The 72,089-nt window shown below is 42.2% G+C and overlaps 1 protein-coding gene across 9 annotated transcripts; it reads right to left on the minus strand.

The window, feature by feature from the left end:
* Positions 1 to 304: 304 nt before the first annotated feature.
* On the minus strand, positions 305 to 52,858 carry KCTD1 (potassium channel tetramerization domain containing 1). 9 transcript variants are annotated; one of them, XR_014222981.1, is made up of 6 exons: positions 49,267 to 49,564; positions 27,112 to 27,290; positions 15,475 to 15,619; positions 9,315 to 9,620; positions 3,653 to 6,785; positions 305 to 3,616 (listed from the first exon to the last, which is right to left on the minus strand). XR_014222981.1 is itself a non-coding variant. In XM_082236081.1 (6 exons), the coding sequence occupies exons 2-6, from the start codon at positions 27,702 to 27,704 to the stop codon at positions 6,627 to 6,629; spliced, it is 804 nt and encodes a 267-aa protein (XP_082092207.1). In that variant the 5' UTR covers positions 27,705 to 27,788; positions 52,120 to 52,857; the 3' UTR covers positions 305 to 6,626. The 9 variants fall into 9 exon arrangements, 8 of the variants coding, with proteins under 8 accessions (XP_082092207.1, XP_082092206.1, XP_082092208.1 ...); XM_082236081.1 differs by lacking the exon at positions 49,267 to 49,564 and adding exons at positions 27,690 to 27,788; positions 52,120 to 52,857 and having other exon boundaries at positions 305 to 6,785; XM_082236080.1 differs by lacking the exon at positions 49,267 to 49,564 and adding exons at positions 27,690 to 27,813; positions 52,120 to 52,857 and having other exon boundaries at positions 305 to 6,785.
* Between the last annotated feature and the right edge of the window lie 19,231 nt (positions 52,859 to 72,089).

Raw genomic sequence — 72,089 nt, forward strand, 5'->3', positions numbered from 1 at the left:
CAGATGATAGGAACTACCTCTGTCTGAGTCCTGGAGAGCCACTGGAAGTCAAAGCATGGGTAATACTAAGCTAGATCAAATAGACAAAGAGTTCAGCATCTGATACAGCTCTGCACCTTGCTTCCTTGTGTTTCCCCAGCATTCGTCATGTACTATATAGTATTTGCTTAATAATTGTATGTTGTTGTCCAGATTTGTTTAAGTTCACTTTTTTGAACTATGATTCCCACCCTCCACTCAAGTTTCTATATTTGACATAGTGGTCTGACGATGCTTTTAGGAAATAATCAGAACACACGATGAGGAACTAGAAAGAGGTATTTGTATTGGTAAAAATGCATTGATCATTGATATAAGCAACAGTGCCTTCAATTTGCCTTTGGAACCTAGTTTCATTTCCACCTCCAGCCACATTTTTACTCCGAGGAAGGTCACGTTGTGTGGCATTTCCAGTTTATGTTCCCAGCAGTCCCTCTGCTACCACTTAATCATGTTGACAGAACACACAATGTTGGCAGCTGATGTTCCTTTCCCTTTTTCCATGCATTACAGCAAAAATACAGCACCTGCTGATGGCATCAAATGCAATTATTTTCATCATTGTTAATTTTAAAAAGTAGCTAAATTACAACTACAGTGCATCACAATGTTATTAACCTGTAAAAAGAGAGCTGGTTGCCATCACTGGTTTTTTCCTTATTCAATATATTTATTGCTTGTATCTATTGATCTGATTTAATAAATGACATTTGACAGATTGTTAAAAGAGTCTGCTTTCTTTGTAAAGGGCTAATCAGTGTCACCTACAAGTCTACATATAGTTTACCCTTGTTGCATTATTTTTATTCAGTTCATGACCTTGGAGTCCATGTCTGTGACCTAGAGTACAGTGCCATTAACATACCAGACCTCCACAATTTGTGATTCAGTTCAAAAAAATAACATTCAATGCAGTGTTTATCTGACTATTCAAAGATTTAGAAAAGAGCGAGATGTTAATGTTTGCTTCAGAAAACTGGACAAGTATGATGAATGATAAGGGCCTCAGATTGTATCAAGTGCAGCCCAGAAACAGGAATGTTAAGCTGCAGCATTTGTAAGGGGGAAGACTAACTCCTGTGTGATAGTATTTCTTTCAAAATACCAAAACACAGAATCCAAAATCATGTATGGTCTGTTGGTGCCTGTCAATTATGCTACATTTTGGGCAAGAGACAATTTCACATAGTCCCACTCCTCAAATCTAGAATCTCCACCCTTTTCTTTCAAGGTTATGCGGAGTGAACATGCAAAATACTCCAAGTTAAGTACATGTAGGGTACTTAAAAAGTACTTTCCCTACATGTTTACAGATTATTCTACTGGTTAAGAACAGTTTTTAAAATGTGGATGTACCAGAGTTCATATTCCTTCCATTTCACCTCAGTGCAAAAAAAAAAAAAGTTAAATAAAAAAATGCACATACATTTATTTCATTAAGACTAACTGCCATCATTAAAAAACCAAAACATTTAACAATGATCCAGAAACAGCAATACAATAGAACTGCTATTGTCCAAATTTACAAATCTGAATCCAGAAATTTACTCAATCTACCTTCTCAGTGCAACTCTATGTTAACATCATTTGTCATTTTATCCAGTATTTTTAAGCTTATCCGCTTTAGATATACACCACACTGGAAAAGCAAAGTTGTATTTTATTTTACAAGCTGATACTTGTAGGGCAACTCTTGAGTTTTGCCATCAATGTACTGAACATTTATGTATGGGATTTATCCTAACCACTTAATTTCTGGCACGATCAATTTAAATTCCCCTGCCATACCCTCTGGGAGATGCAAGACTAACTGCCCTTAATTTATAAAACCCAGAAGAATTCCTTTAGCTTTTGATGGTTTGACATATACTAGAATAGACCCTTTTCGTTTGGTTGGGAAAAGCTTGAATTCAGAGCTTCAAGTCTCACAATAAAATAAAATAAAACGGAATGTTTGCACCATTGTTTCAGTTCACTGTTCCATAAGGAGGAGGAGTGTGTAGTCATAGCTTACTTAATATACAGTATTGCATATAAAAAGGTATTTTGGGTAAGCATAAATGTGGTGATTGGTGAGTCTTATGCCACAAAAGCATCACCTGTGAACAGTATGGGTTTTCTGTTGTATACCTTGTAATCTCTGTTGCGACAAGCCAAAACCAATTAAGCAATTAGAATAACTTAAGACAATAAAATAAATGGAGGCAGCTATGTTGGTTCTTAGAAAAACCCCAAATAGCAACAGCACCAGACCTTTATAAGGACCAAATTAAAAACTTAAAAACAACCCCCAAAGCAATGTGCTGGCTTTTGAGTTTTTAAGATTTACTACATACTGTATATGTTTTCTGGGTTTGTAAAGTCAGAGGAAGAATGCTGTTTGGGTTTAAAAAAAACAAAACAAGAAGAGGGCAAGGGAGGAAAGAAAATTGTTTCAGTCGAGAGGCTAGGAGAAGCTCTGGCTGCACTACATTAGACTTAAATGGTGATTCAGTAAGCACTTTGCATACTAAGTAGCTCAAATTTTGCCAAGTGTAAAAATTCAAAGGATGCTCCAAGTTAGAAGGGGACCAAAAATATTGGAAAAAAATAAAACTCAATGCCCACTGTCCTTTCGAAAAATATATGCCAGCCGTTATTCAAATTGTCCCTCCCTTACAAGGAAGAGAGGAGAGCTAAAGAAAAATGAGATAACCCTTATATTAGCAAATCTGGAGAGGAGGTGGGCAAAGCACTCTTATGTTGTTGTTGTTGCTGCTGCTGGTGGTAGTTTCCATGGGAGAGCAACCAGAATGGTCAAAGTCCTGCTGGATCCCTGTGTGCAGGGTGAGAATTAGGAAGCAGATCCCTTCCCCTGTTACTGTTAAGAAAACCAAAACATTTATATTTCCTTCCTATTGTGGTCAATGGCATGGAATTAACTAGACCGGACCCGCAGTTTAAGGCCCATTTTGGTGAGGTGTCAGGGGAACAAGGGGGTTTAGGACCCTGCAGAACCTAGATGCGCGCCCACCCGTCCTGTCCTGGCCCCCATAACTTGTGAAACACCACCACTAGGATATCTGTGTCACATACTAGGGGCTCTCAGGTGCCAGGAATGTGTTCCTAAAAAGAAAGAAAGGAAATGGAAAGAAAAGTTATTACACTAACTACCAGATACATACTTGAATAATAAATCTGTAATAGGCCAAATCATTAAGGATATTACAGCTTAAGCCAAACACATTTTGACAGAGGTGGTCTAAATATAACAAACTAAGCAGAACAATTCAATTGGCTTTATAGTATATGAGACCTCAAAGGAGAGCAAGACCTTCAAAGGAGAAGCAAACCTCCTTGATTAACAACCAACCAAATTATTGTTCACCAGGATAGCCAATGCCTTGACATAATCAGGCTACACTGGAACAGACAATGAAGAGTATTGGGGCACCTTGATGATTAACACATTTATTAAGGCACAAGACTATAGTCCATCATAATAAAATAATGGTGTTAGTCTTTAAAGTGATGTTTATCTGAGCAAAAAATATACACCTTCATTTCACTCTTGGGGTCTAAACTGGAGGGGTCTGAACTGGACCAGGAACGAGACTTGTAGCTAATGGAAGACTTGTAGCTAATGGAAGGGGTTGTAGCTAATGGAAGATGTCAACAGCACCTGTGAAAATCGCAAATTCCATGCTAGGGATCATTAGGAAAGGAAAGGAAAATAAATCTGCTGATATCATAATGCTGTTATACAAATCGATAGTGCAACAGCATTTGGAATACTGTGTACCGTTCTGGTTAGCCCACTTCAAAAAGGATATTGTGGTGCTCAAAAAGCTTCAGAAAGTGGCGCCCAAAATGAGAGCAACCCCTCTACATGGAAAGGTTGCAGAGTTTGGAACTTTAATTAGAGAAAAGACCAGTAAGAAGTGACATGATGAAGTTTACAAAATTATGTATAACTTGGAGAAAATGGGTAGGTAAAAGTTTTTCTCCGTCTCTCATAACACTAAAACTCATGAACATGTATCTGAATTTTGGAAGGTTCAGAACAGATAAAAGAAAAGATAAAATATGAAACTGACTCCCATGGGAGGCAGTGATGGCCACCAGCTTGGCTGGCTTTAAATGAGGCTTAGCCATTGTGGCTAGTGGCCATGAATTTGTCTGTGTTCTACCTCCTCTGTCAAGAGGCAGTATGTTTCTAAATACCAGTTGCTGGGAATCGCTGGTGGGCAGAGTGCTGTTGCTCATGTCCAGTTTGCAGGCTTCCTACTGGCATCTGGCTGGTCATTGTAAGAACAAGATGGTGGACTACACAGGACATTGGTGTGGTCCAGCAGGCTCTCTTTATGTTCTTAAGGTGCCATGACACTTTGTGTTGTTTTCACTACTCCTCTGGAAATCATGAAAAATGATTCCTAGAGGCTTTGCTTGTTTAGCTCTAGGTGAGAATGAAACCCTTTTAAAATGGCTCCCCCCCCCCCCGAGCATTACAGAAAAAAATCAAAACATTCAGTACTATGCAATAAAACCAACATATAGAAGCCAGCATGAGAACCAATTATAGTCTCTCTTTAACTTTCTTTTTAACTGTCACATCTTGTGACCTCGAAAAATACCACTTTGAAACTGTAGAAAGAAGGTAAATCTGTATGGTTGTATCCTGGGAAAGTTTACATTGATGGAAACAGAGATGAAAAATAATTTGGTTGGTTGTTAATAAAAGAGAATTGAAGCCAAAGTCAAGAGCTAAAGCCTACAGAATGGTTGCACTATGTTTCTTTCTATATTAAGGCCACTGATTAAGACCTCTGTGTCAAAGTGCGTTTGGCTTATGATGGGATATTATGAACTTACTATTGTAGTTAGTTATCTGATAGTTATTTTTACTGTATTTTTGGTCCTTTTTAAAATACAGGCTTCTCCTTATCTGATTTTGGTCACTAGGTTTTGTATTAAGGATCGTTTTGTCTGCAGTTCTCTGTATTTTGTGAGTTTTGTCCTGCCAGTGGATCTTGTGTTCCACCAACGGAACAGTAGTCATGCCATTTCCTGGGGCCCCTCAACTGGCTTTGCAATTGCTCCTTTTGATCAGGGGTAGGCAGACTTCAGGATCTACCAGCCAAAGTCTGCTGCAAAAGATATAAATTTAAGATTAACTAATTCTGATTCCAGAAATGCCACAGTCCTTCCACACAAAAAACACATTATTGGTTAGTCAAAGTTTTCATCATTACAGTATTATATGGGGCAGAGGTGGGTCATTTGTTTGTTGCTTTGGGGAGGCAGAAATCACAGCAAATCATCCACAGATCTGCTAGTAGATCCAGATCTACTTTCTGTCTTCCCTTGACTTTCCAGGTCTCTCCCATCATTATTTATTTCTTGGCGCCGCACGTATACACAGTCACATGCAAGTCAAACAAACATATGTGGGGACTTGCCTGTATTGTTACTCAGTGGCTGGAGGGCCTGCCCTTCTCCTTAAAACAACATCTTCGGCAAAACTGTGCAGAAGTATACTACTCAGAAAGGAAAACAATACTTGTGACTTTATGGGCAGTGATGAAATTATACTACACAGGGATGTTAGCATTAGATAGACGTAAAAGCAGTCGTACAGGCCTCCATTTAATGACTTTACAACATAATTGCCCAGGACTGAAAAGATCGTACTAACCAACATTAGGTCACTTGTCTCAATGATGGAGAGAAAGAAGCACCCTGAGGTGCATCAGAACCGTTTGCCACTATGAACTAAAGATAAAGCACATTGCCTTTCTTTAAGTAACGTATTTGTGCCTTCATATTGTTGCTTGTGCACAGAATTCAGCACCACTTACTATCCAATGAATGTATCAGATGCATAATAGAGCAAGTTAAAAGCAAATGCTCATCTTGATTTTTAAACATTTTTCATTTTTTCTTTACTATTGTTGACTTAAATCAGAATATTAGCAGAATTTAGTGTACTTCATTTGACTAAAAAATAATAATAATGAATGCACTGGAGTCAAACTAGAGCAACTCTGCCATGTAGGAATAAATTCTGACTCCATCTGATAAAAAAATAAGATGGTTCACATCTGTCAGACGGACAGAAGTGTGTGACTTCCTGTTCATGACCTCTGTTGTGTAATGGATGGATGCTTTCTAGAGTTGTACCCAGTCATCTCTAACACAAACACCTGCAAACTTGATTCAGGATGTACATGCTGAGAAACAGATCACCATTTGGCAATGGAAAATGGAAGGGAGCTGTGAGCCTCCCCTTCTGGCAATGGCTTCTTTATTGTAAATCAGGCCTGGCTATGGCCTAGGACACTTAATGGCCCTCACAGCACCAATCTCACCTACTATTTTAAGGGGTTTTTTTCTTTCTTTTTGCATTTCTAACTTTTTACATATACATATTTTACACCTTGAGGTTATTATTACTAATCCAAATGCTCCTGTATCAATACAGGTATGGTCTCTATATTTGATATAAATGTGTCTTTATTCAATGTTTCATTCCAGAGCTCTTTTGGTGTTCCGACTGCCCATGGAAAAAGGTCCCCTTTTTTGTTGTCGCATAAGAAAAAAAAATGTCCTTAGTCCAGAGGCTCTTGCTTTATTCGAATGACAGAGGATGAACGAGATGTCCTTCTGAGTTCTCGCCTAAGTACATATTCACTGAACTGGGAAGAGTCCACCCCTCCTCCACAGGAGCCAACAATTTCAAAGCCTCTTTGCTGCAACCTCTCAAGTACCTACAAAATAGGATGAAGACTGGGTAAGAACAAAAGATTAAAAACAACAACAACAGCAGTGTAAATGTGAAAAACAAAATCTGTTTTCATGTACTTTTTTATTATATGCTTAACTACTTTAGATTTATGCAACATAAACTCCCTCCTCAATGATAACTACTGGTAGATTTCAAGACATTAACAGCAGCTACTGTAGCTAAATGAATACTGAAATTGCAGCCTCTTCATTCCATTCACCTTTGCATGATTTCTAAAAAAAATGTAGGGCAACATCCAATGCCATCGTCCCATCAGTGCGGGAGTGAGAAACTTCCAGCCCATGGGCCAATCTTTGGCATGAGAACCATTTCTCCCAATCCATGGCCAACTGGCTACCAGTTGATGTCAGCGGTGATGACAATAACAAGTGAACTGATAGAGGTACAGTGTCTTATGAGCCTTCGATTCTGGGCTTTATTTTGTGTACTCCAACAGGTCATGGATGCAATAATAGTGCATTAGTGGTAGATTTATACTGGAACACCCACACATGCTACATTTTTGCCACCTGGAAAGACACTTCTGCTATGGCACAACAAAAGCAGGACAACCCCCTTCCCCTTGCAAACTTTTGTGGTATGGAAAGTTACAGGATTTCAGTGGCAAACTATGGGCTATGCAACTGCTGGAAACTAAGTAGTATGTTTGCCTCAAAACCTTTGCAGAAGCAAATGGAATCGAAAGTGAAGTTGCCTATAATCACTACAATACTATTGTGAGAATAACTTTTCATGAATGCACAATTTAAAGGATATCTGTAGGGCCCTATGCTAAGTCCATTAACATGTACAGAGAGATGAGACACACCCAACATCTGTGTGGAAATATCTAAACTGGAAGGAAGTACATGAAAAGTCCGCTTTCAAGGCTGTTGCCTTTGATCTGACTTACTGCTCACCTGATGAGTAAGTGCCTTTAACTCAATGGGGCTTACTCCTGAGTAGACATGGAGATGATTGTGGTGCAGGAGTACAACTCCATTAACACCTAGGCTACCTTTCAAACTCTCTCTGGAAAACTAACTAACTAACTAAATCCCCTCACCTATTGTGCTCACTAAGATTAATGTAAGCATCCTCTTGATTGTTCTAAATGCCTATGACACGGGCACACAAAGGTTTTCTTGATAAATGCTCCATGCTTTTGGAACTCCAGGAGCATGTTCTGAGGGTACACGATGGACCCATATTGCTGAAGCTAAGGTGGTTTGCGTATGGATGGGATACTATCTAGGAAGGGAGACCATTTAGGAACACTTCATGATGGAAGTTAGGATATAAACGTGCTCATAATCTCCGATCCTCTAGTACTTCTGTGATCTCTGAACTTCTTTATTTGGCCCAGTGTTTAGAAGCCAAAGTTAAAATGATCTGGGGCAGGATGCAGCTGGTATCTTTAAACTGTAGCTGTAGGGATTTGTTTTAATCTTGAATGTTCAATGTAAATTAAAAGACATTGATTAAAACAGAACAAACCAAATGTTCAAGGCAAGGTCTTTCAAAGACTGATTGGAATACAGGTGTTGAGCATTAATCAGATATGACCAGACCTTATTCTTCAGGAATTTTTCACTGTATTATTCTCTCTCTCTCTCTCTCTCTCTCTCTCTCTCTCTCGCTCTCTCTCGCTCTCTCTCTCTCTCTCTTTCTCTCTCTCTCTCTCTCTCTCTCTCTGTGTAGACTGATAAGGCATAATATTCAAACTTCAACTGTTTACCCACACTAAGAAAGTTAGGGTAAAGCAGTGTAGGATAAAGCGGTAGATGTACTAGTTGATTGATCTACTAAAGACAGGTCTTGTGTCAATCATGTAGAATATTCAGATGTTTTTAAATTCTGGCAGCTAAATAAAATGTTCCTGAACCCACAACGATTGTTGAAAATAACTCCTAAAACATGATACCATGGAGTGGAGAGAAATCTCATAAGCCACCACAGGTTGCTCCATAAATGGTTAGCCTCCTATGTATCTTCCCCATAGATATTCAACAATACCTTTCAGGATGAGTTCTGCAACATATTTTTTCACTAACCCAATTCATTTAAGTGACAGTATGTGGTTCTTCTCATCATGTCATATGCAGCTGCTGCTGAGAACATGGAAACTGCCTTGTTCTCAGAAGCATCTGCATGCTCCATTATCTACTGAATAGGTTCAGCACAAGCCATTAGACCCAGTGTTTCAAATAAAATGTGTTGTGGGAGGGGGAATCATTGGCTTGTTTTTGTTCTTATTTTTATTACATATTTTGTGGTTTTTATATTGTATTTTTATGTTGTGAAATGCCTTGAGATCTACGAATGAAGGACGGTATACAAATTTACTAAAGAATAAGAATTTAATAAATAATAATAAAAAGAATGCAACTGATCCTCTAAGGAAGGGCTTGGATTGATTTACTTTCAATGTGTTTGTTTGTTTGTTTAAACCTCACTTTGGTTCGCATATTTACCAGCTTGCCCTAAAACTGATGTACTGTTGTCTACATACCTGAACTGAATTGAGATGACAATAGCCATTTAAAGGAAATCTGATGACATGTGTTGAGTCGTGATTCCAACCTGCATTGACTGAATTGCACATCACATCACCAATTTCTGGGAAAACCTCTTCTATCAAAGACTTGTCGCCGCTCAAGGTAATCCTCTCTCCAAGATCTGGAGCAACTCGCACAACCAAACACTCGCAGGATTTTGAAAACCGGCATGTCTCCCGATCCTGTTTCCACCTTTCCATCTCCCCTAGCATGGGCTGAAGCTGAAAATACTTTGCTTCTTCATACAACAAGCTGTAATCCTGAAAGACACATAATTTTCATTGCTAGCGAGAAACATACATGCCGCTATAGGGTACGAATGGCAATCCAACATTGTCAACTTGCTTGTGGAACAGACTTCCTCATCATTTCCTTTCTACTGCAGCCTCTTTCTTGTTTGCCACCCAAAAACTCCTATGGGAAGGTTGGGGGGCAGAGGGACTGCAGTGCTGACATGCCTACCAGTGCAACATGGGATCTCATACTACATCTACAGTATATAAGAAAAATAAACTCAATATTGAATTCACTTCAGCACGTGGATAGGAACTGCTCACCTTCTCCAAGTAAGAAGGTCATATGGAAGAAATACACACAACAATTAATAGGGATGCTTCTGCCTTGCATTATCTTTTTCTGCTCCCCTATGAGTAGTAAGCTTACCCATGTCCAGGCAGTCATCATATTGTTTGTTGGAGTGGGAGGACTATGGCTCATTTGTAGCATACATTGTTTGCCTGCATAAGATCCCAGGCTCAATTCCCTGCAAAGGTAAAGGACCCCTGGACGGTTAAGTCCAGTCAAAGGCGACTATGGCTTTCAGGCTGAGGGAGCCGGCGTTTGTCCACAGATAGCCTTCTGGGTCATGTGGCCAGCATGACTAAACCGCTTCTGGTGCAACAGGACACCATGACGGAAACCAGAATGCATGGAAACGCCGTTTACCTTCCTGCTGCAGCGGTACTTATTTATCTACTTGCATTGGTGTGCTTTCGAACTGCTAGGTTGGCAGGAGCTGGGATAGAGGAATGGATGCTCACCCCATCACGGGGATTTGAACAGCCAGCCTTCTGATCAGCAAGCCCAAGAGGCTCAGTTGTTTAGACCACTGTGCCACCTGTGTCCCTTGCATCTCTAAGTAAGGCTGTACTGACAGTACTGAACTAGATAGACTAAGCCTGTCGTGATTCATAATAGGGCAGCCTCCTATATTCTTACACATTTTGTTGCCCCTGCCAATGACTACTGATGCTGAGCAAGTTTGAGGAAAGCACATGTGACCTCAGAATACAACTAAGTCTGAGGATGGGGACTAGACGCAGGGCAATTGTCATGCTAGTTCCCAGTACAGTACAGTAAAAAATAAATGCAAAGAAGAGAAAGCTGGTGCTGAACACAGACTGGCTTCTAGACCAGACCATCTAAGAAGGAATACGATATTTGTTACAGAATATAGTAGGGAAGGTTGTAAAGACTGGTGTTTGAAAGCATCAAAATGGAAATGCAGTAATTTAGGACACATAACATCAATTTGTTAAAAAAGGGGGGGGGACTACATTCCCTTTGATATGACAACTGTCTTGATGGATAAAGGGAACATAATTATTAGTTTTGTGAACATTTAGTCATGGTTCCATATAACATTCAAAGTTACATTATTTATAATGCAATCCTATTCATGTCTACTCAGAAGTAGGTGCCACCGAGTTCAATGGGGCCTATTCTAGGTAAGTGGGAATATTACTGCAACCAAAGACCAAAAGACTAATATTTAAATGGTTGGTGTCAAACTAGTCTCTATTCTGAACCCACTGCTAGGAAGATGTATTTTACTACATTTTATTGTACTACATATAATAATTACATTGGTGTGTGTGTTTTGAATTAACTATATTTGTGGCTTTAAAGTTTATACTTTGGCTCAAATGTGCTTTGACAAGAGTACTGTGTATGTACAAATACAGAAATAATATTAATAAGATTCAATATTTTCTTCAAAATATGAGATATTTCCAAGTCCTGAATATCTGCCTCACCTCTGAACTAAGCAGTAAAGGTCATCAATATGACCTTTTTGTGTTGTTTTTTAAAAAAGGAAAAAATGCATTTTGACCTCATTGTAAATGATATGAGGCATCCCGAGTCATACACACATCTGAATGAGACTAGGCAACTCTAGAAACATTTTTGTCCCCTTTAAATTTCTTTACCACCCTCCATCCAAAGATCACAGGGTGGTTTATAATATAAAAACAAAAAAGCATAATAACAAACAAAAACAATACCCACCCCAACCAAGTCTAGATGCAATAGCCAGAAATAATGTACATTCTGGGATAAAACAGAATATGGCAAACCTGATACGTGTAGATACCAGGCCACATCCCCAAATATCTTCTCCATTAGTTTTGATGTTTGGTCCTGTTTTCATGTTTGTATATAACTCTTAATACCAGAATTATTATTAGAATTTATTGGTTACCTAAAAAGTTTCCAAGAAGCTTACATTTGAAAACATAAATATATGCCATAAAAACTATGCTGTTTACAAAAAAGATAACAAACAGTAAATGTGTGTTTGGTTGTGTTTATGCAAAACAATGAAGCTAAAAGTCTACTATACCAGATGAAACAGTAACACGCCCCCCCCGTCCCAACCAGAAAACAAACCAGCACATTTCTAAAACACTGTAAGAGTCAGGGAAATGACTAGCTAGCCTGGCCACCAAGTACCTGCAAGGTAGATGGAGGATCAGAGAGGTATGTCCTGCAGCTGTCTGGACCCCACCCCAAAAGTATTTAAGATACACCCAAAGTTCTGAAGTGGCCCATGACATATAAAACCCACAAAGCATGCCTCACTAGGATCATAATGTCCAGTTTAAAAATTCCAGCAAAAGCTAGAGAGAAATCAAAATCAGCAAGGAAAAAAACAGGAATTGAAAATTCATATTACAATTATGTAATTTAAACTGAGAAAGGGAAGATCAAGGTCTGGGTGGGATATAAGAATTTTTCAAATAGCAGAGGAACATACTCCCATAGAGAGGAAGACTAGCTGGCAAGCAACTGGTTCCAGCTGTAGCAAGAGCTGGTTCAGGCTTGGAGAGTAAGAAGTGCTTGTATGTGGAAAATGCTGCTCACAAAAAGTGATAAGATCTTGTTCTCTAGACTTCTTCCAAGAGGAAAAAATGTGTCAGAGATACCTTCTGTCTAAAGAATCCTGCCCATGGCACAAGTTTGGACTAGGTGACCTTGAATGTCTCTTCAAAACTGGACTCGGTTATATTATGTATCAAAACAGAATGGACAGTGACATCATCACAATTCGAAGAGGCTAGGTTTTAAATCTATTTTACCTACACTGAAAACAAATATGAACAGTGAACAAGAAGGGCAACGTCGTTCCCCCCCTTTTTTTAAATGACTGACCTACCTTCAGGAAAGAAAACCATTAGGGACAGTGCAGAGGCAGATGCTGAGTCTCATGTGGACATATGCGCTTAAAGGCTATTTTTAGACAGCGCCATTTAAAGAGTGGTGTGCCCTAAGAATGCTTGCGAAGGGCAAGTTGGTACTACGGGGTTTTGTAAAGACTGCAGTTTAGCTCTGTGGCTGGAGCTAGAGCTCATTTCATCAGTCAAACACATTTTGATTTTCCTACTGAGCAGATAAGTGGGGCCAGATGTTTCCAATAACCTGAGGCTGGGTTTTTAAGAGTGCTCACACAAAACCTTTTTTTGTGTGTGAAAATACAGCCCCTCAAGCAAGAGGGATAAAACAATTACACAGTATCTTGAAATTCTTCACCTCTTTTCACGGTTCCCCCCCCCATCAAATCTGAATGAGAGAGGAAAAAAACCACCCATCTGAATGCAAACAAATGCCATGTTAGGGCATATCATATTAAGGTGTGGATTAAAAAAGGGAGGGCAAGAAAGTATTAATTATGATGGCACACAGAGGTGTATAGTTTTAAAAGCCAGCTGTTTAAAGTAAGAATAGGTTTTATGAATTAAATTAAAGTTTTATGAATTAAACTAAAGAATAGGTTTTATGAATTAAACTAAAGTTGCTCATTTAAACTTGTGTTAAAAAAAGTTTTTCTGCACGCATATGGAAGTGTATTATTTTTGCTGATAGGACCCACATTTTCACTATCATCTATCTATCTATCTATCTATCTATCTATCTATCTATCATCATCATCTATCTATCTGTCATCTATCTATCTATCTGTCATCTATCTATCTATCTATCTATCTATCTATCTATCTATCATCTATCTATCTATCTGTCATCTATCTATCTATCTATCTATCTATCTATCTATCTATCTATCATCTATCTATCATCTGTCATCTATCTATATCTATCTATCTATCTATCTATCTATCTATCTATCTATCTATCATCTATCTATCATCTATCTATCTATCTATCTATCTATCTATCTATCTATCTATCATCTATCTATCTATCTATCTATCTATCTATCTATCTATCTATCTATCATCTATCTATCTATATCTATCATCTATCTATATCTATCTATCTATCTATCTATCTATCTATCTATCTATCATCTATCTATTATCTGTCTATCTATCATCTATCTATATCTATCTATCTATCTATCTATCTATCTATCTATCTATCTATCTATCTATCTATCTATCTTAGTTTAAACAGGCTGCATCCTTGTACTGGATAATTTCATTATTCAGAACTGTGATCCTAAATACACTTAACTTCAACTAAGTCCTACAGAAAAGTAGTGGGACTGACACTGGGGGAACCCAGGTTCAAAGCTCCACTTAGTTGTGAAGCTGACTGGGTGACGTGGACGAGTTATTCTCCCTTAGTCAAGCCTACATCAAAGGATTATTTTGAGGATAAACAGGGAAGAGAAAGAGAGAAGAGAACATGCATACCACCTTGATCTCCTGGAAGGAAACTTGAGTACAAATACAGCAAATAAAAATAAATAAAGCATGAGCTCCTTGATCACAGGTTACATTGCTCATTCAAGTAGGTCATTTGTATGAATAACCTACAATTATCTGGTTCAAGTCAAGATTCTGCGTGGGGACTGCTCTGAGGCTGTCGCTGCATTCTGTGATTAGGATTCAACTGTGTAGGTTGTGCAGTTAAAGTGGATCTGGTGCTCTTACACAGCCAACCTGCTTCCAAAAAACAATCTGAACTTTTTACAAGTAAGGGAAGTGAGGGACAACAATTCCTTAGCACGATACACAAGCTCTGAACAAATCAGAATGAATACTCAATCAACAGAAGCCATTATCTAACCTCTTTGCAAACCTTCTACAAATGAATAAAGATGAATGCTCAATAAACTGGTTGAGTGACTAAGGTTTTGACTGCATTCCTATGAATGTTAAGAGTCCTGTTGGATTAGACAACAGACCATCTTGTTCCCAACAGCAGCCATGCTGCTGGGGGAAGCAGGGGAAGGGAAACTGTGGGTTGGGTGGGAATGTGTCCCACCCCTGGCATAAAGGCAGTGGCCCTTCCCTGCTGCTGCCCACTGGCAGCTGGTATTCAGGGGCACATTGTTCTCCATTTGGAGGTTCCATTTAACTATTAGACTGCCAGCTGTTTATGGACCTACCTTCCACATGCCTCTCAGGGACTCAAAATGGAAAGATAGCGTCTTCAATCAAAGTACAGCTGACAATCTTACCCTTATGGTGGCTTATGATCATAGGTTAAGCCTCTATGATACAAATGGGAACCAAACTGCATGGGGGGGACATTCAATGGTATGGATGTCTACAGTTTAAGATTGTTTGGTGGTTCAACTCACACTCTCCTCTGTTCACTGGCTCTGCCTCCCTGTCCATGTGTTCAGGAAATGTCAGGTGAAAGCATGCTTAACATGCATAGACTCTTCCCATGATATGAAATGTGTTTTATAATTCACTTGTTAAACTGTATGCTCCATATTTTCAAATATTCATTTAAGAGATCTATTATTTGCCAGCATCCATCAATGCAACCCACAAGCCTTGCTCCCGGCACATGGCAGTTCTGATTACTCTACCTCCTTTCTAAACATTTCAAATAGGATGATGACGATGCATAAAATTTCACCTTGAAATCATCTGGTATGAGGAGCTTTGATGTTCGTAGAAAATTCAGGATATATCTGAACATTTGGCCATCTCTGTCAATGAAGTAGTGCTGCTTCAGGCTGTCCAAAACAATTGGCTCTGTGCCATCAAAAAGCCTCCCAATTCTGAAAATGAGAGAAAAGTCAATTTGCAGTCAGCATCTTTAAGTCACCAGGAGTCACTGACCTTGGTCACTGGAATTTCTTGAATCCACGTTTTTGCATTAATCAAGCTCAGCGATAGCAACATTTCATGGTGAAAACAATATTATGGCAATGAAAATGACACAGTGATATGTTATCAATGTGAATTTTTGAATCAATTTTGAACTTAATATTAATGAGAGGACTTGTCTCCTCAGATATTTACAATGAAAATAGGGCAACACGGAATGCATTTCCATTTCAATCGTTTCTTAAAACATCTTTGAAAGTGATGCTGAATGAAGAAGGCATGCCCATTAGAAGTACTTTTACCCATACACGTAATTTTCTTCTATTTAAAACTTATTGCAACATAAACCTTCAGGGCTAAGATTTTTTGTGGTATTTGGCTCTAAACCAAAATAATCTAAGCATGTGAACTCTAGTAACCACTCTCTTTTGATTCTAATATTCTGAATATTTCATGTTTTCATTCTTGTGTTTGTGTTCCTCCCCCACGTGTGAAAGACACCAGGGTTGCAATTCTAAATCAGAAGATAACTATTTCAGCATTTCATTTTACTTATGATTCCATTAGCCTTTCATTTTTCATCTATCATTTCCACTTCCTGTGAAGTGGAGGCGAAGGGGCTGGTTTTGAATCCAACATATCCTGGGCTAGCTCATTTTGAGGTTTTCCATCAGCTCTTACCAACAGGGATTCTGCCACTGACCCTTCTGCCCACCCACCCATTTTGCAGGTGGAACAGGGAGTTCCATGCTGATTTCCACCCATGGAGTGATGCAATTATCACTCTGCCAGTACAAAGCAATGCCAGCATCTCTGTGCTGGCAGAATGATGTTGGCTTTGTTCCATGGGTGGAAGTCAGCAAGGACTGGCAGGGCTCGGAGGAGGGGCAAATGGGTTTTGGATTGCAGCCTAAGCCATCCAGATTCCCGGATGAGCAGCAATTTGATATTGGTTGTCCCCTCTAGTGTCCCATTTGATTTATTTTCAAAATAAAATACATAATGACCTTCTGTGAGTGAATGTCAATCAAGGTGGAGCCAGTAAGGTTGCTAGAGTAGACATTAAAAGCTTTGGACAGAGGACCACTCTCAGTTCTACCATACAAGATTTTAAGCCTAGTGGTATCTCTTGCTGATGTTCAGAGAAACACCATACATGTTTCCAATTTATATCACATTCTGTATTCTTTATGTTGCTGATCTACCCTGAACATTAATCAATTTATCTAATTTTACGTGAAAACATGGCACAGACAAATGCAACTCAGCTAGAATCAAGTCCTATTAAATCTGCATACAATTTAGTAATTTGTATTTTTGAACCATCTATTTTCACTCTATGAAATCACTGATCTTCCACTGACTTTCAGGAACAGCCCATTCAGATTACATATTAAAGTGCCCAAAGACCCTAATTTTAGGACTTTATTTCTTTTCCCATTTACAAAGTAAACTGACCACTTAGAACAAGACTTCTCTTGTCTTGAAGGCAGAAAACATTCAGCAGGATCATATGGGTCATGACTTTGGACAGCCCCCATTAGGCAACAGGTTTGTTGTTCTCATTATTATTAGTCATATATCAAAGCAAGCAGACACTAGTGATCCAAGCTTTAAAGAATGTCAATAAGATGGGATGTGGATGTCAAGACTATTCTTACCAATGTTTTCCATCAGAACAAATGCCTGTTACTGTTATGTCACCTTTAGAGACCTCACAAGGTTTTCTTCTCCTTTCTAGGTCCACTATTTCCACTATAAAGCCACTTACAGGAGAAGGTAGTTTAAAATGCAAGCTGATGCTTCTTCCTGCCATTATCCCTACCACCCAACTGCTGTGCTCGCCAGTGCACCTCATCCTCCTATCCAGAAGGTCAGTCTCTCACACATGTCTGCATTGGTTTAATATTTGCTTCTGAACTTCCAAGTAGCAACCCGATGAAACTGATAATTTTTGTCAGACTCACTGTGGCCCAAGGCAGAAAGCAGCTGTACAAACTCAAAATGCAACCCGAGAGGCAAATGAACTGTTCACAGATTTAACAAAATCGAAGATTTATATTGGGAAAGTTGTCTTTGAAGAAAGTAAATAAATAGAAAAATGAACAAATAAAGGGTCAAGAAATGTTTCAAAATGGAGTGGGTTTGACTAGTTCCCCAGACGTTTGTCAACATTCATGTAGTTTTCCTTCTAAAACCAACAACCCTGACATCTTTTCTCCTGAGTGATATTCGTATTGTACTGAAAATGACTGATAATATGAACAATGTAAAAAGGGACTTAAGAGTAAAATCTTTGAGAAAAATCGAAGAAATTAACTGAATAGTGAAGAACATAAGAATATATGAAACGCCCCGCCAGACCAGGCCTATGACCCGTCTAGTCCAGCATCCTGTTCTCACAGTGGCCAACCTTTTGGAAGCCTGAAAGCAAGATTTGAGCAAAAAAGCACTGAACCCACTTGTGATTTCCAGCAATTGGTATACAGGACCATACTGCCTCTGACAGTGGAGGTAGAACATAGCCTTCTAAACCATGAAGTTGTCTAACCCACTTTTCAAGCCATCCAATCTGTGGTTGCTGTTAAGCAATCACTTGCATAATTTGACCAGTTCCTTCCCTCTCTTTCCCAAACAGGTTTGTGCTAGTCAACTCAGAAGACAGAGCCAACCCTTATTCAAGAGGAGAACAGATATGAAGTTGCTCAGCAGCTGGTGCCAGCCAATCTCGCTCCAAGGCAAGGATGTGTGAAGCCTGGCCAGGCCTGATAATGTATAAAAACTGCAGACTAAGTCTATTGGAATTGACTCAGATGGGAACAAGACCCCTTAATATCATGGGTCCTGATGAGTTTGCCTTCATTTCCTGTTTTCTAGATTCTTAGGAATTCCAAGGCTTGATGCCACCCTATCCCTGGGTTCCTGTTCGCTTTGACAACTAGTCATCTTCTCTGCAAACTGTTTTCTATGAACTCTTGAGATTGCACATGAGTTACTCTCTCACTGAAGCCATGTTATCTGTTAAACAACACCAGAAGGAGATGTGTTTGAAAAATAAAATTAAATGATTCATTTAAAAATATTTTTATACCACTAAAAAAAGAAAGTGATGTATAGCACAATGTAACACTTAGAATAAAACTAGACCCTGCAATCATCTGGGGCCCTTCTTTATATGCCTTCTCTACAAGAGGTCTGGAGAGTCGCAATACAATAATAGGCCTTTTTGGAGGGTGGCTCCCCTTGTTTAATGCTTTCCCCAGAGGCTCACCTGGTGCCTTTATTACATATCTTTAGGTGCCAAACAAAAACATTCCTCTTCTTCTAAGCATCTGGCTAATTAAACTCTGGTCAGACCTCACCTGGAGTACTGTGTCCAGTTCTGGGCACCACAATTCAAGAAGGACACTGACAAACTGGAACGTGTCCAGAGGAGGGCAACCAAAATGGTCAAAGGCCTGGAAATGATGCCTTATGAGGAACGGCTAAGGGAGCTGGGCATGTTTAGCCTGGAGAAGAGGAGGTTAAGGGGTGATATGATAGCCATGTTCAAATATATAAAAGGATGTCACATAGAGGAGGGAGAAAGGTTGTTTTCTGCTGTTCCAGAGAAGCGGACACAGAGCAATGGATCCAAACTACAAGAAAGAAGATTCCACCTAAACATTAGGAAGAACTTCCTGACAGTAAGAGCTGTTCGACAGTGGAATTTGCTGCCAAGGAGTGTGGTGGGGTCTCCTACTTTGGAGGTCTTTAAGCAGAGGCTTGACAACCATATGTCAGGAGTGCTCTGATGGTGTTTCCTGCTTGGCAGGGGGTTGGACTCGATGGCCCTTGTGGTCTATTCCAACTCTATGATTCTATGATTCTAAACAATCTGTGGCCTTTTAAGTGCTTTTTGTGGGACACGGGTGGCACCGTGGGTTAAACCACAGAGCCTAGCGCTTGCCAATCAGAAGGTCGGCGGTTCAAATCTCCGCAATGGGGTGAGCTCCCATTGCTCGGTCCCTGCTCCTGGCAACCTAGCAGTTCAAAAGCACGCAGTACAAGTAGACAAATAGGTACTGCTCCAGCAGGAAGGTAAATGGTGTTTCCGTGCGCTGCTCTGGTTCACCAGAAGTGGCTTAGTCATGCTGGCCACAAAACCCAGAAGCTGTACGCCGGGTTCCTCGGCCAGTAAAGTGAGATGAGCACCACAACCCCAGAGTCATACGCGAGTGTACCAAATGGCCAGGGGTCCCTTTACCTTTAGGGTTATTTGTTTGTTTGTCACTATGGTGTGCATTTTTTTGTTTTTATATTGTAAACGGCCTATGATCCTCGGATGAAGGGCAGTATAGAAATTTTAGTAGTAGTAGTAGTAGTAGTAATAATAATAATAATAATAATTCAACAACAACAATAGAAACCTAACACAGATTAAGGACTGGGAAGTTAGATAAATAAGAAATGAGTCAAAATCCCATCAATGTGGACACCTCCCACAACTCAGATGGGACATGATTCCCTAGAGGGGATGCCACAACTGAATAGGTTCCCTCTGGTTGCCACAACATGGACCTCTGCAGGTGACAGCACAACCAGGAGGGCGTCACTAAGCTGATCTGAGTGTCTGGGTAGGATGATATGGAGGCATTTCCTACAACAATAGCCTGTTAAAAAGTTTGCAAGCCTTTTACAAATTGGTTTTCGTTGAAAGGATTTGTTGTATGGTATAACATGTCATCTATCCCTTACGACAAATGCTTTCAACATAAAACAGTTTGTTTCTTTCCATTTGAAATATGTTAAACATAACTGAGTTAACTTTCAAGAAAGGAAAGCAATCCCAACCTATTCTGGCCGATACCGGTTTACTTCAATGATTGTGGCAGTCTGCCTATAAATACTGGGGGTGGGGAGTTATCTGATTTTCACCTCGTTTCTTCTGCAATGTATCATCAAGATGATGATGTTTGTGATGAAGTGTCTCACACAGGGGCCTGGAGATAATGGATTCAATGGATATCCTTAAAGGATCATTTGTCAATTTTGTATTGACTATTTGTGTTGCTCCAAGACAGGAAGAGATTTCATTTTTTTAATATAGGCTCTGAAGCCCTGAGGCATCTTCTTAAACCGTTTAAAAAGAAATCAATTTTCAGATGGATAAAAGGGAAGCTAAGAAGGGTTTTAATGAACTTACTTGAGCAGCATGTTCTGGACCTCATTCAGTTGAATCTTAAACAAGGCCAGACAGGTTTAGAACCTACTATCAGCAGAGGAGCTGTGGCCTGGAAATGCTTGCTGCTACTGTTTAGAATTTGCGGTTCTGGCTCCTGGAGTAAAGCCATAAATTACTGTCTTAGTACCTGAGACATAATATGTAGTTGCACAAGAGTGTAAATTAATTGCTACCACTAATGAGGATAAAAGGGAAAGCAGTTACTATGCAAACTAGATCTCTATGTTTATGTATAAACCAGAACCTTGTGACCATGTTACATAATCTCCTCACAATTATATTCAGGTAACTACACACACACACAACCCTAGTGAAAAATCACTGTACTGGGTAAAAGCCCATTTCAATGAAATGTTATAGCTTCTGCTTTGAAATTATAGCTGGATATGTGTTATGGGGATATGGAAGACACAAGTGAATCTATGCTCTCCTGACAGAATATTCTGCCCAATATAAATTACTGCAGGGATATTTTAACAGAAGGAACACAGAAGAGTTCGAGTGCACTGACAACTCAAAAAATATGTCAAATGAAGCCAATAACATTTCACAGATCCGCAGGGCAGGGACAGGGATTCACTTATCCCAAGTGCAGCAAGGCAAGGATCCACTACATCCACACTAGTAAGTACACTGGCCACAAACAGGTCTTGAAAAAACTCATGGGCACAGAAATCCAGAAATCTTGTACCTGCAGGGAGCATATGCAACTACTACATTTTTGCACAGACTGCTCTGCCTTGTCCTTTACCTACCTGAGACAACTAAAGAATGCAAGAACATTTCTATTCTCAATTTCTTTCTTTTTTTAACTTTTTAAAAACTTGACTGCCAAGCTCAAAATATATACTTTGAATAAAAATTAAGTCAGTCAATCAGTTACTTTTACATGTCATATTATCTTAAAGCACAATCCTAACCATGTTTAATCAGAAGTAATCCATACTGAATTCAATGGGGCTTGCTCCCAGGTAAGTGGAATTAGGGTTGTAGCTTTGGAGCATTTTTAATGGAGAAGTGGTTAATAAATTACATGAACAGCTAAAACTCATCCTATCCCATTCACATGTGTGGGTTATGTATGCCTACTGGTAATGTCCACTGCAGCTTAATTTCCCTAAAAAAAGAAACTCTACAATCTTTATTTAAATTCATGTCTCACAAGGGATTCATTTCATTCCAATTTATTGTACAATTATAGATTTCTGGGGGTTGAAAACAGAGAAAATAAAATTCGATGAAAATAAAATTTGATGTGGTCATTACAAGAGCAATAATGTGTTAACTACTTGGGATGAACATGACAGATGCAAATGCTAGCATAAAAATATAGAATGAATCTCTTCACTCAGCTGAAAAATACACATTATAAATGTATTCAGGTATTAATATAGGCTTCATAGAATTTATATCTTAGTGTTTGAAAATAAACCCATGCATGTTAAGGAGACAGAGGCAGACAGTATTGAACGCTGCATTGTTCTTGATTTGTCTGGGAGTAAACACAGGCTGCTCAAGGTCAGTGCTGGGAATTGGTAGCAAAATGGTACACAGGCTCTCCTCTTCTTTGGTAGCACATAAAGAGGGAGAATGCACCTGGGGAAGACTAGCTTGGCTCAGAGGCGGCACAGCCACTAACTTATCTGTACAGGAAAAGGAAACTTCAAAGAGAAAGCAGAACTCAAGGGTGGCTAATACAATAACAAAAAGGGGGCCTGAAACCCAGAACTTACTTTATTTGATTACTGGGAGTGGAGCTAACTCCCTGGATTGTAGAATGGGGTTTATAGGATTACCACAATAGATATTTAGATGTGTTGTATAAGCATGCAAACAAAGCCTGTTCTGAACTTCCTACTTCTGGAATAAGTATTTTAATGAGGGTGTCCTGGAATAATCAGGACACCCTCATTAAAATGCCAGAGGTTTTGGGGGCTGTGAGGGTCCTCTGAGCTAGGAGGAGGTGTGAGGAAACTTTATAGTGTAAATGTTTTCTTTCTTTAATTCTCTCTTCACTGTCAAATATTTCTATGGAAGGGTGAATGTTGGAACAAAAACTGGGCTGGCGGTAGGAAGATATAGAAGTCATCAGCAAAGAGCAAATGGCAGGGAAAAGTGCTAAAACAAGCTATGACCAGAACTACATGAAATGAAATGAAAAGCTGTTACAGGTGTTCAAATCATTTAATCATCAAACTGCAGAGTTGGAAAGGACCATGGGGTGATCGAGTCCAACTCCTTGCAATGCACGAATCTTTTTGCCCAACCATGACAGCAGAGCTTGTGGCTGATTAATTGATGCTGTAGCTTTACATTTCACTGCACTGTGAACTTTCATTTTCACTTTCTCCAGGTCTTCCCCATTTGGCCTGTCAGGCTACTTTGGCCAAGCCATGCCTAGCTGCCCTACACCTGCACTGCAAGGGGTTGGACTAGATGACTCCTGGGACCCCTTCCGACTCTACAATTCCATGATTCTATGATGTCAGCTGATTGTCTGGGCTTGCAGAGCGCTGTACTTTTACCCAGATGGTTTGATTTCAAACTGCATGGGCAAAACTAGGTCACCTGACAAGAGGGCAGGATAGGGGAGATAAGCACCCAGCTTGCTGGTCAGATCCTGCTGCCTGTCCTTGCTCTACAGCGAAATCACATGCTGGCTTGTTGAGAAAGGTAAGATGGCAAGTCACAAAGCAAGACTGTGACAAGAACGCATGCATGGGCAGGAGCCACAAGCCTGGCTGTCTACCAAGGACAAACAAAGGTTTGCGCTTGTCACTGATCCTGAACATCCTCCAAGTTGAGCAGAAGTGAGACAGCACCTCAGACATCATGCTGAACTTTGGAGGTAGGGAAAGTGCCAGTATCACTACTAGGATGAGCCTCGCACGTACTCAGTTTATTCATTTTTGTAAACAGGGAAAGGATGCTTGCAATGGAATTGGTAGAAAGTAAATTTTGATGAGCCCTGTATATGGAGTAGAATTAAATTCAAAATAAGCAATGGGATTTAAGTATCCACCAGCTTATGCTCTCAACAAAAGAACCAAGTCAAACAAAGCATTACAGTAAGTGCACAACAGGCAACTTTATCTTTGTTTTTTTTCTTGACTTAATTACAGGTGTGGACTGCCGATGTTCCTGGGGACAACAGTGTATGGGGAAGAGGATTTAACTCTTTTCTCCCCAGCTGTGATTCCAACACACACACACACACACACACACACACACACACACACACCAGTTATAAGGCTTAGAAACAAGTTTTCAGTGATGACAATGGAAGTGTTTTGTCCCTAAGTCTCCTACCTGCACAGGGGTACTTTTCAGTTGGAACACAGCTAGAAAGGAAGAGTTAAACAACTCCTCTCTGCGCTTTGTGGTCCCAATGGAAAAATTGTCCCCATGACTGTAATTAAATAAAGGAAAAAAAACACAGACAGCTAAGCAATTAAGCTAACTTCTGGTTTTGCCCTCAGCCAACAACAAATCAGAGCAGCAGACATGAGAATCTGAAAAGAGAGAGAAGAGAAATTCTGATTGCAAAAACATGGTTTGAGATGGCATGCTGAGTGTCACTAACAGGGAGAAGTAAAATTTTGTGGCCCTCTCTCCCTTGTGTGATTTCACATAATGCATGCCATAGGAACAGGTAAGGTTTTATTGGCCAAAGCATCAGTTTGAAAATAATGCCTTCAGATCCAAAAGCTCTTCCTCACCTCGTGGCTGTCTTTTAACAAAGCATTGGGAAACAAATCTCAAAAGGGGCAAAGCTTTCCAAATGCAAAGCCAGCAAAAAAGTGGAACAAAGCCAGCAAGAAACAGCAGAGAACTTGGCAGCTATATACTGAAGCTTCAAACATACCCTGTGGGTGGCCATGGGTGTTGGCTGTAAAGCTACAAGCAGACTCTGTTTAGTCCTGCAATTATACACAAGAAGTATATTAAACTGCTTTGAAACCATATAGCAATTTAGGAAAGACTAGCATAGCAGAAGCTGGGGTGCTAACTTCATGAATTCTCAGAAAAGTAAGTTATATGAATTGTTACGTTTCTTCATGCTTGGGCACAGAGCTTTTCTTAAATTTTGATCATGTATTTGTAAGGTGGTAGTGTTGCTGCTGGGCCCACCACAGATTAGTGGGTCCCAACCCACCAGCTGAAGACCAGACTATTACTGCTCCACTATGATGCCAGAGTTCTGGGGTTTTTTTGGATTGCTTGTGAACTTATGATATTTTTGTTCCTCATTTACCACCACACTCTTCCTACAAATTCTATAATTTAGTACTCTAAACTAAAACTGGTAAAAATAAATAAATACTGGCATGTTGCAACCCCTCATATTCTAGAAAGATCCCAATCTCTCCTGAAATCACAAATACTACAGGTCTGGCTTCCATAGATTTTTCTTAATTTCTACAAAAAAGAAAGCTGACACAAGGGAACACACTGTTGCAGTTAGTTTACAATTAGTTATTCTGTACCAATAATGGACCAAGACACTATAGCATCATCTGTGAACTGAAAAACACTTGTGGGGCGTGGAATTCATTCATTAGTGAGACTATTCCTCATTTGACTATGTGAATTTTAATGACTTTGTGAGCAGGCACAGTAGATTTTTGTTGTGGTTCAAACAGAAGTGACACCACCACTACCACCAAGATCTAATATATTAAATCTAGCAGGTAGTGTTGCATCAATCTCTCTAGATACCTGCTCAATATAAGTAATGACATAATAACTATTTCCTGTTATAACTAAATGCAATTTCTCCTTACCCAGGAAACAGATTTATTTATTTCAGACATGTACAGTCTTACCTTGGAATTCAAATAGCTTAGTTGCCAAACATTTTGGCTCCCAAACGATCAAAAACTGGAAGTGATTGTTCCAGTTTTCAAATGTTCTTTTGGAAGCTGAAGGTCTGGTGAGAAACTTCCTGCAGCCAACTGGAAGCCATGCCTTGGAAGTCGAACATTTGGGAAGTCAAATGGACTTCCGGAACAGATTCTGTTCAACTTCCAAGGTACATCTGTATATACTATTTAATCATCAGCATATCTTAGTGGAACATGTAAAAATAACGCACACAGAGAATCATACCTTTAGAAATAATTATGAAATCTAACTTTAACTCAAATGCTGCCTTAAAATGCCTGCTAAAACAAGAAAGTCTTTGCCATGCACCTGAATTTTGCAAGGTGGGTGCCTATTTAATCTGAGGTGGGCCTACTACACTGAATGCATGGCGCCTAACAAACAGTTGGACCTGATTAAGCAAGGAGGACCCAAAAGTAAAATGTGACTTCCACATGCATATTCCCTGCTGAATCAGAAACTGAAATGCCAATTGATACTGCGCACATAATTCTAGTCACCAATCACTACTCGCAGGAAGCATGTGGGAGGTCTGAAACTAGGCTTCACTCCCACAGACTAAATTACTAGTGCTGCCAAAGATGACAGTGATGATCATCTGATTGGCATACTCAAATCGCTGTTTGCGATTTCAGTCATTGAGTCTATATAAAAAATAATTTGAAGGTTTTAGAAACCTGTTACTCAAGCCCTACTCTAGACCAACAGTACTCACTAGAGTACTGTAAGTACATAAAATTCGCAGTTACCCAGGTAACTTGTTTCCTTTAAAATGAAAGAAGATTACATTAAAATTAGCAAAGATGCATCATTTGTTCAGGTGCATGTCAGTAAATGCTTTTGTCCAGGACTATGTACATGTTTATTACGTAGCAAATATTTGTCTAAAAATGTAATTATTTTATGTTTTAATTGTTCAGATACACCCTCTATCCGAGATTCTGATGGCAGAAAATTCCTCCCTCTTCCAGATCCAAAAGAAAACCAACCCTCTTCTAAAGCAGATGATTCAAATGCTAAGTTGGAACCCATTATTCTGAGGTGATATTGTGTAGAAGGACTGACAAAATTTCAACAGAAAGTGTCAAAGAAAAACAGCAAAAAATCTGGTTTATGAGTGATGTGGGTCAGTTACTCGTGGCTTCTGGGTAGAGAAACAAAATCCACTGGTGTGTTTCATTTAGCAAAATCCTTTCCAACTACGACTTTACGTGTATGGATTCACCTTCAAGTGAAGTGGTTTTGCACCAAGTAAGAAGGTTACAGAGGTCAGACGATAGAAGTGAGTAAATTAACAAGGCTGCCAGAGACATGCAACATAGTCCTTAGAATTACCTTGAATCAGGATATTTAGTAAGTGTGGCCAAGCTGCTGGTATACATGTGCCCACCCACATCAATATGTACCGGTGCATTGGATTTTGTGAGCTGGGCTGGCGTGGGGATGCCTTGATTGTTCAAAGGAGATGCAGGGGACCTAGTGATCAGAGGTCTTGACATATTGGGCCGACTGTCCTGTGAAAAGACACAAACACCATTAGGATTTTGAGTTTCTATTTTAGAAAAGCCAACAACACAGCTAAGTTCACATTTAAGACTGAATAAAACATCACCAGCACCAAACCTCAGTCTCCATCTTTAAATAAAGCTCAGGAAGTCAGTTAAACTTGAAATCTAGTTACATTGCAAGCTAGGGGGAAAAATAAATAAAGACTGTTCTTTGAACACACTCTATGGAAAAGCAGTATTTTCAAACTTCTGTTTAAAAATGAAAACTAGCTCATACTTCAGAGCTAGATTAAGTCACTAATAATGACAAAGATCAAAAAATGCAAAGGGAGAGGAGAGAAGCAGGATTTTGCTATGTCCCAAACCCACCTATGCGCTATGCAGTTAAAATAGGTAAATACAAACCCTCAGCTCTTCCATTCTGCCAACTCTTCTCTTGAATTTCCAATTCACATATCACGCAAACAGAAGAGGAAACACCTGGACTAGCCAACTGTTCATGTACTGTAAAACACGGGGCACCGAGAGCCTTTGAGAAAGACATTTTCCATGTAAATATTATACAAGTTGTGACAGATGCCCCTCTGCACCCAAAGAGGCTGCTATCCCCAGAGCAGCTTCCTGAAGAAATCTCCAAAAGGGAGCACCACAAGCAGATGCAGATGAAACAAACGCCTCAGTCAAACTGGAAATGCAATGTCAGTAAACTGCAAGCGCTAGCCCTGTGCAAAGAGTCAGGGTGGGGCAGAGCGAAGCAAAGCATTTTGCTGAAGCCAGCAAGGCAGACCAGTTTCAAAATTCTGGAATGTAAACAAAACAAAACCTGGGCACATTTCTAAGGCAACGGCACTTCCTCTTACCATATTCACTCAAGGATGTAGCTGGGATATACCAACTGAGGATACAGAATACTCCCCAGATTTTTTGTTTAGGGTTGTATGCATATTATCAGCAATAACCTGTGAGGACTCAACTAATCAGACAGGCATAGGGTTGCACTGTTAATCCCAATTACCCATCATAAAATGAGAACAACCCCACAGAGTTATTAGGATTATTGGGCCATTGGGATAAGCACTGTAAATCATTTTGCATATAAAGGGGCTAAGAGGCTGATAAAATTAGAATGAGCTTCTCCAGAGTATTTATACTTCTGCACAGTGGAGAACAAATATAATATTAAACCATTTCCATTTGTAGGAGGCCCAAACATTGTATTACCACATCATTTTAAAAGATGAATCTGTACCTGACCATTTAAAATATTCTTTCACTAAAACGGCTGGACATTATTCAATATTTGTGATGTCTGCTTAAGTCTGCCTGAACCATTTGGATCATTCACAGCAAAAAGAGGCAACTGCATATACTGTACTGGACAATGTAACTGAGCATACTAACGTATGCCTGACATAAGATAACACTTAAGTGAAAAAAATACTTAAATCTACTACATTCCTTCAAAACAGTAGCTCAAACTTAAAAAGAACAACATGAGAGATTTTTTAAATTGAAACTAGGTTTAAGGGTCAGAGTTGCAGAATGCATTCAAGCTTCTTGGATATTGGGCCCAGACAATTAGGTCCAAAGGACAGCAAACAGAGCAATAATGTAAGCAAAGAAAGGGAGTTAAGATGTGACTTCTATCATTGTTATTTGAAGAATGCTATGTTCTTAGGATTTGGAAAGGCTGGAAGCCCTACTTGGAGAACAACAAAAACAGGTCTACACATCCCACAACCACCTTGAGTGGGACGACTGTACATTCTTTTAACATAATGCTAGGAAAGAGAGAAGAAAATAAAATGTTTAGGAGATGGCTATAGATAAAATGAAGAGTTTGGGAATATAACAAATAATAGCTTTGTGGAGTATATGAAACATACTGTGGGTTGTGTCCAATGCTAGTCCTACGCAGAGTAGACCCATTGAAACTAATAGGCACAACTCATCAGTTCCATAAATTTTAATGGGTTTACTCTGAGTTGAATACAGCTCTGTATGATTTTCTTTATGATTTCCCCCCATATCTATTATAATTTGGAATACAATAGAGTCAAAAAGACTTTAAAGAAAATATTTTCATAAAGGAAATCTGGCATGTTCTAATGTATCATCTTCCTCAGGTTCCTTACTAGAACTTTAACAGCAGGTGTTAGTTCTGAAAAATGACTCTCTTTAAATACTGAAGGTCAGACACAAGTGGGAAAGTACAGTATATCCTATATTATAAAATCTAACCCAAGATTGTTCACTATAGGACATGAAACTGGACTCTCTACCTTTAATAAACAACACAACTTTAAAACATAGCTCACAACATTCAGGTTTACTATAAATCCTTACTAGAAAGCACTCCTTTCCCTGACAAATATGTCTGGCTGATATTTGTTGGGCTTATTTCACAGCAAGGGGGGGGGGACACCTGTGGCTCTTCAGATGCTATTGAACTAAAACTCCTGCCATCATCGACCATGCTGACTAGGGAAGATGGGAGCTGCAGCCTAACAACATCCAGAGAGCCACAGGTTCCCTGTCTCTGGCTTATAGCAAAGGAACAGGTGAGAGATCCCAATAATTGCATTGAACATGTACTATGAGCCACCTTTCTAAGCAGAACACTAAACCCTTCAAATGGGGGGGTGGAGAGAGAGAGAGACAGAGCCAAAGCAACACTCTCCTGAGGTGTACTGACAAATCATCCATTTAAGGTATCTGCCTCTCCTGATTTCATACTTCAGGAGTTGTAAGAGAAGGGGAGAGCCATGTGTCCAACAGAATGACAATCTCATCAATGATTTTGCCATTACTGGTAAGCAACATTTTGTATGAAGTCTGGAAAGGTTTTTCCATTAAAGTAGTACATGCAAATGCCCTTATCATGCTAGTGCAATATGCAAGACACATATCATTTTGCAAAAACAGAGACTGGATGAGTCTGGAATGAAATATGAATTAATGCATCTGAAATTTTATACATGGTGTCAGTTAATAGGAAAATGCATACTTTAGCAATGGCACTACTACAGAAATTCACAAACAGCACCTCACCTTGATTATCATTCCCAAAATTCTGAACGCTTTAAAATTATGCAATGCTTTCAATGAGGCCCAGTGTGCACATGCATCCTGGGAGTTCTGGTATGTGTTTTTTTAATGTGGATGCAACATTCATTCTGCACTTTTGTGACACTTTAAAATACTGTCCTAGCTGAACCTATTTCTCTTTCTTGCAATGTTTCTAAAATACCGTATATGTGCACATAAGTAGGTACTACAATTATTTGTCCAGCTTAAGAACACTACAAGTGATGCAATCTTGATCAAATCGACACACACACACACAAATATGTATAAATGTGTTCTCACAACTTAAAATACCTCAAATCCCATGCTGCACTGACCCTCAGGTAAATATGCAAATATACCTGACCAGATCCAGTGCTCTCATGCAGGTATTATGTAATGCATGCAGTTTCATCATTTCCCTGAATCTTCTAAGAGAAATCAATTCAATACTCAGTAATTTTAGCAGAAAGGTTTTGAGTTACTACTTTTCAGTTTATTTCAGTACCAACAAAGCCAAATATCTACCAACCAAAAAGTCTTTTCTCATACACAAATGTGTGTTTGTGACCTCAATTTTTCCTTTTCTACTGATGCTAGTTTCTTAAAACCCTTAATGCTCAAATGTTACCAACACTCATATACTACTATTTTGTATTGTGGTGTTTTGCTTTCCTTTTAAGTTTCAAATTAATTCTTACAACATTCCTGTGATACTTCAATATTATTATCCCCATATCACAGGTGTGTGTGAGAGAGACAGAGGGAAAACATGGGAGGAGCCTGATAGTCAAGGACCATCATCATTTATATTTTGGAAGCTAGAAACAGCAGGATTCTTATGAACGCTACAGAATAAAAATGAATTAAAACTTAATGGAAAGTAACTCCTTCACTTTCTGTAGGTTCGCATGATGCTAGAATCTGAGTCAATTGCTGTAACCATTTCTTCAATTGTTTCCTGTGTACCATGTATGAAATAGTTCTCTCCACTGCTACTACAAACACGAACTTATGAAATAACTCATTTTCAGGAATGAAGAACTCCAAATCACTGCAAATATGATGTCAAAATATGAACTGAATACATCTGTAGGAATGCAGAAAAACATTGCAATGGTCCTAGACAAATTCTCTCCCTATCCCTGTGTGTGAAAAGCTATTTTTTTTAAAACACAACAGAAGCAATCAGAAACAATTCCAAAACCATGTGATTGGCTTCAAATCAACTTGATTTATACATTTGCACTAACACTTATTTATACAAATTAACAACATGACTGTTCCTAACCAAACTGCAGCACAGCTGTTCCTACTAGAACAAAATGCACATGAAAAAGCTCTTCTTAAGAATCACTATACGTACAATACTTTCAATTATGTATGCACATTGAAACCTAAATATCCTGTGACAGGATATTGTATGCCATTCCTATAACTTAGAAAAAAATATCTATACATATAATTAAATAAATATATCTTCAACATGTTCCCTGAGATGTCAACAAAATATTTAAGAACTAACTATATATGATACTTCTCCCAGTCCTGCCCATAATCATTATGGAGTCTCTGGTACAATACTGCTGCAACCTGATACACTTACAGTATTTTTACATTCATATCCTGCTTGTAGACTTCCATAGACATCTGGCTAACTCCTGTGAGATACATGGGCCTTGGGTCTCATTCAGCAGGGCTCTTATAATGCTTTTGAATTTTACTTACTCACACTTTTTAAAGGCATAACATACAAAGTAGCACACCTCTGTACACAGACTCACACAATATTAGGATAACAACCATAACTTACTGCATGTAGTATGACAACACAGCTGGCACTCTAACTTTTGTGTTCTCTAATGTGGACATATATACGACTAGCAGCATATGTATTTTAAGATGACCATCCACTGATATTTTCTGTTTTGTAAATTTGTAATAAAATAACATCGATCAATGCCAACATCTTTTGAAAAGTTACTTTGGGAAATAATAGAAATGTGCCCAAATTTTCAGTCTCATACATTTGCAATGCCACATATGGGGAAATGCCGGGTGCACCCGCAACCCAGCAACCCCGGCCAGAATGGCTAATGATCAGAGATGATGGGAACTGTAGTGCAACAACCTCTCAAGGGCCACAAGTTACCCATCCCTGCGCTATATAGGAATTGTCAGGTGGTACAAAGTCATACCGTCCTCATTCTGAATCCCATGCCCACTCTAGCCATGCCAGATTCCAGAGATATGGAATGACACATCTTAAGCATGCATTCCATCAACAACAGTGAGATGTATGCTCCTATATGCATTCAAATGCTCATTCAAATGTGCATTCCAGTATTCAACAAGCCTGACTGATGCTTCTCATTTTCGTGCGCTGAGTGCAGCAAAAGAGGAACTTTCAGCCTTGTTGCAACAGGGTCAAATGTCCTTCTCCCACAAACACTTTCACGTCCTTTCAAATACCATTCCCCCAATTCCCCAATGAAAGGGTAGTTTTGTAGGACACGAAATAATTCAGGATATTTGATCCCCAAGTTTTGACACAGCTCCAGGAAACAATATTTGCGGGGGTGGGGTCAGAGAGCGAATACCTGATTGTTCTTGACTTGTGCCAAGGTAGTTCACTCTTCCAGGTTTTGACAAAAGTGATTGCTTTCTTTTGTCTGCACTTACGAAGAACAGAAGTACTGAATTATTTCTTTTGGAACTTGAGCGGCACATTCCCTTGGGATTGTTCCAGATCATCTACCTAACAGCAAGGAGAAGCTAACACCCATCGTAAAACTTTCGGAAGGCGCATTAGATGTTTATTCTCCCCGTGGCAATTTCACCCTCAGAAGTGAGAGAGAGAAAAAACACCACTGCCAATTGCCATCTTTGCTGAGAGAGCACAGATATAATTTCACCCTGGGAAAGTTGCAGGTTTGGACACTCTGGGGTGACAAGACACCTCACCTTTACAATCCAGTGGCTCTTTTGAATCAGAGTTTGGCCAGTGATATAAAAGCAACCCCTCCCCTTGAAACTGCCAGCTTTTTCTTTTATCAGCTTTAAAAAATATATGTATTCAAACATCTAAAATACTTAGAAATTCAGCACTATCATCTTGACATAATGCACCTATACTACAAAGGCATACTGTACTATACTACGGAGACATACATGTATGCTACAGAGACATAGTGTATTAACTAGTGAATAAAACTTGTGTTCTACAAGAATAGGTATCCTCCTGACCAACATTGCAAATGCTTCCGAATTACACAAGCCCATACATATGGTAGTGCAGGATTACGTGCGTCACACATTTATTAAAAGTATTTTTAACCTGCTCTTCAGCTCAAAAAGTACCGGCAACCCCTGTTTTGCATGCATTCAAAGAACATGCAACCTTGCATGTGTGGGTCATTTTTGGAACTGAAAGAAGGCACAATGGATGCTGGATGTAACAGGCAGGCATATGCGTGCTCTGCAGGAGCGCACAGTGACTTGTAACACAACCCCCATGCAAATCAGGTGTTGCCTGTACCTCAGACCAGCTCATAATGATCAGTAATAAGACCATCCCTACCCTCAGGCTCATAATTTTAAAAAAAAACAAAACAAAAAACCACAACACAAAAGGTTAAGGGATTGGGAGCAAGGCTGGAAAAGGCAAACAGACTAAGTACAGATGCATTTCTCTCCATTATGGAAAGAAACACCAGGGACCCCAAATGGATTTTGTGGGCTGGTGAGCTGCAGGTGAATCGTGGCCCCATGTCCGCCCCCCACTCCACAATCTATTAGCAAGAACTGCTGCTTATGCACATGTATTAACTTAGCCTAGCCTATCCCACAGGGCTGCTATTCCTAATATTTATTTGATTTCTTAGCTGCCCATCACTGTACAGTTTAAAAATAAATTACAGTTACAGGGAAAGGGAGAGGGTGGCTCCTATTGCTAAGATAAAAGGGTGGTAGGTAATGTACACAACTGAGAGTTCCTGAATGCAAAAGCAAGTTACAAATATGTCATTCACAATAGCCCCCTTGCTTTAATTGCAACATTTCATAGTCCTCCTAATCACAGCAAAATACCAAAACAAACAAACAGTTTGCCAACCCTGATAAATAAAAACAAGCAAAAAAGTACTCCCAAGTACGTATGTGCAGTTTCACAAATTTAGCGTTTGAACTACCAACTCTTGGCCTAGCCTACCTCCCAGGGCTGTGGTTAAGATAAAAAAGGGGGTAGGGAGAAGGGAAAGAAAAGGTACACAGCCTGGAGCTCCCAGGAGAAAAATCAAGATACAAAATGCACAACAAGTGGCAACAAATATGTGCAGTTTCACAGCTCTCAGCAAAACTCATGCACAAAACATTTTGCCAACTCTGATAAACAAACAGAACTACTACTGTGTTACGGTACAGTCCCTAGATGAATAGTAACCTTGCTGCAGCTGCAAAGTGTTTGCAGATTCATTTCACATTTTTGTTTATGCTGATTGTATATTAATAAATAACAGCCCAGTGATGACAAGCAGAATAGTAGTGACTGGGTGGAAAACAAAAAAAGCAGGGTGGGAATCACTACTTTTTTTGGTAGGAAGGAAGCCTCATTTATTTCAAGGAAATTGCTTTTGAGTAGACCATACCAAAATAAGCAAATTAGGTTTTACTCTGTAAAGGCAGCCCATTTGGGGGTGAAGAAAATATTGGGGACATGTATCTTCAGTATCTTCGTCCATCCTGCATATAGCAGGAACTACTAGTCTACTAGCCTGGCATGCAGGCCGTAGGTGTAAAGCTGAGAGGAGAGCAAGCACAAGGCCATGCAGGTCATGCTGCGTTTCATGGGATAAGAAGGCATGCAGTTGTGTTTCACTCAATGTAGCAGTGCTGCAAAGCTCAGAGAGTGCTGGCTTCTGGGTGAACCGTCAACCAAGCTTCAGGTCTGATCCAAGCAACAGAAAGCATGGATTGTGGAGGGTGTGTGTGTGTGTGTGTGTGTGTGTGTATGTGTGTGTGTGTGTGTGTGTTCTGTCATGCTCCTTTTCTCCTCTGAAGCCAGCACACTACGTGGACTGAGGAAAAGGCAAAGAGCTGAATTCTCTCCTGCAGTTCCAATAATACCTTTTCCTACTGTATGCTTTGGAGGGTGTCCCAGAGAAGCAGTGGGAGGGCGCTTTAAACCAATAGGAGGCAACACAGCAGGCCTCCCACCAATCCTATCACTCTAGCCCATCATTCCCTGGTAAGGGAGTTGCAGAGGTGGAAGGGATTGCCCCAAGTAGGTATGTGTGCTATTTATTCCTGCAAAAGCATTCTGGAAGTTCTCCTGCACAAGCCTCAATGAGATCAGCACAAGAAAACCTCTAGGTAGGTTGTGCTTCACACATGCATTATCTATTTGTTTAAGCTACCATTTAACATGATCCATACTGTGAGCATAGACTAATCAATCATGTATTATAGTCACTTGAATCTATTTATCTGAAACTGGTGGTTTCCTTAATAAGGTTTTGGTTTTTGGTTTAAAAAAACCCAACTCCACCCCCCCTCCAAATGATACTGTTTTGTTTGGAAGACTTTGTTAATTAGCTCTATTTTCTTATTATTATTTCTGCATTAAATAGGATAGGAGCCAAGTCATGTTGGAGTAGTAATAAGGAATAGGGTTAGCTTGCCAGTGATTTGTGTGAAGGGGCCACAGCTGGGACAGCCAGGAGCAAAATGTGGTCACTGAACTCTGCAGTACCAAACGGTGACCTGCAGCTGAATTCTTTACAACAGGAGTATATTTGCTACTGCAAACAAAAGAACATTTCAGAAGCACATTAGTCTGAGAAAGTGGTTTTTGAGAAGATGAAAGAAAAAAGAAAAGAAAGCATTGCCACTTGAAAACTGCATCACATTGCATACCATGGCACAGTTATGGTGGCAACCCCAGAACATTTCTTTCCACTGTAATTACTAAACAAGAGGAATGCTACTTTATCTTCAGGGCCCAATTAAATATTACACAAGACACAGAGCTGCCATTGCTCTGCATTGTGTTCCCTGGTAAAATCCTTTATGAATATTTGTTCTGTAAGTTGTGAATAATCGTCTAAGTATATACTAAGGACATTAACTGTATTTTTCTTTTTGTGTATTCTGTTATATAATATTTCAAGAAAGAAAGAAAGATTATCATACCCAGTATTTCCCCTGCCCCTCACTTTCCTACCTGCCAATATTCCAAAGCTCAGAAATAGAGCAATATGGTGCCTCTGCTCATTTTTGCCAGTTATGTTCACCCATCCCCATCCCCATACATACATATAAACACACACCTCAACACATTTATTCATAAAGGGCATACAAAGAAAGCAATAGATCATTTGAATACAAAGGAATCCTAAGAAGTATTATGACTGTATGACCAAAGGGAAAATGAGCATCCCTTCCAGTAAAAGCAAATTGTTTGTCAAAACAGAACTTCCATGTGCAGCAATTTTCTATCTGAGGTCAGGTTTTGAATTAGATTTATTTGGTCACAGGATCCTTAGAAGACTGCATTTCCATAAGATCAGCCAAGACCCTCTGCTTTCCTTTTAAAATGTTCTCCCCCACTTTGTGGCTTTTTGTCACCCACCCCTCTCCTTGGTTCTGTGCAAACCCTTTTCAATGAGTTTTGATGTGTAAATTTCCCCCCCAATAAGCTTCAACAAGATTCCTTTCAATTTTATTTTTCTTCGATTACTCATTTTAGGAAATGATAATTTTGTAGTCATTTAAGGTTCCATGTAAGGTGAAGAAATGCTTTTTGCAAGTCTAAAGTAGAAAGTGCCCTTCCATTGCAATCCTAATGCATCTGGGCTGACCAGAGCTTTTCCAGGAAACTGCCTCTGGCAGGAAAAATGCTCTCACACCCCTTACTTTCCTGTGCGTGGATCGTGTATAGTCTGTAAAATGACTCAACGTTGGCTATTTAAACACATTCAAAGTTCTGAAGGGATCATAGAATCATATAATTGTAGAGTTGGAAGGGATGCCAAGGGCCATCTAGTCCAACTGATTCTCTTCCTCAGCTTCCCGCCCCTCCTTCTGTCCCTCCAGAATTTCATTCTCACACAGTAGCAAACCCAGAGGGGATCCTATCTTCTGATTCAATGGAGCAGGCATACCCAAACTCAGCCCTCCAGCTGTTTTGGGACTACAACTCCCATCAGGACCAGTGGTCAGGGATGATGGGAATTGTAGTCCCAAAACAGCTGGAGGGCCAAGTTTAGGGATGCCAGCACTGGATAGAGCCACGCAGCCTCTCCAGATTTTCCAGCTCTCGCTCTCCCTGTATCGTGTTGTAAACGAGCCTTCTTCAGCTTCATGGGGAGAAAGGGGAAGGATGGAACTCGTGCTGCCATTCACTTTTTCATCTTTCTCTCCGGCTGAAGCCCAGACATGTTGAGAGACTGGCAGCCTCAATGGCGCCCCTCTGGAGGCTTCACCCAGGGCAGAAACCCTGGCTAGACCCCCCCTCCCCCTAGCTATGGCTCTAGATCAGCAATCATAGCTGCCAAAAATTGGGAGGGGGGCAGAATCTCACAGCTGGAGCCCAAAATCACAGAAATGTAGAATCATAGAATTGTAGAGCTGGAAAATGACATACCATCATGTTTCCCTAGGCTTCAAGTACAATTATTTGCAGATTTCACAGAACAGGAAGAAGCCAAAAAGCTCCTCCAGCTCTAACACAGGACCCTTCAACTATAGAGTCCAGAGTCCAGACCAACAACAGTGTACTATAAAAGATGGCATACTCTGGGAAAGCAAAGGGCACAACAATGGCAGGCTACACAATATGGGAAGTCCCAAAGGTGCTTGTAAACAGTCAGTACCACTCATGGCAGAGAGAAAGGAAGCCAGCTCTCTTTGTAGCATTTTTAGAATTACCTGAGGAAGAGCTTGTGGGTGCTTGAAATGTACTGGACGTTTAAAGAGGAATTGCATTTCAGATATTTATAACCACCTTTGGGGGGGCTTTTCCTTTCATTTCTTTGTGTACATCAAATGGCTCCAGATGACTAAAGCAAGTGAGCCAAGACACGTTTCAGGGGATTATTTTATATTCCTTGAGATAGTTCCTCAAGTCAGGCAATAGGGATTTATATCAAGCCGGTGCAACTTGCAACCCACCAAGCTGAAACTGCCCACCAGCCATATATTGTGGCTTGCCAGGTGCTTGACAACTTCCTTATTTTTGCAGACCTAGGCAAGCAGCAAAACCAGAAGATTTACAGAGCATATTGCATAGCTTGTAAGCTGTGTTTGGATTGGCGGGCCATAGCTTGTGCTGGCCTGATTTATAGCATTCACTGAAACACACACCAATATTCGGATTTTTAGTATTTGATTTAAGATGCTTTTTAATATGAAATATCTATCAGATCTGAAACAATGCACAGATGCTCCCAAGGACCTTCGTGGGTTTCTCTTGCTTCAGTGAACTGTAAATGTGGTTTATCTGTAATAATGCAAGAGTATCTCAAAAACAACTATTTTTGTCTAAGCAACTGAACCAGCTTAATTCATCCTGCCAGACCAATGCAATGCTATAAATAAACTACAGTGACTACAGGTGAAAGCAGGTGAAGCTTCTCTGAAGGCAAGAAATATATGGAGTTATATTTTGCTCATCCTAGAAAATGGACAGGCAGTTTTGGCACAGTGTGTTGCATCCATACAGCAAATCCCTGAACAGAATTAAGGCAAGAATCGGAAAGGGCAGGGGAGGCATCATTTAAGAAGCAAAACAAAGGGCAGAATTTGAAATCAATCAAGGCATCCCAGAGATTTTACAGAAGTAAAAAGAGAATGCTAATCTGCTGTATCAGCCCCTGATGATCATAAATATGTTATACTATATACATGGGGGAGGGGAGAGCAGTATATTGGTACAAGAACCATATTCAGGGTTGACCAACCCTTCAAAAACTGCATGCCAAAGTCATCTCCAAACATACAAACCACACCCATTTGCAGGCACATGGCTAAGGCTCTCTCTCTCTCCCCCCCCCTCTCTCTCACACACACAGCTTGCTTGATCAGGTCAATGTCCCTTGTAGTCCAGTATCTTCACAGTAGCCAGCCAGATGCCTGTGGGAGGCCTGAAGCAGGATGCAGGCCCAACACCATCCTACTCACTTGTGACTCCCAGCAACTGGTATTCAGAGTCATGTTGCCTCTGATCATGGAGGATGAACACACACAGAGGCACACAAAGCATAAGCTTCTACAAACAGTACAGGTGAGATAAGGTGATTTCTCCTATGGCTGGTGGACCACTTCAAACACAACTTGCTGCTCCCTACTATATATACCAGGCATCGCCAACCTTTGGCCCTCCGGATGTTTTGGATTACAATTCCCATCATCCCTGACCACTGGTCCTGTTAGCTAGGGATCATGGGAGTTGTAGGCCAAAACAGCTGGAGGGCCGCAGGTTGGGGATGGCTGATATATGCACACAGGATGGTCCCCTGCTTTAAAAATGGGAAAAAAGAAGACTGGGATGCAGGATATCCTGCATGCCAATGCTTCAGAGTGTCAATCCTAATTTTCCTGTGATTGTTGTGGCATTCATTCAATGGGACCAATTTCTCAGTAAGGTTGTGTTCCTCCTATGACTTCAGAGAAAAATAGCTTAAACTAATGTCCAAATCATTGGAACAGTGCCCAATCACAGAGTGCACATCATCTACAAATCAATTATGGATGTGCTGGACCAGTGTCTTGCCTCAGGAATGGACAGGGTGAGAACCAACAAACTGAAGCTCCATTCTGATAAGACTGAAGAACTGTTAGTGGGTGGTTCCCTAGTCTGGATGGGTGGGAGATCGCCTGCTCTTGATCAGGTTACACTTCCTACAAAGGAGAAGGTTCATAGCTTGGGAGTGCTCCTGGATCCTTTGCTGTGGCTCGAGGCTCAGGTAGGCCACCTGAGTGGCATGGAGAGCCTTCCATAAGCTTTGGCTGGTGGCCCAACTACACCCCTATCTGGACAGGGATAGCCAAACGTCTATGCTCCAGTAACCTCTAGGTTAGATTACTGCAACATGCTATACATAGGGCTGCCTCTGAAGATGGTTCAGAAACTTCAGCTGGTGCAGAATTCAGCGGTCAGGTTGTTCACTGGGGCAAGATTGTTTGAGCATATTACACTGATCCTGGTCCAGCTGTACTGGCTGCCAATTAATTTCTGGGCCCAATCCAAAGCTCTGGTTTTGACGCATAAAGCCTTAAATGGTTCAGGACCACAATAATTCAATGACAGCCTCTTCCCAGATGAACTGATCCGGACCATGTGATCATCATCTGAGTTTGAAAGATGTCGGCATCTTTGTGTCTGGGTGACTTGCCTAACTAAAACATTTTAAGTTCTGTCACTAGCAGGGTGAATAAAAATCAAGGATTTGAAAAAATAATAATCAAAAAAACCAGAATTTTTTTATTTAAATTGGATTTTTTAAAATAAAATGCTTTTGGAGGAAAAATCTTTCTAAAGATAGTTTTCTATTTAAGTTACATAATAGTCTAAAGGCTATTCATCGGGAAATAACAATTTGTTTTAAGTTTTTCATGTGTTCTAAAACTCAGTCTAAGTTTTGTTTTTTAAACTGTTTTAAACCACATCAGTTAACAAACATGGATACATATGCTATAATGTTATTGTTTTAGTTAAATAACTGTTTAAATTATTTTTAAGGAAATGATTATTTTTCTCCTTACAATAAAGTACAGCAGAAAAATTGTCCAAATATAAACAGTTCAATTATTAAATTTCACAATAATTTCATAATTATCTGTCTTACTGACTAGTGATTTAAATCATGATTTAAACTGATTTGATATAAATCAAATCCACCCTGGTCACTAGGCAGGGAGTTCTGAACACTAAAAGTTTGATTTCTTACAACTGCGGAATGTGTATCATGTGGTACCTGTAACAGTACCAGTTCTACAAACCGAAGGTTATGTATGTGTAGCAGTTAGCTACTTTCATAGCTTTATGTGTTCCAGACTGGAGAAAGGCTCAAATATAAAAACACAAACTGAGTGATTGAATAAATAAAGTGATCCAGTGTTTCTGTCCTATCATGTTTGGAATTCACGAATTTGCCTATGCAAACAGTGCCTCAGCTGGAAACAGAGGGCAAGTTGGATCTTTTACCATTGACATTCTAGTTTCTCTCCAGAACATAGTGGTGCTGTTCTTATGCTATCGCAGGCATCATTCACACTTAGCTACCAGCTAATACATGTTGTGTGATTTACTGCAAACAATAAATAAAAACATGTCTCAATTACTCTTGCATAATGAAACACAAAATGATATAATGAATCTTCATAATATTTATCTGCTTGCTATATGAGGCTTAATATTAGCTGGTGCGATTTAATGGAGTTTTTAATCGATTAAAGGCTAGAAGCCAGAGGCTTCTCAGAAGAGACAGATGCAAAGAGGTTGAGAGAGAAGTAAAAATGGCTCAACAATTAATTACCAATTACTGCAAAAAGGTTTAATCATATGTATATAGCAGCACAGTGCCTTGTATTTTAGTACTGTAACAGCAGTTAAAGCTGACCCCTGTCACTGAACCAGTGCTGGTTATGGTAGTTCAGCATCAAGTCAAATATTAGGTCTCAATCAGAGGTTTAATCATGATCACATCAGTTTCACAACCAGATGGTGAAGACAATCATTTGTCTAGTGCATGGGTAGCCACCATGGTGGACTCCAGATATTGAACTACAACTCCCAACAGGTCCAGCCAGCACGGACAATGGTCAGGGGTGATAGGAGTTGTAGTCTAACCTCTGGAGGGCACTATGTTCGCAACCCCTAGTCTAGTGATAGTACACCATTTCTTTTAGTCCTTTAAAACTTCAAACCACATTGGGTACCTTGGGAAGGAAGATGGCACATAAGTGCAATGAATGAATAAGATATGGAGTATTTTAGCACAGAATGGCAAAATTCTCCTCATCACCTTGCCATACCTTGTGTTACCCCTTCCCAACCTTCACTAGAGGGTTGTGGGATCTTTCTGGGCAGCATGGGTGACAGAGGAAAATGCTGAGAAAATGGCTTTCCTGCCTTCTGCCAGTGGGATGTTCCATTGAGCTCTCTACTGACGTTGCACAGAAGCAATGTTTCATACAGTTATGACCCTGGAGTCTAATGTCTGACATGGCACTATACTTTTTCCTTTAGACATGAATTTTCTAAACCATAATGAAGAAGTTAGGATGGATGGTAGTTGTTTCAAAAGTGCTCATATTTAAAACTTTCTTTTAAAACAAACAAACAAACAAACCCAATGTATCAAACCATTTTTAAAAGCCTTTTAAAAAACTGCAGCTGGACTACGCAAGTATTAGATACAGTAACCCATTTTCCTTTAGAAAACCAGTGCCCAAAAGTCAGGGCTTATAACAGGCTGCCCTTAGGCATGTACTTTACAAGTTTCTGCAAATGACACTGAATCCAAATTGTACTGAAATCACTTCCCCAGAATTCACAACATATGGTCCATTAAGCAGTAACTGGCACACTGATATTTCAGAGCCACCTTCAATGCTTTCTTCATTTGAAGAGGGAGGGCGGGCGGGTGGCGGGGGGGGGGATGCACATGCTTCTGACACACCAAAAAAGAAAGGAGGAAGAGAGAAGACAGGTCTTCCAAAGTGGCTGAAAAATCTACAACATAACTAATTAGGTTCCAACTTCTAACACAATAGTTGGTGTACTAGGGTCTATTATCAAGTTTATAGCTAAAGGCAGCAGACAATACAACCCTACATTCAATTTAATTACAGCCCATGGCTTTTGCAGCAGTGGCGCATTTCAAAGGGTTTAACCACTCATTTATTTCTAGCCCATACATAAAATAAGTCAGCTCACACTGTCATACAGATTCACCAATTAAAAATGAGCATTTTCTGATCTCTGGGTCTCTGCAAGGAGAACAGTGAGCAAAAAAGGAGTCCTTTTCAACAGCAAAAGCACAGAAGCTTCATTTAATAGGGAAAATGCTTTCAGGCACCTGCAATTCTAGTTTGTGCATTAGGACTTTGATGTTCATATACTGAGGGTAGTGAATTATTTAACTATCTGAGGAGAGGGCTTTTTTTGTGAGGTGCTACTTCAGCTCTCCAGCCATAATTTTCTTGCCTCTCCTGATGGCACCCATGCAGACTGATCAAGTCTGGCCAAGACACAAAATATTAAACATTCTCTGGCTCAGTTTTTAATGACTGTTGCATACAGACCACTCAGCTTGAAAACGTAAATGTTTTATTCAAGTATTGTGCAAAGAAATGGACTTAAGAGAGGCACCACATAGGTGAAATGACAAAAGGTTAACGAGGTAGGATATTGTACAGGCACTTGTTACCCCAAAAGTATGGGAACTTCTTGCCTTCTTGACTAACATAAAATTCTGTATTAAAGTCAGTGGGTGGCATTCAAGTCTAGCCCTACTCAGAATAGACCCATTGAAATTAATGGGCATGATTAACTTAGGGTGATTAATTTCAGTGGGTCTACTTTGAGTAGGACTTAGCTGACTACAACCTGATGTGGTGTAGTGATTTAAGAACCTTGGACTAGGACCTGTGAGACCAGGGTTCAAATCCTAAGTGGAAAAAACAGATTGAAGGGCTAGAAAAGCTGGCATGAAACTCATATAAATTCATGTGTCATGAATTCGTCTCACCCATGCTTCAGTTGCCTCCAGACTGAATTATTGTAATGCTCTCTACATGGGGTTGCATTTGAAACCCAGGAAGATGCAACTGGTCCAAAATCTGGAAGCTGGACTTTTGTCTGGCACTCTGAAGAACTTTGATATGATGTTAGTTCTAGCTTCCTATTTGCTTCTGAGCTTCACACAAAATGACAGTATAGTCCCCAAAGCCCCAAACAAACACTTTCAAATTAGGTTAACTTAAAGAGTACTTAGTCTGATACCGGTTAGAACAAAAGTTCAAATTATTGTCAGAAGACTTGCACTTGGTGCAATCCTGGGAGAGTTGATGAATGATATTTTCTGTGGTAACAACATGCTTTTGGACTGCTCTCCCAACTGAAGTTCAACAGGTTCCCTCTTTGTGCATCTTTCACCAGAAATAGAAGGTGCTTCTTATTCCACTGGTTTTCAATATGCAACACATACAGTACGTTTTATTGCTGCCAGATTTAATGTATAAGATCTTTAACCCTTGCTACTTGTGGTTAGGCTCTTGCTTTGTTGGTTTCGTATTGCTTTTAGACATTGTTTGTTAACTGTGCTTATTATATTATATTACAATCATGTTGTTTGCCTCTCTTGGTAGAAAACCAGAAGATAAATATTAACAACTTAGGCTCAGGTGTCACAGCCATCTCAGCAGGTGGCAGCCACAGAAAAACAGCAACTTTGTGTGGACTATCAGCTACATCAGCAAGCAACAAAGCAGGCATCGGAATCTACTGTCAGGTGTGGGGTTCAGCCGATTTGACTTTTGATACGCCACTGACTAAAGCTGAATCCTGTCTATAGCAGCAAATGTCTTCACCCCTGACACAGCTTAATGTCAGCACAGGGCAGCTGTCTCACAGAGGCTACCATGGGTGGATGTGATTGTGGTATGTTATTTGCATTCAAATCATCTGACTATAAGAATGACTAATAGCATGTTTAAGAACAGGACATAAAACCCTTAGCCAGACAGTGCAAGGTGCTACTGTATGTCATTTTTAATAATTACTGTAATCATTTGTCTTTCTTTATCTATATTGAATTCCTTTGATGTAGTGGTCTTGTCTTGAGCAATCTCCAGGTCCACAGTGATAAACAAATGAAGTTGAATAATTAACCCAAAGATATTCATTACCTCAATCACACCGACTCTCCTTCCTTATATACACAACACAGCATGCTTAAGCCCTGGTCTCACTCTCTGACAACCCAGTCTTATGCTCTCTCTAACTGCAAGAGGACCAGCAGCTACGAATGAATAGTAATCCATGCAGTACCCTTTGTATCCAAATACATCTAAGCTACAACAGAAACATGCATCTCATGTTCCCATTACAGCCCTGACTAATGTCAATCTAGTCTCTTACGATAATTTCTAAACTTTAATAAGTAAACTCAAAAAGGACTGATTAGATACCTCTTAATAGCTGTTGCACTGCACTATTAGAGATCTTGATCGTTTATGAAAAATGAATACACAAGCATGCAACAGACAATTTAAAAACCTCATTCATCAGTCCCAACTATGTTACTGCATCACTGTAGCGCTTCAGAAGCAAAAAGACTGAAGTCAAGGTCATGGAGGCTCAGCCACGTATGATTAAAATACTATAATGCCTCCTGTGTCTGCTACCTAAAGCGATAGCTGGATCAAAGGAACATTTAGCATGCCTTCTCCTCATTTCATTGCTGCATCCTACAGTGCCCCTGTATCTCATACACTAAAAGATATCTCCATAGAACAAGAAAAGATATCTTAGTATGAAAGAGAAAGGTGGATGTAGTAACAGTTATCAAAATCTTGAACTTGGCATTCCTGAAATACCAGTACATTTACATCTGGTAGCTACTGGCACATTAAGTTATCTGAATATGTTTATGTCAGTACTTTACGCAGCAAATGTAACTGAAATGTTTCCTGTGTCTAGCTGTGAACAAAAAGTCACCCACATTTTACATGTTTGCTCTGGATATCTCCAGTATTATGCTGGTATACACAGAGTAAGTGTGGCTACACCCTTAATTACACATATGATCCAAGAAGTCAAATGCACACAAATGAATGCACACACATATAAAACACACACATGCTTTCCTGTTCTCAAAGAATGGTCTCAAACAGTTTCATCACAAAAGCCAAAAGTTTTAGGCCTGACTAGATGAGAAGCCATCTGCAGACCCAAGTATACCACTTTGAGCTCCATGGAGGAAGGGTAGGATAGAAGCATAACCAGCAGATATTCTATTCAATGAGCAAAGGAATGTACAACCTGAGCAATCCTTGCACAGTGTGTTTTCATACACAAAAGAGAACAGGAAGCCTTCATATGCAAATGTGGGGGTCATGCCCACTGTAGTATCATAGTGGCTGGTCACGGGATTCAAAAGAATATATATTTCATTTCATACATCAGAGCATAGGCATACTTGGTGTCAGGATGCCGATATTACAAATTATAAGAGCACCAAATATGTTCATCAAGTAACTCTAGGTGAAGCCTTAACTTTCTTGATTTCAGGGAGATCAATACTTTACCTCTAGTCTTCACCTAAAACTAGAGTGCACCATTTATTTTTAGACTCGTATTACTGGCAGCGTGTACATCTTTATAATACTGAGAGTCAATAAAACTATCAGTCTATGACCTTCAAGACCTTGAAGCTATCATGAAAGCAGCAATATTTGTCAGCCATGGAATTCAGTGGCATACCACTTGATGAAGTCAACTCAGTAATGACCTGGAAAGTCTATGTTTATAATTAAGCAATAACTATTGTGGGTCAAGTCATTTCCTCTAGATTAATGGCCAGCTACAACATTTGATGGCTCAAGGTAGTGCTTTGGGCTTATTCACCCAGCCATCCATTTCTTCAAACAACTCTATGACTTTATCATTATGGCTATTCTCATTTTAAGAGACAGCAGTGAAAGACTCTTAGAGCGCAACCCCAGCCATGTATGTTCAGAAGTAAGCCCTACTGAATTCATGTTTACACAGAAGTAAGTCCTACTGCTTACTCCCAGGTACATGGGGTTAGGATTGCAGACTAAATTTATTTTCCCATATTTCAATTGCTTTCAGTGCCAGCCATGAGAAAAGGGGCTGGGAATTCTGCAATTGTTTGGAAAATAATAACTGCAGATAGAACGGTTAGTAGACAGAGCCTATTGAAATTCTTTCTTTTGCTTAAAAAAAACACACACTCTTAATGCACAAAGCAAATGAAAATATTTATCCCCACCCCAGTCCTGTGTAGAAATGAGTGGGCAGTCAATTACCCTACCTAATCCTAATCTAGAAACACCCCCAAACACACATAAAATAGGGGATTACTATTAAAGTACATTTTAACATCTTCCAGTCTCACTGAATGCTCATTTCTGGGGGGGGGGGATATAAACACAGAAACAACAGATGTCTTTATTCTATCTACCGCATATACAATTTCATCAGCAGTCTGACTTTTCTTCTTATCTGAAATGTCTGATTTAGCAGTCAGCAGCATTTAAAACAACTACAAAAACTAAGTTCACCTTAGGTAAGCTTCTTACTTATGCAGTTCGGGGAACACAATTATAAATTATTGGTTAAAGGGGCTTTATAAATTATGTGGTAAAAGTGATTCGCAGCTTAACGAGCAGTTCCTCTTACTAACTGCAGTAACATACGGTGGTGAACTACTACACTTGCATACAAATATACTTCTTTTAAGATGGATTGTCTTTTTTTATTTCTTGCTCACAGACATGCAACATAAGAACACAACTCTGAAAGACGTTTTCAACCATCCATCCCAACTTTTGGTAATCTCATGCCGACTATATATAAGATGTAGTTTCTTTCATCAACAAGCTAGAATAAAAACATTATCCACACATCAGCAGATCTCTAGTCATTCACAGCCATAAGATACACGCAGCAGGAGACCAAAGTACAATACTCTACTCAAGTGGCCCCAAACTCCAAACAGTAAAGAGAGGTCACATGTATTTTACAGAAGACAGATGCTGATGCAGCCATTCACAAAAAGGCCCATTCTTCAATTAGCCTTCAGGCTGGCTGATTAGCTGGCAAACTCCTCTGAAAGGGTCAGTTTGTACAAAACTGGTATTTCCACTTTGGAAATTGCTCAGGCATGTCATATACCTGTACCCACAGAATAGAGCTCTTTCAAAGCTTAGACTGAATTCATTGTTAATGCTGGAGACCAGACCATCAGGAGGTTTAAGAGTCAATTGCAGCAGCTTGTAATAACATTGTTGACTCAAATGTATTTTATAGGATGCTTTTTTTTACAGCGAGGATCCTTATATAGTGACAATATGGGAAGTGAAATAATATGTGATTAAGATCCAATTACTCATACAGTAACTGGCTTTCAAAAAAACCTATGCCCCAATTTAACAAGGCAAAAGGAGTGGACATGTGAAATCAATTTTACGGAGTGGGGAGGGACTTCTGAAATCTGAAGCCTTCCATTGCTGATGAGGACTTAAGCTACTTAGTTTGTCAAGGATGTGAACATTTAAACAAGGTCTCAGAACCTTTTAAAATTACTTTTGACTCACTTTCCGAAAGTCTGACCCCACTTAGGTTCTCCAGCAGCTAAATTCTGTCCTTTGGTATATAGTGGATGGGAGCTGAATATAATTTAAAAAATGCTTCTCCTCCAGATTTCCCTGATAGCATAGTAGAATGGGAAGGGACCCTGAGGATCATCTAGTCCAACCCACTGCAATGAAGGAATATGGAGCTGTCCAAACCTGCAACCTTGGTGTTGTCAGCACCGTGATCTAACCAACTGAGCTATCCAAGTCAGGACAGTTATTGACCCAAGCAGAGGTGGGGGAAACCAGGAAAGTTTCCCCCAAATCACCTCTCCTCCAGATTCCCCAGGGGCCAAAGCTAAAAGTCAGGACAGTTATTCTCTCAAGTTTCCAAACTTGCCCTAAGATAGCTTCCTTGGAGCTGCTGATGAAGCTCTAAACTCTGGAGGAGGCTGCCTGCAGTGGGCTCCACCATGCACCTGCCTTTTGGCCTGGAATTCCCTGAAGCTGACAGGAGGAGTTGGGAAAAGGAAAAGGTGTGTATGGGGGGAGGGGGGATAAAGTTGTTTCTCTTCTTTCCTTTTTTTGTTACCTGTGTGGGGGAAACCATAGCAGGTGACATGACAGTGGGAGAGTTGGTGCTTCTGTGCCCATTGGCCTCGGGGATGAGGAGTGGCAAGGGGTCGTGTTTCACTGAGACCACCACCACAGACGCCGCCGCCGCCGCCGCGTCCAGGGGCTCGGCCGGCCTCAGGCAGAGTCTTTTGGGGGACGAGGAGGGGCCGCAGGCGTCGCCCCCCGCCGCGGCCCCGCCCCCCGCCGCGTACATCGCCTCATAGAGGGAGCGCTTGGCGGGAACGACGACGGCCGCCGCTTCGGCCTTGACGCCGGCGAGGTCGTCGCCGTCTTTGGGGAGGACGTAGGCGCCGTGGTTGGCGGGCGGCGGGGCGGCGCGGGCCCTGCCGTTGAGGTGGGCGTAGCAGCCCCCTCCGGCGCCCGAGGGCAGCTTGGTGCCGATGCCGGCGATGCTGTTGAGGGTGGCGATGGAGACGGCGCCGATGCAGTGGTTGGTGTAGGTCTTGGAGAGCTTGGCGGCCTTGGAGAGCATCTGCATGCGGGTGCCCAGCAGGTTCTTGCCGATGGCCTTGTTCTCGTACCAGGTGACGTCGCCCTCGCTGCAGTGGTCCCGCGGGCGCTGGAAGAAGGCCTTGCAGAGCGGGTTGCGCTTGGCCAAGTACTTGACGAAGCTGGCGTAGGGGCAGAACTCCGTGCCCGTCTCGTACATGCGCGGCAGGTTCTCCTCGTCGCTGCTCTCGGCGCGCTTCTTGCTCCACGACGACGAGCGCGACTTGTGGTACGGCCCCAGGGCCTTGAAGTAGACGAACTTGCGGCCGTCCTCGTCCAGGGCCAGCCCGAAGGAGTCCTCCTCCAGCTCGCGCTGGTTCTCGCGCCCGCGCGTGCAGAAGTACATGCACGTCTCGAACCAGACCTTGTTGAGGAGCCCGAAGGGGCTCTGCGTGCTGAACACGCTGCAGGTGTAGAGCTTGCGCAGGTCGGCGCGCGTGATGGCCTGCTTCTGCACCACCGGCCCGGCGCCCTGCTCCTCCAGCTTGCGGATGACGGCGGCCAGCGTCAGGTTGGCGGCGCGCAGCTCGGGGTCCTTGGTCAGGTCCAGGGTGCGGCAGTAAGGCGGCTCGTTGAGGTAGCGGTTGAGCGAGCTGCGGATGCTGATGAGCGACGACTTGGAGTACAGCTGCCCGCTCTTGGAGCGCGCCTCGGCGTAGAAGGAGCGCAGCACCCGGCACAGCGCCCCCTTGTCCATGCTCTCGAAGTCCGGGCTCTGCGCCTTCTCGCTCAGGTACTCGCGGAAGATGCGCACCGCGTAGCGGGTGGCCAGCCGCGTGTTCTCGCTCAGGCGGGCCCGCTCGGGGCGCTGCAGCAGCAGCTCCGCCTCCGGGTCCGAGTCGTCGGCGGGGCCCGCGGCGGCGGGCGCCTGGCCGGCCAGGGAAGCGGCGGCGGAGGCGGCAGCGCCGCGGGCGCTCACGGGCACCGAGGGGGCGCCCCCCGCCGAAGCCCCGACGCCGCCGCTGCTGCCGCCGCCGCCAACTCCCCGGACGCCTCCCAGGCGGCCCCGGACGCCGCAGACGGCCGCCGCCGCCGCCGAGTCCAGCAGCACTCCGGTGCCCTGGTCCATACGGATCATATGGCCCGGCTCCTCCGAGGCGGCCCACTCCAGCCCCATCATCATCATCTCCTCCTCCTCCTCTTCCTCGTCGTCGTCCAGCAGCAGGATCCCTTCCTCGGCTCCCTCCTCGTCCCCCGTTATCTGCACCTCCTGGATCTCATCCTCGTCCTCCCCGTCCTCGTCCTCCCCAGCGCTGCAATAGTGGAGGGGCCGGTGGGGGCCGCCCCGGCCGGGCTGCCGGTCCCCCGCATTGTTCTCCCCGCCGCCGCCGCCACCTGCACCGCCGCCCCCTCCTCCTGCGCCGCCGCCGCCGCCCCCGGTGCTCCAGTCTCCGCCGGCGCTGCCGCTGCCAGGCATTCTCGCCATATTGCCGTCTCCCTGCCAGTCCTCGGGCAGGGCGCATGCGCTATATTGGACCGCAGCGCTGGAGAGCTTTTGTGTTTAATGACCTTCAGCTACCGGGAGGCAAAGCTGGGCTCTTAAAGGGGCCGCGCGCTCCCAGTGGTTGTGGCTGATGTGCGAGGAATGGAGTGGGGAAGCCGGACTGGAGAGGAGGAGAGGACGGGGAAGAACGAGGGGGAGACCGACCGAGAGGGAGACTCGCCACCGAACAAGGCGCAGCAGCAGCTTGGAAGCCTTCCATCGCGCAGCGTTGCGCTTCGCGCGAGGCGATCGCCATGCGAAGGGTTACTTTATATCGGCCCGTGCATGCACCCGGGAGAAGGGGAGGCTGGGACTGACAGATCCACTCACCCAGCCTCAGCGCGCGGTGCCAGCTGCTGTCCGCTAAGTGATGCCCGAAGAGCAGCCCGGCAGCCCCCACATTCTCATGGCTTACGCGGGGAAGGGCGATTTACCCCACCACCACCACCCACTGGCGGTGCCCACTGGAGGGGTGGGGTGGGGGGGTCAGAAGTAGGGAGGGGGAGCCCAGCTGCAGTAACAGCGGCAGGTGAGATCGGAGCGAGAGGGGTGGGGGGCGGCAGGCGGCTTTTCGCACAAGGCAGCTCCTCCCTACGGATTCCTGGCAGCCAAGCGCGGAAACGCGGCGGAGGCAGCAGAAGCAGCTTGGAGTTGACTCCGGTAGAGGAGAAACTTCTCGGATTGTCTGCACTTCTCGGCGGCTCTCCCTCCTTCCCACCCCTCCCTCTTCCTCTCCCCGGCCATCCCACCTACCACCCCCCACCCCCACGCCGCCGCTCCATCCAAAAGGGGGAAGGGGGGGGGGAGAGAGAGAAAGAGGCCACTCTGGCTGCATACCAGGCGCGTCGATCTCACGGCGAAGGCATCGAGCAGGCTTCTCCAGCCAGCCAGCCAGCCAGACACGTTAGGCTGCGGCTGGGATCGGAGAGGGCGAAGCTGGCGGGGAGGCAGCTGACTAGTCCGGAAAGAGCGAAAGCGAGCGAGAGAGAGACCGAGCAGGGGAGCCGGAGCGGGTCCCAGGAGTGCCCTTCGCCGCCGCCGCCGCCGCTGCAGATCTTAGGGGGGCGATGTGGGGAGCCTGCGAGTGGTGCCGGGCCGGCTGTGTACCAAAGAAGGAAGCCCGCTTGTTTCCTGCCTGGCGCTAATAAGCCGAAGGAAGCCAGCAGCGAGGAGCAAAGAGGAAGCCGCCAGGGCTAGTAAAACCCACACAGTCCGCAGCCAAGAGGCAAATCCAGAGCTATTCCCAGCCTGCGGGGACAGGCAGCTGCAACACTCGCGCGCTCACACACACACACACACACACACAGAGAGAGAGAGAGAACGGGGGGGGGGGGAGAGGGAGAGAGAGAAGGCACAGCCTAGCCCTGCAGAGCTCAGCCATCAACATTTCTCTTTCTCACATACACGCACAGATCCACCTCCCCCCCTTCTGGCTTCCCGCAATCCTCGAACCATTTGTAGGTTTTCCAGCAGGCATCTTTCCCTCTCCCTCTCCCTCTCTCTCTCTGTCTCCTCGCCGCTACCGCACCCCCGGGGCAATACGGGACTTTGCAAGCCCCGGCGCTGCCAAAAGCCGCCCTCAAGTTGAGTAGCCGCTGGAATCCCGTTACCGATTCACACGCACAGCCGCGCTACAGTTCATTTCCGCCTGCACTTCCAGCTGCCGCAAAGCCTTCCCTAACTTTAAGCGGTTGTTGCGCGGCAGCGGCGCCCTCGATCTTAAGCATTTTGCCGCTTTTATTTCAAAAGGAGAAGATGGGACGCGGGGGGAGGGGGGGTTGGCAGTCACGACACCCACAACGAAAGGGAGATGTTTCTAAGGCGGGTTTTAGCTAGGGGCGGCCAGACAGTTCTGGGCTGGAGGGGGGGGGGAGAAGCACGTCTGAACTTGCCCAGGCGCTACACGTTGCTTTCTCGGTGAACACAAAGCAGACGGCTCTCGCAAACTTGGCAGTGCCAAACTGACGCCACTGTGTCTTGGCCTGGCACTCCTGTGAAGGGAACGAGTACGTTTTCTCTCTTTGCTCACCTACCTCTTTCAATATCGTGCTTTTACCCTGTACAAAATTCTGGGGAAATCTTGCTAAGCTACAGACAAGTCACAACGAGCCATCGCAACATCCCAGATATGATTCACAGATAAGGGCAGAGATGACAGTTTACTATTGTCCTGATCCCTAAGAAAAAGAGCAGGGAGGTAATACGAAAGCACCAAAGTGCACGCAGGTTTTTTTTTGTTTTGTTTTTTAAGTGTGAAAGGCATTTCGGGAAAGACGGATAACAGTCACTCAAAGTAGTTCAAACACCACCACCACCACAGTATTGTATGTCTGAAGTCTTCATAATTCCAGCATATGGGATATTGCTCTTTCTGACCCCTACCCAGGCCTCCCAAATTCGATGGGCATTGCCATTCAAAGAGTGTTCATGTACCACATCATGTGATCGATTATGCGGGGAGGGGCTTACCTGTGCCCCCCCCCGCAATATTTTATTCAAATTGCCACGCATGAACAGGAATAAGTGACATTTTGCGGAAAGCACTGTACTGCCACGGGATATATATTTTTAAAAAATGGTTTAGAAATTATTGTCATGCTCTATTATCTTCCTGCACGGCAGGATGAGATGGTTGGGCGGTGTTCTCGAGGCTACCAGCATGAGTTTGACCAAGTTGCGGGAGGCGGTGGAGGACAGAGCCTGGCGTGCTCTGGTCCATGGGGGTCACGAAGAGTCGGAAACGACTAAACAACAACAACAACAACAACAACATTATCTTCCTACCACGAGTTCTCCATCCCTAAATTATGTAGTAATTGTCAGTGAGGTCAAAGCCATACTGCCCCGATTCTGAAGCCCAGACCCATGCTAGCAGTACCAGAATATAGAGATGTAGAATGACACATCTAAGCATGCATCCCATCAACAACATTAATACATGTACTCCTTTGTGCATTCCAATGTTCAACAACCCAGCTTGATGCTCCTCATTTTCACCCACTGGTAGCTTCACTGCCAGTGTGGCAAAAGAGGAAGTGTCAGCCTTGTTGCTAAGGCAACAGGGTCAAACTTCCTCCTTCCATAAATACTTGCATGCCCTTTCAAATACACCCCCCCTATCAAAATGAGAAAGTAGTTTTGGAGAATGCAAAAATATCCATGACATTTGATCTCCAAGTATTGCTCAGGAAACAGGCTGGCTTTCTTGTGGGGTGGGGTGAGGGGAAAGAACCTTTTTGTTGTTACCTTATTCCAGAACATTTGGAGGGCACTGGCTGGCTACTCATCTCTTACATTCTACAATTACACTGTCATGCCAGCCAATAGCTTCCATATTGGGATAATCATAAACTTGAGCCAATGCACCATTGGATGGTGAGTGGAAGCACTCCTGTGACCTCTGGTTGTCTATATTGCTACTGCATACTGGGAGGCGGTTAGTGAGCTTAGTGTGGTGCAAATGAACTAGCAGGAGTGTCAGATTGACTCCACCTGACCTTGTTGCTGCCTTAGCCCCTCCCCACTCCATTCCAGTATGGAGGAACAACATGGACGGCCAGCGATCAGATGAATGCCACTGATGCAACCTGCAGTTGGCTCCTATGTCAGTGGTCTTTCTATCTGTCTGGATATCTGTCAGTCTGGAAGGGAAACTGGTGCCCTCCAGATATTTTGGACTACGCCTCCCATCATTCCTAACAATAACTGGAGTCTAGCAACATCTGGCAACTTTCCATAGTCAAATAATACATACTTCCGTCAAAATAAGAAAATGCAAAACCTTGGATTTTGAATCTGATGAAACTTACTCCAATTTTTCAAAAACGACAATCACCTCACAATAAAGGTACTATTTTGCTGTCTAAAACACCCTGTTTCTTTATTAGCACAGTCCGTTTATGTTTGCATGAACTGGCAGTATTAAATGCCATGTAAGGAAAATGACTATTTTTGTAGCTGGCCCAAATAATTTGTTACACAGCAGATCAATTACTGGATTTCCTAAAGTGATCACTTTCAGAGGTACAGAGGAGAACGTCTTTTCTGTGGTGGCACCGTATGCCAACATAGTGTCAGTTCTGCTTAGTTTGGGGTTTCAGGTCAAAACAGTTAATTTCAACAAAAGTTTTTAATTGAACAATGATTTTTTTAATATAGCTGCTTCTCACATTTTAGTGCTATTCTGTTTGCTATCTTGCTTTATGCTGCCCCCCCCCCCGTTTTATTATTGTGATGATGATTATTTCATTGGTTGCTGTTTTGCAGTTTGATATTTAATTTTGTATGCTGCCCTGTGAGTTTTGTACTTTATTGTTGTCTTTTTTATATACTGCTGTTTGTACTTAAATTGGAAGGTGGATGTAAACATATTTAATTGTAATAATACATTATTGGGGTTCACCGCAGTTTCATCACTCTCCTTTTATAAATTATGATCCTGTAACACTGTCTGTGTGGGTGTGGGGAAAGGTCTGGTACACTGCTATCACTTGGCAAATGTTTGGGTTGAAATACGTTGTGGAATAATTTGATTGCAAGTCTTTAGTTCAAAGGAGATGCTTGCAAGCCTGTTGTTAAAACAAGCAAATAACACTTATCACTCTCTCAGCCTTGGAAAAACACAGTGTTGCAATTAAACATTGCAGGTGCACATTGTACCCATTAACACATCCTGGAAGAAGATGTATCGGTTATTTCAAGTCATTTGCTACAATCTGTTGAAGCATTTAACCCTTTCTGTAGCTCTGCCTGATACATAGGATGCTGCCCTAAACCAAATCAGACCACTGATCCATTTACGGTAACTCAGTACAGTGGTACCTCGGGTTATGAACTTAATTCGTTCTGGAGGTCAGTTCTTAACTTGAAACTGTTCTTAACCTGAAGCACCACTTTAGATAATGTGGCCTCCCACTGCCGCCACGCTGCTGCTGCACAATTTCTGTTCTCATCCTGAAGCAAAGTTCTTAACCCGAGGTACTATTTCTGGGTTAGTGGAGTCTGTAACCTGAAGCATCTGTAACCCGAGGTACCACTGTACTGAACTGGCAGCAGATTTCCAGGTGTCCGGCTGGAGTCTTTCTCAGCCCTATCTTGAAACTCAAGGGACTGAACCTCTGAACTTCTGATTGCAAGTGTGCACTCTGCTGTGGAGGTATAGTTCCCTTGCTATTTGTTAATCCATCTCTAGGAATACAGAGAAGGCTCCCTATCAAACATTCAAGGGTTCTTATTTCACTAGACCTGTGTGAGTTAAAAAAAACACCAAACAACTACAAGACATTACTAGTTTGCTATAAAATCACTGATGTTAGATGTGTGCATGGCCCCCAAAGCGGTTTGTTCATGATGTTAGGTGACAAGAAGCCATGGTGAGCAGGGCTTCAGCACCTTTAATTGTTGTGTTGTTGTTGTTTTTAAAAAGAAGCGTTTCTTGTGTCTGCATTTTCTTTCTCTGCACAATTATTTAGTGATGTTGTTGAAACTCCCTGTTGGAAATACACATTTTGCCAGCTTGTAATACTTGCCCAGAATACGAGGCAAGCATGACAGCCATGATATATGTTATCTGGCTTGGATTCTAATCTGATCCAGAGAAGAAAAAATATTTTTGTTGCAGCATTTTGTACCAACTGGAGATTCTGGCATCCCCACATGAAACATACTACAGTAGTTTAGTCTTGAAAGTAACTGAGGCTTATGTCGCCATGGCCTGATCCGCCCTGTATTAAGGACAGGTGTGGCTGGTGTACCAGCCTAAGATAGGCAGCAGTACAAGCTGCCGCCTGAACATCTAATAGCAAAGCTGGGTCAGGGAGCACTACTACAGTGTGAACCTGATTCTACTCAAGCATTAAACCTCAACCCAAACAGGCCAAAAATCTTATTATTTCATCCACATCTCTACTGACCAGACTTGTTTCAGTTTCATAGCTCATATTCAGTCCTCCACTGATCTTGGGCACTGGTTGAGAACTGCCACGGCAATAAGAATAAAAATTATGAATTAATCTTAAAAAGAGAAAAGAACTTCCACAGCATATATAGAATAAGAGAAAATGAGAGGTGGAGCTGAATTTCCTCAATGAGCTCCAATCTCTGGTTGATCACCCCAGGAGTTTCATGAAGATGTCATGAAGGTATAAAGGTATAAAATTGGAATTTGCCCAGTACCATAAGCAGATATCTCTTAGCACTACCTTCTGAGATCTCTCCTCCACAGAAGACAGCAAACACCATATAATGGCATCTTCAAGGCCAACCCCAGATCAACAGACCAGGAGGATTGGGTTCAAAAGCTGCCAGAGTTCCAGCAGAACTAACAAGGATGTATGCCATCTGTCTAGCACTCAATGTTGGTCACCAGCCAGGGTGACCAAGGCAGTCTGGTTCTGGAACCAGATTGAAAAGAATCCAGATTATCAGTTTCATACAGAAATATGTGGCCTCCTCCGGTTTAAAGTGTTATTCTGGATATGTGTGGTCAGTGTTCAAAACACTGGACACAGAAACCTAGCTTCTTTGTAGGCCCACACAGAATGTCATAACCACTTACCCTCAATGGAACTCTTGTTAATTGCTGTGAAACAACATGAATGGCATATAAAGCCAGTTGATATGTAGATGTATGTGCAGAAGTTACAGCTTCTAAGTGAATATGTGCATTAGCTTATGTGGATGGTGCAATCAATGTGCATACAGCAACATTACAAAGCTGTGAGAATTGCTGGAAAACTGATGAGCTTTTTCTTTTGACTTGCCAAGAAAGCTCTTAAATACTGAACCTATTTCAAATTGAGCTGGGGGGAGTTTGCCTATCACTCATTCACCTATTACTGTTTAGAAACCTCAGATCTACACTAAACAAAATGCCTTAGTTTTTATGGGGGCGGGGGGAGACGACACACAGGAATTTGAAAACTTACATGTGGTGCAAGGCTTCTAGGTTCAACTCCCTGTTCAGCAAGTGGTAAAGATCACTGGATAGTTGAGAGGCAAGACTCAGCCTACTCTATCTCACATATGTTGCTCTGCATACTTTGGGGGAAGAGTCAGGGAGAAATGTAGGTATGGGGGTGGGGAAGAGGGAGAGGGAGAAAATTTTGGGGCTGCAATCCAGCCTGGAGATTTCCAAGAAGCAGGAAGAGCTAGGTGCTAGATTGCAGCTATTTAAAACAACCTATTCAATTCCCATAGTAATATTAATTAAAAACTGACAGTGTAAGCTTATGCAAAATGCTCTTAATAAATTATCTAAGGTTTGCTTACTCAGAGGACACACCTTCCTCTTTCCCCTGATTTATGATAGTAATTGTGTTGTAACCTCGCTTCTATGTCTTTTGGGTTATGACTTAATTCATTTTTGTTAAATATTCTTATCCACATTTGTCTTTGTTAATTGGTTAGTTATTTTGCAATGTAATTACGTGCGCTTTCATAAAATAAAAATATTAATTAAAAGAGGCAGAAGCATAATCTAGCCCAAGATAATTTCATTGATTTCAATGGGAGCATTAAGCATATGCTCAAATGAGGGCTGGTGTGCCCATTAGACAAGGTGAGGTAACTGCCTTGGGCAGCAGGATCCGGCTTCTGAGAAATGCATGACCCACTGCCACTGCTGCAGTGGCAGTGGCAGCTGCAGCACTCTCCTTGGAGACTGGATCTGCTGCCTCCTTGGCAGACCCCTACAATGCTGCCTCCCCAAATATGAGGCACTGCTGGCCTCCTCCCTCCTAGAGAGGAAATGGCAGGGTCTGCCCTCTTGGGTTCCCCCAGCGTCTGCCCCCATCCTGATGCTGTTGAAAATTAACAGAGGTTGCAATCCCATGCCCTCTTACATGGAAGTATGCCTCGTTGGACATAATGGGACTTACTTGTTGCTCAGTTTCAGTTGCGAAGTATGTGAGAGATGGGACCAATCACATGATCCCATTTCTCCTTACATGAACTGGGCTTGAACCTCTGACTTTTAGATTTCCTGTTAAAACTAAGGAACAGGTTTATTTACTTCAAATGAATTGAGAGCAACATAGGATGTCAGGCAATACTTCAAAGGGCAAAAGGTAAAACTGCCTGTCTTCCTAGCTTGCAGAAGCCAGAGTCTACAAAAGGTGGCAAGGGTCCTTTAATAAGATAGTCCTCTCACCCAGGGAGGCAGAGCCCACCACACTTGAGGTCCAGGGTCAGCCTCCATAAGGCTCAGTGGGCTCTAGCTTACCACGGTGTAATTTCTCTTCTAGCTGTCTTGGGCCCCTTGGAGCTGTCCAGGGTCCTGTATATTCTCTGCTTGACGTGAACTTGTGACTGGACACTCCCTGTTTCCCCTATGAGCATCAGGTGCCTGCAGATACTCTGAAACTGTAGTTGATTATAGAGAAGGAGAACTATGTTCCTTGTGGAGAGACGAAATTTAGACAACTATCACTTTTCAGATGGATGTTGGATTGTTATTACAGTATTTCATAGTACACGAAAGAGCAAGACTTAAAAATAAACCACATTTTCACAGGCAGCATACAGAATACAAGGCGCTCATTTTGACCTTTAAAGCCCTAAATGACCTGAAATCAGAATACTTCAATAATCACCTAAGAATTCTACACTACATCTAAGGACAATATAGGCCCCTGCCATTAGGGGCAGACTTTGGTCTTTCTAATTTCAGTGGTGCCCTGTGCAAGGCCAAAATTCACTGCCCCGTCTCTCACCTTCTGTTTGGTTCAATTCACTACATCACAATTGTGACACCCTGCAGCGCCCCCTAGGCTCAGTGCCCAGCATGGTGGAACCAGTTGCTCTGCCCTAAATCTGCCTCTGCCTCCGTATGGTGGTGGTTGGTACCTGGGAGAAGGGCATGGGAGCATTTAGCCCTTTGAAGGACTTTATAGTGATCGGAATGCCCCTCTGTCCTGCCAATTGGTTCATCCAAATGTCGGGTAGAAGTTACCTCTGGCAGCATCACAGCTGGTGGTGGTTAGCAGAAAACCCCCAACTCTGTTAATTCAGGGGAGGGAAATGGGTCAGCACTGGATTCACTGCTTCTGTCACATGACCACAATGGGCCTGAACAAGGCCTTTCTGCTGCTCCAGTCTGGAAGCGGGCATGGTAATGGAAAGCCCCTCCCCAAGCTGGTGCAATTTGTGCTGTTCCTTCAAGCCCCACTGCTGCCAGTCAGCGGTTAGCATTACACCCTTTTTCTATTTCCTAGACTTATTTCTGGCCTTTCTTCTCTTGCAAGTAGTCTTGGTCTAGAGTTGGTCTGACACCATTCATTCAATCAAACAATGAGATCAATCACTTTATTTGTACATCATGTTTCCACAACAAAATAGTGCTGAGGGTGATTTGTAACAAACTAAATAACAGCAATGAACAGCAGGTATTCAATATTGGCTTCAGCCAAATTCAATTGGAGTTCTTGCAATAAATGTGTAGTATGACTGTAACAGTTTTCCTAAGCATATTAGGCTGTGATTATAGCCTTTTTATATGATACCATATGAGCTGAGCTCTATAATATTATCCCCTCCCCTCAAAAAACCTCTGCCACCTGGGGCACTTTCAAATGGGTGGGTCCTAGCAGATGATGTATACGGCCCTAGCCTTAGTACTCAACATCTCCAGTTAAACGATATCAGGGTTGGGGGAAAACAAAGAGTTGGTTTAAAAAATTTGGCTATGATTAACTGGGAAAAATAGAGAGAAAAACTTTCTTAAGTGAAAGGGCAGCTTAATCACAACATTGCAATGGGATAACTGACAATCTACTGATTTATTATATTTGCAAATAATTTTAAAAATAAATAGATTAAGGAATCTTTTGTTGATTTGGCTGTTTATGCCCTTAACTCTTGCAAAAACCTTGATGTCTATCTATTAAGTATCTACTATTTTACAGGTGCTGGGTACATATTAAATGATGATGGGATGAGGTGTGGACCTTTTCCTTCCACTGTAGAAGACATTTTCATCCACTCACAACACTCTGTATTTATTCAAAAATGAAAGGCACACAAGATTGTGATCAAAATTAGTTTGCATTGCTCTGCTCACTTTTTCCTCTGGCCCCACCAACTACTGGCATGAAGTGCCCCGGAAATTGCCCAGGAGGGAATGCAGTCCTCAGGCTGAAAAAGTTCCTCACCTTGTCTTAGCTAATACTTGTGAAGAACTAATGAACCAGCTTCTGTCAATTTTCTAGTTTGCTCTCTAGAACACAAAGCCTATTTGGCCTACATTTTTTCACCTTTCACATCTACAGTGAACAATGCTTTGTGCAGCTTTTCAAGAATAAACATCCTTAGTAAAACCAAAACCCAGCTAAGTTTCTTTAATTGCAAGTGTACGTGTATTTTTGTTTTGTTTTGCTGAAACCATGTTACCTGTAACCTACCTTCTCATTTTGTTCAATCGTCTTCTCCATTTTCCCTAAAGAAACCCACTATTAAAACCTGGACACTATAATGAATTGTATCTCCTTGTTTCATAATCTTCTAAAGTGGATTGCTTGAAAGATGAACTGGGCAGTTCTGTTGGTATGTGTCATTTCTTTAAAAAAATGTTCATCTATGGCAGTTCTTATGGGAGCAATTGCTTCTCTGGGAGGCAAAAGGTTTTTCATACATTGCCCCTTAGGATATTACTAATTCTATCTTTTACTATGGCAGCTTTCATTCACATAGCCTATTGTTCAAGAAGAGTCCACCAATGAGAGTGAATTCTCTCTCCTACCCCACAACCTCCATGCAGCAACCAGGCCCACATATACATCTCTGGGGCACAAGCTTGGGCAGTGTGTATGGTGGTTCTGTTAGTGGCCTCCTCAGCAAATGGAAGTAAGGCAGCGTTCACAGCATCCATTGCCTAGTAGGATTGCATCACTGAACCTCTCTGCACTGACAACCTTTTATCTATTCCCTTCCCAGCTTTCAAATGTCTAAAGATTTCCTGGCTGCCCTCCCCCTTTTCCCCCTTTTCAGTCTAGTCTCACCAAGGCTAGAATTCAATTTCCTGAAGGTTACTTGCTCCCTTCCGTTCATTTTATTTATTTATTTTGCTCTTGCCTTCCTGCTGCATTGTTGGTTCAGGAGTACGCATACCTTCTGCAACTCATTATGCCAGTACTTAAATAGTCCCATGCTGAGTTGAAGGAGTTTAATTTCCTCCCTTGCTTCTTCCCTGCCCCCAAGTTCAAAGCAGTTGTTGGACTATTTTTATTTTTATTTTTGGGTGACTCTACTATACCCAAATGCAGCAACCTATATCCCTCTCTAACTCATTAAAAAAAAAAAGTCTTATCTGGTGTGGTTGTTGCTGTTTGCATATGTATATTTATTTATTTATTCAACAAAATATATATACCCCTTGATTGTAATAAAATCTCTAAGCGGTTTTCAAGAAATGCTTTGAAACACACACACACACACACACACACACACACACACCAGCTCCTTTAATTCTGGATCTATCCAAAGACCTCACAGGTTTAGGCATGTTAGAAAGCAGTTACATTTACAAAGTATTTCCACGCATGTTTACCAAAGAGTAAGCATCGCTGTGTTCAGTGCAGCTTGCTCCCATATAAGCAACTTATGACATAAGCTTTCATGAAGAGCCAGCTCTACAATTAGGGAGAGTGAAAGAACTGCCTCAGGCAGCCAATTTTGGATTTTAAGAAAAGGCAGTAATACTTTGTTGCTGTCACACTGTTACTCCCAGGGAGAGCTGCTTGTGAAATTCTGTCCCTTAAGATGCCAAAAAATGTGGTTGGTGTTGGGTATCATACACCTTGACTGAAGGATGGAAAAATTTGCCACTCCAGCTCAGGCAGCAAAATGTTTTGGGCTGGCCTTGCTGATAAAGGTAAAGGTAAAGGTACCCCTGCCCGAACGGGCCAGTCTTGACAGACTGTGGGGTTTGTGCGCCCATCTCACATCTATTGGCCGGGGGCCAGCGCTGTCCGGGGACACTTCCGGGTCACGTGGCCAGCGTGACATCGCTGCTCTGGCGAGCCAGAGCCGCACACGGAACGCCGTTTACCTTCCCGCTGGTAAGCGGTACCTATTTATCTACTTGCCCCCGGGGGTGCTTTCGAACTGCTAGGTGGGCAGGCGCTGGGACCGAGCAGCGGGAGCGCACCCCGCCGCGGGGATTCGAACCGCCGACCTTTCGATCGGCAAGCCCTAGGCGCTGAGGCTTTAGCCCACAGCGCCATCCGCATCAGCAAAATGTTTTGGGCTGGCCTTGCTGATGCAGTGCATTAAATCCTATTCTCGGTTGACAGGCCTATAGGGGGCAACATGTTCTGAAATTAAATAGAAAAGAAAGGGGGAACACTCTGAAAGTCCAGAAAAAAGGACAAAACAAATGGGGAAAAGGAAGGGCAATGGGATGGAAGAATAGGGTCATTTCAAGAGGCTTCAGAGGTTCTGTAAAATGAAATCAGGGGTTACATGAGATCCTGGGCCACAGGTTATGCACCTCTACTCCTCACACAAAAATAGACAGCTGCCACCCCATTGCCAGTCCCCTCCTTTGTCTTTGGAACTGACAATTGGCGTTATCAATTGCTGATCCCTGTTCTAGCACCACTGATCTCAAGTATGACTTATTAGCTTAATTGAAGATGGCACTACTCTAGGTCACTCAAAACTAGGTTATTAATCAAAGAAACCTCATATGGTATACATTAGTTACTTAAGCAAGCAGCTACTTGCAAAGCCTTTTGGTGAATCAATTCTCAGTGTGACGGCCATCACTGAGAGGGGTTCAAGCAGATAGAGATGGATGCATTCTTATTGGACTACAAGCTAAGAAGTCTTTGTTCTGGAGACTAAAGACTGACAGTCAGCATTACCAAAGGGGACAGTTTAGCCCCAAGACCTGTGGGACCATCAAATCAGTGCTTAAGCTGAGGGCGTGTGTACAGCATGTCTCAAAGGACACATCAGTTACACACTGCCTGCAATGCCAAAGGAAGTTACCAGGATCAAGGTGCCAATCTGAATTTCTTTCCCATCAGTTACAATTCTGAATATCTTTAACCCCCCCTCACACACCAAAAGTTCAATGGGTATTTCAACAACATTCCATCAGACCAATATTGCAATTTTGAGCAAGCATACCAATATTTCAGTGCAAATACTTCTTATGATGCCACGCGATCCCTCTCACAAGCAATGTGCATCACTATTTTCTCCAACTGGTACAAAACAGTGTAAAGTGATCCTGACACTGCATCTCCTTCAGAGATGGTCAAAAACCCCACAAGATTGTAAGACCAGCTGAGGGGCTTTAGGATCTGGCAAGGGCCCTTGCCATACCAGTAGGACACTGTTACAAATATACAGACATGTTGGTGAAATTTCTTCAGTACCCCCAAGGAATGGCTGAAATGGGGTGGGGTGGGGGTGAGTCATGATGGGAAAGATGTGTGATGCCTTCACTGATGGCACAACTTTCCACCAGCCACAAATCTGGACCGAAGATTTTCCCTCCCATTCACTTCAATGGGATTTTAAAAATGATAAAAATAAATAGCTGGCCCACCAGAACTGGCAAAAATGAGTGGGAATTGGTTCCACGGGCTGCTCTGATGGAAACTGCTTGGATTCTAAGTCTGGCCTGCTTGTGGACAGAGTATGGTATGGGTGTGTGTGTCTTAGACTCCTTTCTGAAAGGCTGCATGAGATCTCTAGAGAGCTGCATACTTGCTTTCTGTTCTGCTGGGGATCATTTTTTTTTGGGGGGGGGTACTGTGGAACCACTGTGAATATTGTGCCAGGGTACGGCCACCTCCTAATTGGCATGTGTGGGTTGTCACCCTCTGTTTCTGGGCAATGTGGTGGCGTTGTCTCTGCTACATCCTGGAACTGGTAGTTAGTAGTGCTGCTGCCAATTTCTTAATTATTCTTTCCCCTCTCTGTATCTCTCTCCCATGTTTCTCTCTCCCATACAGGATATGTGAGCTCTTTTGCTAGTGCAGCAAGCAGCAGCATAACTCCAGCCAGTGGCGTAGCGTGGGTTGTCAGCACCCGGGGCAAGGCAAGTAATTTGTGCCCCTGACCCATGGATTTGTGCCCCCTAACCCATGGATTTGCGCCCCCTAACCCCCAGATGTTGCGCCTGGTGCGGCCGCCCCCCTGCACCCCCCACGCTACGCCACTGACTCCAGCCCCAGCAGGATAGAATTGCTCTGTTAAGTGCTTGGGTTTCTAAAGTAAAAGGCATAACCTGCCATCTGCAATCACAGAAGTACCAAAACAGTACCAGAAAAAAAACATTCAATAATTTATGCAAGTAGGTAACTACTTCTTCTTCTTCTTCTTCTTCTTCTTCTTCTTCTTCTTCTTCTTCTTCTTTATTGGTATTATTGGTATTTCAATTTATATCTCATCCCTCCTTCCAAAGGAGCCCAGAGCAGCAAACACACCATTAAAGCAACATTTAAAATGTTCTAAAAACAGTTTTAAAAAAACACCACATTCTCTCAGCCTGTCTCAAGGTTGTCAGGAACAATTTCAGCCATCAAATGCCTGGGAAAAGAGGAATTTTTAACATTTGTCCTGAAAATCAGTATGGAGGGAGACAGACCCACCTCACTAGGAAGGACATTTCACAAGCAGAGGATGCAAAACTGTATTCAAATGGCAAACATTATGTGTGAACATCACAATGTGCTTTTTTTGGAGTAAAAGTAATTTTATGCCTTATCACTCACAAGAAAGCTAACCCTTGTTTGCATGTTTAAAAGACATTAAACTGATCTGAAAGAGAATTGCATCTGCAATGACCAACATCACTCCTCCAATTTCAGTGAAGGAGGACGTCTAACTTAATGTTGGGAAACCGCTGGTAAATGTGCATGTGACCACTCCTTGAGTGGAAAAGCAAATCAAGTCCACTGCCAGAGTTATGAAATAGTCACACAGTCACCCAAGGTGCAAGATAGCCAAAGAGTCCTGTTTGTAAACTGAAAATCTGAGGGGAATCCATTCATTTGCAGTGACTGCTTTATCCTGCAGCAACATCACCTGTAGCGGAAAGAACTCCTGAGTGGCAGGATTTGTCAAAATGCCAGGAGGGAAGTGATAAGGGGATCTAAACTCCTCTTGGCCTCAACTGCTCAACAACTCAGTCAAATTGCCACTTCTGAGGACTGCTTCATACCTTGCATTCTTACTGTGTGCCTCTTTCACACACAGTAGGACTATAGTGTGTAGTATAAAGGCATATAAGGTAGCTCGGTGGCAATTTCAGGTATACATGCAGATCAGAACATTCATGGCTTCTGCAGGTGTTGTGTGAAGTGACTCTCAGAATCTCAGAGGGCAGAGTTGAATAAAACAGTAACACTTTGAATACTAGAAATGCTATTTGTAAATACTAAGTGCTTCATATGTGTTCAGTAATCCAACATTTCTAGAATACAAGCCTGTATTGGACTGTATACAAGTCCAATAACACATAATGCAGATTTGACTGTAAGTATGGGATAAGGCTAAGAGAACAATGGACTGCTTAAAGCACTGAGTTCATGAATGAGATCTGAATACTTAAATATTATTTTTCCTTCATTCCATTCCTTTCCCTGCAAAAGCAAGCAAGATGTGATCTAATATGTTTTAATTTGAGAGCCTGCATTTCATTTACACAACCATGGAAAAAGTTCTGCTTTAGAGCAGGGGATTTGATTATATGATCCACTGAATCCCTACCAGTTTGCAGGTTTCTAATTCTTGGTCTGCCTGGATGAGATGAGGCAGAAATGCCTACCTCAAAGATAGACAGCCCTCTGTTTCCTGCTCTAGTGTTGTAACAAATGGCTTATTACCAATGGATTTATTTTCTATCATCTACAGAAAATGGTAATATGAACTCTCTTTTTAAACCTCATTACTGTATTTTCTGTCCCATAGGACGCTCTGTCCTATAGGACGCACCTAGTTTGGGGGGGGGATAAAGGAATTCCCCCCCTTTATTTCCCCCCAAAAAGCGGGTCGGGGAAACCGAACCAGGTCGAGGAACAGCAGGATGGCGGCGCTGCGGGAAACCGAACCAGGTCGAGGAACAGCAGGATGGCGGCGCTGCGCCTCCCTGCTGTCCCCCGAGCTTGTGGGGCTGGCCGATGTCTGTCCAGCGCGTGGGGCGCTCTGCTTCAGGGCGCCCCGCCCGCCCGCCAGGCAGCAGGCTCTATCCGCAGCGTGGAGAGCCCTGTGGGGAACTCCTGCAGGGCTCCCCACGCTGCGGATGTCTGCCCGGCGCGACGGGTGCTCTGCTTCAGGGCGCCCCGCCTGCCCGCCGGGCGACAGGCTGCTATCCACAGTGTGGGAAGCCCTGCGGGGAACTCCTGCAGGGCTCCCCACGCTGCAGATGTCTGTCCGGCACGCGGGGCGCTCTGCTTCAGGGCGCCCCGCCCACCTGTCAGCAGGCTGCTATCCGCAGCCTAGACAGCCCTGCAGGAACTCTCCACAGGGCTGCCTAGGCTGCGGATGTCTTCCTGAAGCCTGGAGAGCGAGAGGGGTCGGTGCGCACCGACCCCTCTCGCTCTCCAAGCTTCAGCGAAAGCCTGCATTTGCCTCATAGGACACACCCAGATTTCCCCTTCATTTTTGGAGGGGAAAAAGTGCGTCCTAAAAGGCGAAAAATACGGTACATGAGTTCATGGAATACATACCAAGTAGGGAACCAGACATAAAAGCTACAACTTTGAAAAGGGCACCCCCATCTGTTTTGGGTCTGGGGGTACATTTGGAAAATCTAAGAAACTGCCACAGTCACACCAAAAAACTTTTTCACAAAAGAAAAATGGGTGGTGCTAAAACAGACGAAACATCCCTAAAAAAAACTTATCTTGCAAAATAAGCATTATAAAAAGGAGGCAATACAACCCCAAAGAGCAAAAACAGTCAAGACACTGCCCAACAACATTTCCAAGCAGCAAGAAAGCTGAAAAAACACCTCCAAATGGAAAAACACCCAAGGAGCTCCCCAAAGCAGGCAAAACACACCCACCCACAAACAACAAAAAGCAGGGAACCCATAAAGGTTCTCCCTTCAAACACAAAACACCCCCACTTCCCCAGCGGTGGCCAGGTCTCCCGCTTCCATGAGGAGTGGAAAGCCAGGCACCAGCCTCTAGCTACCTCTGCTAGGAGTCCAGAGGCATTCTGGGGAATGGGCAGAGGGCAGGGCAGCTGTATTTCTAGCCATTCTTACCACTGGCGTCTGGCAGGCACCAAAAGGGGTGTCTAGTAGTGTCGTGCCATCAGTAGGCACATTGGAGACCCTAGCCCTGGCATAGGCAAACTCGGCCCTCCAGATGTTTTGGGACTACAACTCCCCTCATCCCTGGCTAACAGGACCAGTGGTCAGGGGTGATGGGAATTGTAGTCTCAAAATATCTGGAGGGCCGAGTTTGCCTATACCTGAGCTAGTCCAAGAATTTGGTGATGCAGTCCAATAACATTTAGTAATTATTGTTTCCCAGTGGATTGCATCTTTTGTTTTCAATAGATACATTTGTATACAAAACAAGAGGAAATGCTATTAAAAGCCACAATCTTGTCTTCAGAGACTCCATGGATCCACAGTATATGTATTAGTGCTTTAATAAGCATTTTGGATCAATGGTGTAACAGATGAATTCAACTGGACAGCTGAATAAAAGAGAGGAAGAACTGCATGCTGATCTTAAGAACAATTAAAATTCAGGCTAGTTAATTCAGACATGTTTCATATTAACATATAGTATTATGCAAAACATATGAGCAGCATTTCATTAAAAAAAGACTTAAGATTTCCAAAACCAATGCAAGTTTCTATTACTCCTCAATCTTTTGCTCCTTAAGAGTAAAGGTGGGTGGCTCTGTCTTTGTGCATACCGAACGTAAACTGACAAAGTTAGAATAAAGTGTGCATTTTAGATTAATTTCTTCCAAACAGGCAAAATGAGATTATAGTCTATGAAAAGTAGGACAAGGGAATAATGCATTTTAATAGAGTAAGGCAAATTAATTCTTGGTGTATTAGCAACTGTGTTATATTAAGGCTGAATGAGACACAGAATGTGAAGAGAAACTGCTGCCCAGTGTGTGATAGAAAGAAGCCATACCCAAACATTTTAAAAATTCTGTTTCTCTACAAAAACAATGACACTGCCGCCCCCGCCCCCCGCCGGAAGGTAAGCCAATTTGGTGCTATAAAAGCAACAACAAAGTCCATCCCAAAAAAGTAACAGCAGCCATCTTACGAGGGAATTTTCTCCTGACTGACAGATTTCTCCCCTCAAAAGCAAGGTGGAATTGAACACATTGCAAAAAAAAAGCACTGTTGATATAGGAGAAGAGAACATTTCTCTCCCTTCTAATTTAGTTGCACTTGAAAAAAACTTTTAATAGCTTTGGAAATTTTAAACAGGTGTATATCTCAAGGACTTTACTATGCTTATGCATTGAAGGTGTTCTGGAATCCAGACCAGCAAGGCCAGGTTGATATAATATGGCATCACTTGTAACTGCGAAAGTTTCTCCTGTTAAAATTGTCAATCTATGAAGAACCACTGGCTCTTTCCCTTCAGATTTCATTGTCATGGAAATCAACTTAATTCCAACCACAAATGTACATGAAGCTCTTTTTTAAAAAAAGGAAGTTTCGCCCTCTTATATTCTTTCTTGTACATAATAGCCATAAAAGTTTTCCATCTTATATGTGGATACTGTTAATGAATGGGAGCCTTCATTATATCAAACTGCTGCTTTCCATGATATCTACACTGAAACAGAATGTTTCAGTCATGCAGAGGCTTTTCCCATTGAGAATTTATTCAATGTGCTGCTGCTATCAAGGGCCAGGAGGCACATAGCCCCATCTCACGTGTGGAATGTATGTATAGAAAGGGCTGTCATGAACACTATTACCATCTGTTAATGAAGTTGCTGTTAAGGCGAGAAAGAGGGGAAGATTGTGAAGCTGACAATCCTACCAGTGACTGAATTGTAATCCTGTTATTGTATGACCATAGAATCCAAGCCCATAAGCTCTTGATAAAGGTAAAGGGACCCCTGACCGTTAAGTCCAGATGCGAACGACTCTAGGGTTGCGGCACTCGCTTTACTGGCTGAGGGAGCCAATGTTTGTCTGCAGACAGCTTCCGGGTCATGTGGCCAGCATGACTAAGCTGCTTCTGATGAACCAGAGCAGCACACAGAAACACCATTTACCTTCCCGCCAGAGCGGTACCTATTTATCTACTTGCACTTTGACGTGCTTTCAAACTGCTAGGTTGGCAGAAGCAGGGATTGAGCAATGGGAGCTCACCCTGTTGCAGGGATTCGAACTGCTGACCTTCTGATCGGCAAGTCCTAGGCTCTGTGGTTTAGACCACAGTGCCACCCGCGTCCTTAAGCTCTTGATGAATGCATCTATTTGCCACTCTTTGCCAGAGCATTGACATTAGTTTATCCGAGTAGGAGCTTACCACCCTTTCAGTTGATCTGGAATGATTGTCACCCCTTTGGTTCCATATTGACTGGTGTTAACCAGAATTAGTATCACTACTTCGTTGCACATATGCAGTGAAGAAAAATAAATAAACCTCCCCATTACCTATCTTCAAGTTTAATGGAAATACATTCCATTTGTATACACAAAAAGATGCTAAACCCTTGTTAAGGGATAGCTGGCTCAATGCTGATTGATTTGTCAGTATGCATACTATGATACCCTGAACACCCAATATTAACTCAGAAGAGTTATTCCTAGCAATTTGTTTGCAATAGATCCCTTCTTTTTAAAAAAAGTGCTATATTTCATGATTATGTTTGTGCACTGAATCGATAACTGTAGGTGTGATTCTCCACCCACTAATTTATTTTTAAAAGCACAGGCAATGGTATTATTTTAGATTGCAGTCCTAGCTGGCAATGCTCAAATTCAGATTAGAAAGAACTGTAAACACAGATATATCTTAGCTACAAGAGAGACCTCTAGTGTGTGCTAGAACATTTTGTGTTGTGCTTGAGGCATAATTAATACACCAAAATCACTGCAGTCGTTTTGAATATGTGATATTAAATTTCAGTAAGTGTCTCTCAGAGTGAATTAGTTTTAACTGTCCTCCTAAGTGTGTGGTTTAACTCAATTGGAATCAGTTTTTTGAAGCTGAGTGGAAACTGGGCAAAAAGGAACTTGCCTTCATTTCCAAAGCTTCTGCATTATGTCTGATCAGTTTCAGTGATTCGATTTTATAGCTGAATGATCAAAAGGTCACCGGCATTCTAATTCTTGTGTACAAACCTTTACATCCAGGATCACAAAGCATTTGCCTAACAGTTTCTTGTATGCCTGCCAGATCAAAATGTCAAAAATAAATCAAATTACAAAGCTATAGTATTTATTCCAGAGTGCTTTGGAGTAGGGTTTGAAACAAGTAGCCTCTTTAAGAGTTTGCTCCATCTAGTTTAATAGGACTTACTTCTGAGTAGACATATATAGAATTGTACTAGTGCCAGGAAATAGCATGCGGTTTCTAAAATTAAAGAGGCAGTGACTGGAAGTTAGTTTTCTGCCCCAAATTTCAAACATTTTAGGGCTGGCTGTTAGAAATGTATACAGTATTCAGAAACCACCCTCATCCTTTCCTCTACTTGCAAATTCAAGTGCCAAGAGCCTATCAGTTTGGAAGCAAAATGGGGCCATCCAAAAATAATGGAATGGATTCTTACATATTAATGGGACTTCCCAGGCAAGTGTGAACATTACAATAAAAATAATATTTTATAAGTGATTCAACAAGCACCTATGA

This window comes from Podarcis vaucheri (genome assembly GCF_965113315.1).
Source record: "Podarcis vaucheri genome assembly, chromosome: 8".
In the NCBI taxonomy this organism is placed as follows: Eukaryota; Metazoa; Chordata; class Lepidosauria; order Squamata; family Lacertidae; genus Podarcis; species Podarcis vaucheri.

Excerpts from the sequence above, each read along its gene's own strand:
- KCTD1 (XM_082236077.1), bottom strand. The coding sequence starts at position 49,503 with ATGTACGCGGCGGGGGGCGGGGCCGCGGCGGGGGGCGACGCCTGCGGC. Across the intron at positions 9,621-15,474 it reads TCATACCAGATGATTTCAAG|GATTACAGCTTGTTGTATGA; the intron begins GTGAAATTTTAT and ends TGTGTCTTTCAG. Across the intron at positions 6,786-9,314 it reads GTCATCTCAATTCAGTTCAG|GTACTTGAGAGGTTGCAGCA; the intron begins GTATGTAGACAA and ends CCTATTTTGTAG.